Genomic DNA, 71,437 nt, shown 5'->3' with positions numbered 1-71,437 from the left:
GTGTTACTTTTATTGGTTAATTGAATGAAGAAGCTGGCTTGGCCTGTGATAGGGCAGAGTAGAGCTAGGTGGAGAAAACTAAACTGAATGCTGGGAGAAAGAAGGCAGAGTCACAAGACACCATGTAGCCATGAGAGTGGAAAGATGCGCCCTATCTGCTGGAACCTTGCTGGTAGGACACGAGCCTTGTGGTAAAATATAAAATAATGGAAGTGGGTTAATACTAGATGTAAGAGCTAGCTAGCAATATGCTTAAGCTACTGGCCAAACAATATTACAAATAATATAGTTTCTGAGTGATTATTTTGTGGTCTGGGCAGCTGGGAACGAACAAGCTGTCTTCTGGCAATAAAAATAAACACTTTTTTCATTATAAAATGATTATTTCAGACATTTCATGACAGTGCAGAAATCTAACTAACATAGTTCATGTAAGATTACTGACTGGCTAAAATACTGGTGGTTGTTTTGATTTGGTTTGACTTTTTGGTATTTTTGAAACAAGGTCTCACAAAGTAGCATGGGATTGCCTTGAACTCACTGGCTGGGCTAGACAGAACTCATGGCTATCCCCCTGCATTAGCCTCTTAGTGCTGAGGTTACAGGTGTGTACTGCTGTGTCCTACCTATGAAAACATTCAAAATATTTAATAAACTGGGCCTGTGAAAAGACTCAGTAGATACAGGCACTTGCTGCCAACTCTTATGAACTCAGTTTGATTCCTTGAACCCACACACACAGTGGAAGGAAAAAACCAACCCCACAAAGCTGTAAAGTTGTCCTTGACCACCATGGCACACACTCTCTCCCTCACTCTCTCTAAATAAAGAAATGTGTTTTTTAAATCTAATAAACTAAATACCATACTGATATGAACACGACTGCAGTGTGTTACATGGTTCAAACCATGTAATAACCAGATAACTTTAAATAGGCAAAGACCACTAAAAATGCCCTGTGCCTGGTTCAAATTTATCTATGTTAATCAGTTTCTTGTAACAGCAAATTCCCGAGACAAACAAGATACAAGGACAGATTTATTGTGGCCCCAGCTTTGTAAGTTCCCATCCAGACACTTGTCCCATTGTTCACTCTGGATTTGGACAAGGTTGGGTCAAGGGTGAAGGTGTGAGAGAGCAGAGCTGTGGACCCATCCACAGCAGAAGATCGAGAAAGCCCCCAGTGACACACACACCCAGGGACCTACTTCCTCTAACTAGGCCCCTCCTCTGAAAGTCTCTGAAAGTCTCCAAACAACGTCATCAGATTATCCGTCAGCCTGTGGATAAGAACATCCATTGAGCAGGTCAATGTATTGGTGATCCACTCAACCTCTCAATGCCTAGACTGACCCGCTGGACGCTAAGCCTTCACAGAGCCTGTTAGAGAGACTGCATATCTAAACCATAACTGCCCACATTTCCTTACTTCCACTTTTTCCTCTTACTCCCTTTCATTTCCATGCTCTATAAATATGTTATCTTAAGGGAAGAGAAGGAAGAGACAAACAGCAGCTCTTGCTATGCTTTAGGTGTCTTCGTGAGAGGAAAAAAAAATGGCCCAGCGAGTTAAAAATTGAATAAATTCAAAAGCACCAAATAGGCGCATGCATGGTGTGTTTGGTCTAAGTACACAGGATAAAGTGAAAAGGCTTCACACGAATAACTGAGGGGAGGAAAGCCTGGCTCAGGGGACTGGCAGCTGGGTGGGGGCTAGGGGCGGGGCAGGGGAACCAAGTCAGGGAGACAAACAGGATGCTGGGAGGTGAGAAATAAGGGTGGGGAGGAGTGGGCAATCTTAAGAGGAACTAACAAGTTCTGTTGCTTATAGTTACCCAGAAAACCTTCAGAACAATAACAGACAACAATCTTGAAAGAAAGACCCTAGGAGCTAGAGGCCCTCTAGCTGAGGAGACCTAGGTAGGTGTTCTGGTGTACTGGGGAGGTCTCTCGTATTCATGTCCCCAAACACCAACTCCTCTTTTGTTGGCCTTGGACCCAATAGATCCTGGCAAAGGAACTTAGAGAGGAAGAGTAGACCCTGGGCCCCAGGAAGTACGTGCCTTTAAAAATAGGAACTTGGGCTCTTGTTCAGTCTAATTTGCTGGCTCCTCTGGTTTTCAGCTTTTTCTGCTTGGAAAGGTTTTCAAGTAGACAGAGATTTTGAGGAAGAATTCTAGTTTCTAGAAACTGAGCAGGCCCAACCATTCAAGTGGCCACTGAAAACTTAAAAGATGTCTGTATCGTCCAGGCTTCTTACCTCCCACCTCCTCTCCTCTCCCTTGCCCCCTTTCCAGGTGCCTCTGAGTCCGGGGAGCTTCCAAGGGACCAATTTTGCATTTCTTTAGACAAAAATTACCCACTTCTTTCTAGCTACTTTTGTAGAAACACTTTTTTCCTTGTTTCTGAAGAGTGTGTTCATTAAAGAAAAACTACATCAGAGTATTGAAATGCAAAGAAAAAAAATTCCCCTGTCCACCAACCATCATGACAACCACTCCAATCATTTTCATATACTTTCAGCCAATCTTTCTTTCCAAATCTGATAAAGACCTCTGCCCCATTCCTGGTACATGGTGTGTAGTCATGGATACAGCAAATGCTTTATTCTCAGTGCCTGTCTGCAAGGGCCAAAAGAAAGAAGTGTGCTTTCAGTTGGCAAGGACAACAGTATACCTTTACAGTTTTACCTCAAAAATATATTAGCTCTCCAGTTCTGTGTCATAGCCTAGTTAGAAGTGATCTTTATTGCCTCTTCCAGAAACATCATAATGGCTCACTATATTAACAATATTATGTTGATTGGACCAAGTAAGCAAGAGGTAGCAATCACTTTGAACTCATTCATAACCCATATGTACATCAGAAGATGGGAAATAAATCCAACCAAAATTCAAGGGCCTTCTTTTTTATTTTTTATTTAGTTTATTTATTTTTTTATTAAAAATTTCCGCCTCTTTCCCGCCTCCCATTTTCTTTCCCCTCCTCCCACTACCCCCCCCTCCTTCTCCAGTCCCAGGACCAGTAAGGGTTCCCTGCCCTGTGGGAAGTCCAAGGTCCTCTCCCCTCCATCCTTCTATCTTAGTGAAGTTCTTAGGAGCCCAGTGGTGTGGGGCCTGCAGAGACACTCCTTCTAAGGTGAAAGATAAGTTATTGCGCCTGGCCCCTCCCACCACCCAGAAAGAACAACAACATTTAGTAGCCTCTTTGAATTCTGGAGACAGCACATCTCTCACCTGGCTGTGCTCCTCTGGCCCATATACCAAGTGACTTGGAAACTTTTGTGTGGGGCCCAGAGCAGAAGAATGCCCTTCAACAGGTCCAGGCTGCTATGCAGGCTGCCTTACCACTTGGACCATATGCTCCAGGAAACCTACTGGTACCTACTGGTACCTGACAGGTCAGAGGCAGGGATGCTGTTCAGAGTCTCTGGTAAGCCCCTTGAGGTGAATCATATCAGAAACACTTGGGATTTTGGAACAATTCTCTGCATCATCTGCAAACAACTATTCTCCCTTTGACACACAACTCTGAACCTGCCCTTGGGCCTCAGTAGAAACTGAAAGTTTGGCAATGGGCTACCAAGTTATCACGTGACCTGAGCTGCCCATCATGAGCTGGGTGTTATTTGACCCAAGAATTCTTCAAGTAAGACAGGCACAGCAGCGATCTACTATCTAATGGAAGTGGTATATACGTTGTCAGGTGATGGAGGAGGGTCATCTGTCTATGTGTTACTTTCATTGGTTAATAAAGAAACTGCCTTGGCCCTTTAATAGGACAAAAATTAGTTAGGAGAAGTAGACAGAACAGAATTGTGGGAGAAAGAAAGCAGAGTGAGGCAGATGCTTCATAGCAGATGCCATGCCTCTCCTCTCGGAGACAGACGCAGGTTAAGATCTCTCCTGGTAAGCCACCCCTCGTGGTGCTACACAGATTACTAAATATGGGTTAAAGCAAGATGTGAGAATTAGCCAATAAGAGGCTGAAACTAATGGGCCAGGCAGTGTTTAAAAGAATACAGTTTCCATGTAATTATTTCGGGTGTAAAGCTAGCTGGGTGGCAGGATGCAGCCCACTGCTCCTTCTACAATCAGGCCCATATATACAGGTCCTAAAGGTACAAGCAAGTTACATGAAGAAGTTGCCCAAATGTCTATGGTTTCTATTCCCATTATAATGTCATCTGCTGCCAAGCATTCACCCATAGGGTCATGGGTTGTTCCCTGGGATTGGCTGACTGGGGAAGAGAAGACTAGGGCCAGATTTACTGATGGCTCTGCATGACATGCAGGCACCACCCACAAGTGGGCAGCTGCAGCATTATAGCCCCGTTCTGGGACAACCCTGAAAGACACTGGCAAATCTTCATGGTGGACAGAATTTTGGGCAGTACGCATGGTTATATAGTTTGTTTGGAGGGAGAAATGTCCAGACGAGCAATTGTTCACTGATTCATGGGCTGTAGCTAGTGTACTGACTGGACGGTCAGGGGCTTGGAAACAGCGTGATTGGAAATTGGAGAGAAAGATATCTGGGGAAGAAGTATGTGGATAGGTCTCTCCAAATGGCTGAAGGATGTTAATTTGCTTGTATCCCGTGCGAATGCTCATTGAAAGATGGCTTTGGCTGAGGAGGAATTCAATAATCAAGTAGATAGGACGGCCTACTCTGTGGACAGTCAGCCCTTCTTCAGGCTGTCATTGCCCAGTGGGCCCATGAATGAAGTGGCCATAGTGGCAGGGATGGGGTTATGCGTGATGACATAGACATCTACTCATAGCAGCTACAGCTGCTGCTGTGTGCCAGATCTGCCAATAGCAGAGACCAACATTGAGCCCCCCGATAAGGAACCATTTCCTGAGGTGACCCATTCCCTGGGATGACCAGACAGTGACCAGGTATCAGGTTGACTACAATGGACCACTTCCCCCGTGGAAAGGATATTACTTTGTCCTTACTGGAGTTGATCCTTATTCTGGTTATGGATTTGCCTTTCCTATCTGTGATGCTTCAGCCAATACCACCAATACACAGATTATTGAATGCCAAATCTACCAGCATGGAATTCCACACAGTATTGTTTCTGACAAAGCACCATGCCCTTCTGGGCTCTATGTGCCGCCCTACAAGGGCAAAGGGCTGGAGATTGAAACACACAAAGACTCATAGACAGAGACATGGATCATCCTTGATGCCAGAATGCCCCAATAATGCCCCCTTTATTGTCTTCAGAGGCAGCTTATATAGGGATAGCCACGCCCCAGCCAAACGCACCAGAAACCACTCCCCTGCCATCAAGAACTCCTGAGGGTCTCGTGCTCAGAGCAGCTGTAGGCACTCAGATCAGAGGAAAACAAGTTGTTTACAAGAAATTCAGGATCTGGGGGTTCACAGCTCCCAACAGGAACTCACTTCAGAGAAGTACCATGGTGGGTCCATGATCATGGGATCCATTGGTTTTCCATGTTCCCCACCATCCTGAAGTATAATGAGATATGACCGTGTGTGTTCAATTGACAATGAGTGAACTTGTGATGGCTATTCTTGGTTGTCAGTTTGAAACAACATCTAAAAGTGGTGTAATTTTTATTTAATTTGAAGTAGGAAGATTCACTTCTAATCTGGATCTCTGGATCTTTAAGGTAGGAAGACACACCTTAATGTCTCTCTCTCTCTCTCTCTCTCTCTCTCTCTCTCTCTCTCTCTCTCTCTCTCTGTATATATATGTGTATAAATTTTTGTACATAATCTTTATATACATACAATATACATACCTATGAAGAGAGATTCATTTTATAAGTTCTATGACTCTCAAGAACCATGACAGATATACTTTACAATGATATAGAAAGCAAGCACATTCAGTAGAAATTAAATTTTATATTTTAATCTCACCTGGGGCTGGTGATAGACCACGGATGGGCTCTGGCCATGCTATGCAGTGACAGTCCTCCAAGGACTTCGTTTGGCAGGTTAGGTGAATTATTCACTGCCCCTTCAACTTATTCAAAACAGTTTAAAATGGGTTTGTTGAAAGCCAGGCAGGGGTGGTACATGCCTTTAATCCCAGCACTCAGGAGACAGGTGGATCTCTGAATTCAAGGTTAGCTTGTTCTACATAGCGCATTCCAGGACAGCCAGAGCTACACAGAGTAACCCTGTCTCAAAAACAAGACAAAACAAAAAAATGGGTTTATTGAGTAGGAGCCTCATAGGAAGTCAAGAAATATATGTGCACATTATAGGTGTTGCTTATTCAATGATGTTATTTAATATTTTTTCTTTTAAAGTTCATTTTACTTATATTATTAGCATGTGTGTGTGTTGTGTGTATGAATGTGTGTGTGTGTGGTGTGTGTGTGTGTGTGTGTGTGTGAGAGAGAGAGAGAGAGAGAGAGAGAGAGAGAGAGAGAGAGAGAGAGAGAGAGAGAGAGACAAGAGTGCACTGTTGGGAATCTCCGCTCTGGTCTCGCTCCTCCCATTCCAGAAAGCCTGCCCCTCCAAAAGCCCACCAAGGATCAGTTCCTCCCCCAGAGCTCCTCAAGACCACAACTACAGGGTATTTAAGACCTGGTCTCCAGCTCTACCATGTGAGATTTCTCTCCTGTCTTTCTGAGAGTCACCATGGAATTGCTTTGCTCTGTTTATTAAATCTGGTCTTATTAATTCGGTTTGACTTGGCTTATTGCATCAGCAGAGGAACCCCCAAACCAGGGATTTTCAAAATACTTATCATGTACAACATATGTTCAGAGGTCAGAAACCAACTTTTGGGAGATTTTTCTCTCCTACCATAGTTTCCCAAGCTTGAGCTCAGATCATCAGGGTTTTATGGTAATCAGTTTTCTTCCCCATCAACATAGTAAGCTGCATCCATCCAGTCGACTGAAAAAACATAACAACAGGCTTATTGAAGAAAGAAGCTCCTGAGTGGGTTCTCCAGTCCAAGAGATCAAGGCCAGAGAAGCCATGCCCACAAATGAAAGCGCAGAGACTTTATAGGTTGCAAGCAAGGAATGATAATGCATTCATGTCCACACACTGGGTTTATGCCCAAGTATGGTCAGAAGTTGAGGGCTTTAGGGAGGACTTGGAGCTGGCAACTTCAGGGGAGGAAGCTGCTGTCGCCACCAAGAATGTGGAACTGGAGCTTTTTGGTGTCTTCCCTTCATTGGGAGACTCTGAGCGGGTGGGATTTGGATAGAGAGAGAAACAGGAATGGGGCTTCCAAGTCATACAGGGGTGAACTGGAGGTTCCAACCAAACATGTGGCCTGCTGAACCACCTCAGAGATCATTTGTTTGTTTGTTCTGAGTCTCTAACTCCTTAGCCTGCTGCCTCTGCTTCCTAAGTGCTGGATTACAGGCATGAGCCACTATAACGGGCATACTATCTTTTTTTTTCTTCTTTCATTTTTTGTATGTGTGTTGGGTGTATATTTGTGTATATGTATTCAAATGGGTATATGGTCTCATACAGCTAGATACCAGAGGTTGATTCAGATCTGACTGCCTATCTCTGACACCTAAGTGGTGGGATTAAAAGTGTGTGCCACCAACGATGGGCTCTTGTTTAGTTTCTTTTTTTGTACCCCCCACCCCACACACACTTAAAAAACAAAACAAAACATGGGTCTTTCCATGTACCCAAGCAGACTTAGAATTTGAGATCTACTTGCGTCTCCCTAGTACTGGAATTGCAGGCAGGAACCACCTTGGAACTGCTAAGGTCTCGTCTCTTAAAAGTCCTACTTAGTATCTCCATATTGCAGATCTAGGTTTTTGGAGGACACACAACATTGAACCCACAATGCTCAGTATGTTATGTATTAATATAATGATGCTGAGTCTGGTGGTCAGCCCTTTAATCCTAGAACTCAGAAGGCAGAGGGACAAACTGATCTCTGAGTTGGGGGACAGTCTGTTCTACAGATCAAGTTACAGGACAGGACTACACAGAGAAACACTGTCTTGAAAATTAAAACATAGATAGATAAATAAAATAACAACAATGAACAAACTCAGTTCCCAATAAGAAATAAAACTGCAGAATAAATCTATGCATGTGTAAGTCACTGACTTCAGAATTATGAATCAGATCCCTCTGACATAATGTGATAACATATTAATATCTCTGACCTGTCCTTCAGAGCTAGCTTAAAATCTCAACACTATATAAACATGTAAGCTGACATATTTCACAAGAAAAAACAACCAATAGGCAACCAAACGCAAAAGACAGAGTTTAGCTTGAGCTATCAGGACTCAGGGATGCCACCCTAAGGACAGTAAAGCAGCTCTCTCCAGCTGTCACCAGCAGTTTGTGAGGCCACAGATGTAAGCTTGCTCCACCTTGACTGGAGGCCAGAGTGTTTGAGCTTATTTTTGCTCTCTCGAAGTTGTTGACAACAGATGTGGCTACAAACAAGAGATTCTGACCTAGGGTGTGGTTAATTAGTGTTTTGGGTGTAGAGGTGGATCCGCTCCACTTGGACCAAAGGTTGGAGAATTCAAGTCTATTTCTTACATCCTGTTAATGAAGTCTGTTATATCCCCCTGCCCCTTTTGGAGTTAAGTATAAAAGCGTGTGGAAAATAAACAAGGCAGACTCAGTATTCACTGAATGTCCCTCCTGATTCTGTTCTGTGTTTCTTTCTCTTATTTCTTTTACATTTCTGTTCCTTTTGCTCAATAATTCTAATCCTCATGCTCCTACCCTGGAATGTATGGATTTTGTCAAGGCTGGTCTTCGACATTTCTTGGCAGGTTTTTTCCTATAGAATGAAGATGTGGAAGAAGGAGGCTGAATCATCTTCCCAAGATCCCGTGGCCACAGTTCTGAGTACCCTCAGGACCCCCAGAACCAAGGTTCAATGCCCATTGCTAACATCTCTGCCAAAATTTCAGGAGTGGCTCTGCTGTTCTCTAATTTCCTCTTCCAATGGCATTCTCTGGACCCAACGGACGGCTTCACCTATAGATATTAAACTCAGAGGTCTCCCTTTTGGCCCCTCACCTCTGAGAGTTCCAGGTCGCTCATGACGTTATTCCCAGTACTCTCACTTTCTAGATATCTGGAATGTCCAGATGTTAATCCCTTAGCTATCTCCCTATATCCTCTTTTGTTTGAACTCTCCTACTCAGGTTCCAAGATCTAATGATTCGACTATTTGTGCTACTGTTCTTGATTGAACATTTTTCCCCTGGAATTTTGTTGTTGTTGTTGTTTGAGTGATTGTTTTGAGATAGGGTCTGGAGTACCCCACGCAAGTTTAAACTTAGTATGTAGCCATTGTTAATCTTTTTGTTTGGTTGATTGATTTTTCAAGGCAAGGTTTCTCTGTGCATTCCTGATCATCCTGGAACTCACTCTGTAGACCGTGCTGGCCTCAAACTAAGAGGTCTGTCTGCTTCTTCTGATTGCTGGTTCAAAGCTTGCCTTGGTTAATCTCAAACTTCTAATTTTTTTTCCTCAACCCACCCTACTTCTGGGAATTCAGTTGTGTCCTGCCACTCCTGGCTATTTCTCTGCCACTGTCTTTGAATGGCAAAACAGAATCCAGGGCAATTGCTGGAGTCAGGCAGGCAGGGAATCATCCACAGAATTTGAACTTCATCAGAACTCTTGGTCATCAAATTATGTGTAGTACCGGACACCCATAATCCCAGGACTCAGGAAGTACAGGCTGGAGGATTGAGAATTTGAGGCCAAACTGGGATATGTAAAAACAAACCAAAACAAAACAACTTTTAGCCATTTAATTCAATCTCAATACTTCTGATACTCAATACTTCCTTGGCAATTTTAAACTGGACAGATGGATGGCTGGATAAGTAAGGGCTTGAGATGCTTGAAAGAATCTCCACAGCACTGCAGTGTTTTGGGGATGGGTGACCCTCCATATATTTCCTATATTACTTCAAAACCAGTCACCTATTCTCCTCTACGGTGTGTGGACCTGTGGTGTCACAATTTCAGTCACGTGATACTCTTCTGCTCGTGTCACTCCCCCGTCATCAGATGAGGAGGAGAAACTTTCCTGAGCAAAAAACCGAAAGTTTCTAAACTGTAACAGAAAGAGGAAATCTCAGGGGGGTTTATTTTTTGCACAAGAACAACTGCCTGAGCTGGAACTACATGAGGTGTGAGTGTAAAGGAGAAAGCAGGGCTTTGGAGCCTCGGCTCTACCGCCCTGGAGTCACTTTCAGCCTGGCTTATCTTGTGGTCACCTTGTTGAGCCTGGGTTATCGTGTGGTCATCCCATCAGTCACTAATCCATAGGTCCACACAGAATCATTTCATCTGCGAGACACTGTTTTAGGAGCTACAAAAGACGAAGAACTGAAAGTGCCCAGGTCCTTTTCTAAGGAGCAATATATATATATATATTTTTTAAGAGAGGAGCTCTTACCCTCCCTTCTCCTCTCTCTTTCTCTCTTTGTCTCTCCCTTTCTATCTTCCTCTCTTTCCCTCCCCCATTCCTTTTTATCTCAATAAAATTCCTCATTTAAAAAAAAAAAAGAGTAAGAGAGGGTTGGGGAGATTGCTCAGTGGTTAGAACACTCACCACAAGAGGACCAGAGCTCAGGTTCCCAGAACCCATATAAAAATACTGGGTGGGTGTGGCTGCTTGCCTGTAATTCTAGCCATGATGGAAGGTAGATACTGGAGTCTCTCTGGCAAGTTGGCTAGCAAGACTAGTAATATAGTCTGGGTTTGACTGAGATCCTGCTTCAAAAGAATAAGGTGGAACAGAATTGAAGAAGATTCCCCCTATCAAACTGGATTACACACACACCATATACACATACACACCTACAGACACAAGAAAAGAAGAAGCTAATTTTAGTCGATTTGCTCTCTCGAAGTTGTTGTCAACAGATGTGGCTACAAAGAAGAGATTCTGACCTAGGGTGTGGTTAATTAGTATTTTGGATGTAGAGGTGGATCTGCTCCACTTGGACGAATGGTTGGAGAATTCCAACCTTTAAACAGAGCAGTGAATGACAGAAGGGAGAAGAATGGAATCTTCACTGTCAACGGGACTGGGTCTAGAGACACCTAGGAGATTCGCCGCTGGGGTGTCTCTGGGGGTGTTTCCAGACAGGTTCATCCCCCGGAATACGGGCAGCACCGCGCCAAGGGCTGGGGCACTCGTCTCTCGGCTGTGACTAGCTGCCACGCATTTCTGCCGCCACAGCTGTAGCTGCTCTCAGTGCCACGCTGTCCCTGCGACGATGGGCCGTTCACTCAAACCGGGAGCCAAATAAACCCTTCTTTCTTGAGTTATTTCTGTCACAGAAGGGAAAAACATAGCTACCGTGAAGAGGTAACGACTGAACTAAAAACTAAATGGGAGAGAAAAGAAGCATCAGTATGGAAACTTGAAATCCTTTCTCCTGCGGACAAGATGGCTGCAGTATGTTTAGGTACCACATCCTCAAATCACACTTTCCAAAGTAGGTCTGGGGGTTTCCTGTTGCAAGGAAGAAAAATATTTCCCACAAGGCCCTAGCATACTTACCTTCCTGTCCCAATGGCCAGAACTAGGTCGCACACCTCTCCAGCCAAGAGGGTGGGGTCCGGTGACTGCCTGGGAGCAATTGTGGCTCTGCAGAAGACGAGAAGGGGTGGCCTGTACTGAGCCTGAGCCACCTGAGCCGAGCCAGACCAGCTTGCTGTCACCCCAAAAGCCAGCTGGAGAGACTGCATTCATTTTGGAGTGATTGGGCACCTAAGCCTGGGACAGGCACTGTGCTAGTGTTGAGGGTAAAAGGAAAAGCGAGTACCAGACATGGTACTCCACTCTATACTCTCGGTGCTAAGAAGACTGGGGAGGGCTATTGAAAGTTCAAGGCTAGCTTGGACTACTGGGTGAGGCCCTAGTCTCTCAGGTGTGGGAGCACACATTTGTAATCCTAGCATTCGGCAGGTAGCGGTGGGAGGATCCAAAATTCAGGGTCATCTTTGGCTATATAGTGAATTCAAGGCCAACCTGGGCAGGATTCATGAGACTTTGTCTCAAACAAACAAATAGGGAAAAAAAAATAAAACCTTAAGTGAGGTATGAACCACTACTGGAGAGGTGAATGCAAGAGAATCAGAACATTGCAATTCATCCTCCTGCATGAATACATTGCAAGTGTGAGTCCAGCTTGGAGACCCTGGCACTAAATAAATAATAATAAAATAAAAAGGAAGAAAAAAAAAGAAAACCAAAACAAACCTTAGGTCTGGGGTAACAGCTCCGCATAGAGCTCTGGAGTGTTCCCCGAGCAGACGGCTCAGTCTAGAGCTCTGGAGTGCTCCCCAGCAATCAGCTCAGTCTAGAGCTCTGGCGTGCTCCCCAGCAGTCAGCTCAGTCTAGAGCTCTGGAATGCTCCCCAGCAGTCAGCTCAGTATAGAGCTCTGGAATGCTCCCCAGCAGTCAGCTCATTATAGAGCTCTGGAATGCTCCCCAGCAGTCAGCTCAGTCTAGAGCTCTGGAGTGCTCCCCCAGCAGTCAGCTCAGTATAGAGCTCTGGAATGCTCCCCAGCAGTCAGCTCAGTATAGAGCTCTGGAATGCTCCCCAGCAGTCAGCTCAGTCTAGAGCTCTGGAGTGCTCCCCAGCAGTCAGCTCAGTATAGAGCTCTGGAGTGCTCCCCAGCAGACACAGGCTCTTTTAGATTCCCCAGCATTGTAAAAGGAAACCAAAGCAAAGCCAAGTGACAGACCCCACTTAGGCACTACATCCACTCTGGTGCTTGTGAATATTCAGCAAGAGGCACTCCCTCCCACACTCCTCCCCACACTCCTATTTCCAAGAACTAGGGTTTAGTGCACCTTCTCCCCCTGCCCACCCCTTTGTAGCCTGGAGGTAGAACCCAGATCCCATGCATTCTGCGCCATCACTGTACCACAGAGCTCAGCTCAGGCTGCATTTCTTCAGCTCAGAAGATCTTCCCTTTCTCTCATTTCTAGAACAATCTACTCACTTGAATGCTGTCACTGGACAGCCGGGCTCTGGACAGGTAATATTGCTCAAATAACAGTGTCTGTCCTCAGAAGTTCCACTCTCGTTCCAACTGAGAAACCATCACGGTGCGCTGACAAGGAAAGAAAGTGTTACAGGAGGAGAAATGGGCGTACACAACCTACCAGTAGAGCTTTTGCCGAGCAAACAGAAGGCTGTGCTAAAGCCTCAGAATCACAAAACAACACACAAACAAAGAAAAACATCTCCCAAACAAAAATCCAGCATGGCTGAAAGTCATCAACAAACCCATGGATCAAATAATTATTATCGGTTTAGATTATAGCTTGATGGTAAAGGACTTCCATGGTCTGGAGACCTGGGTCCAATCTCCAGCACCAGGAGGGAAAATGTCCAGGGTGAAGGAGATGGTACAGTTGTCAAAGTACCTGCAGAATAAGAGAAGGATCTGGGTTTAGATTCCAGCACCCATGCAAGTACAGCAGCAGGCCTACAATTCCAGCTCTGAGGAAGCAGAACAGAAGAATGGAGGAGTGGGGGAGGGGGTGGTTGGCCAGCCATCTAGGCAATCAATGAGCTGAAGGTTCACTGAGAGACCCTGTCTCAAAAAATAAGGTGAAGAGGGATAAAGGACTCAGTGGAACCTCTGGCCTCTGAACACACACACACACACACACACACACACACACACACACTCCATACACATGCTATTAAACTGAGTATGGTATTGAATACCTATAATGCCAGAAGTTGGGAAGTAGAGACACAAGGATCAGAGTTCAAGATCATCTCCAATCTTTCTCCTCTCAAGAGGGGCTGGAGAGCACCTAGCAGGAGCACCTTAACTTGTCCGAAGAGGGTGAAGGATGGTGGTAGGAGAAGAGATACCTCTGAGATAGCACCATTTAAGTCTTGTCTTAAAGAGAAAATTGTTTAGGGAAATAAAAGTGGAGGTAAAAAGTTGCGAGAAAAGGCAAGGAGGCTTCTCCACCTAGAGCAGTGGTCCTCAACCTTCCCAATGCTGGGACCCTTTCATACAACCAGCCCCTCACATTGCGGTGACCCCTCACCATAAAATCATTTCAATGCTACTCCATAACTAATTTTGCTACTGTTATGAATTGTAAATATCTGGTATGCAGGATATCTGATATATGACCCCTGTGAAAGGGTCACTCAAGCCACTACCCCCCAAAAAAGGGGGTCAGGGGTTGAGAACCACTGACCTAGAGACCCAAGCACGTGAAATGGCCAGGGAAGCAGGGTAAATAGGAAGAAAGCAGAGGAGGATGAGAAGAGAACAGGAGAAAGGAATCTAAATGGGAGGTGGATAACTGAGTTGGTTTGAATAAGATACCCCCCCAGATTTCTGGGCATTTGAATACTTGGTCTGTCCCATGTTGGTGGAGGTCTGGAGAAGCTTAGGATAGGTGGCCTTGCTGGAGAAAGCCTTTCTAGGGGCAGGCTTTGAGACAGCAAAGTCTTCCATCACGTCAGCTCTCTCTGCTTATTGTATGCCATTTAAGATGTGAACTCCCAGCTGTTCCTTGTAGCCAAGCCTGCCTGCTGCCATGCTTCCCTGCTATGATACTGATGGACTCTCATCCCTCTAGAACTGTAACCCTTACGTGGGTTTCCCCTCTGCATGCTGTGAATATGTTTTATTGCCATTGGCTAATAAAGAAGCTGCTTTCGGCCAAGGCTTAACAGAGTAAAGCCAGGCAGAAAATCCGAACAGAATGTAGAGAGAGAGTAGGTGGAGTCAAAGATGCCATGTAGCCACCAAAGGACTCAGAAACCTTGGAACCTTGCCAGTAACCACGAGTCTCATAAAATACAAAATAATAGAAATGGGTTAATTTAAGATGTAAGAGCTAGCTAGAAATACGCGTAAGCTATTGGCCAAACAATATTGTAATTAACACAGTTTCTGTGTGATTATTTCGGGTTTGGGAAGCTGGGAACAAAAGAGCGGCCTTTGCCAACATAACCCAAAATAAACTCTTTCTTTTCTAAGTTGTGTTGGCCATGATCTTTTATCATAGCGACAGAAAATGAACTAAGACCCAAGCGTGTACCAGGGAGTAAGGTATTGCTGTGACGGCCTGGGTGTGTGTTTTCTTTTTGTTTGCTTGGGTCTTGTCAGAACTTGTAGTGATTTTTATTTGTGTTTTAACAAATAAAGCTTGTCTGAAGATCAGAATGTAGAGCTAAGCCACTAGAGTTCAGGGAGTGGTGGCACACACCTTTAATCCCAGCACTAGGGAGGTGGAGGCAGGAGTGACATGGCTGGGTAGAGAGAGGAACATAAGGTGGGAGGAGACATGAGCAGTCTGAAGTTTGGTGATGAGTGTGGCAGTCTGCAGTCACTCTGAAGACATGATCGCCCCTTTGCTTGTCTGAGTCTTGGTAGAAATAAGAACTCTCTATTGGCGTGGCTGCTTTGCTTTTCTGATCTTCATCTTGAACTCCCATATCTGTCTCTGGGTTTTTATTAATCATGCTACAGGGACTGCCAGCTCATACACACAAAAAAAAAATGACGCGAAGACTTAATAATTATGAATGCTTAGCCTTAGTTTAGGCTTGTTCCTAACTAGTCCTCCCCTCTTCGGTTTTTCAAGACAGGGTTTCTCTGAGTAGCCTTGGCTAACCCTGAACTCACCCTGTTGACCAGGTTGGCCTCCAACTAACAGAGATCTGCCTGCCTCTGCCTCTCGAGTGCTGGGATTAAAGGTGTGCCCCACCACAGCCCAGCTCTAACTAGTTCTTATAACTTAATTCATTTCTATTCATCTATATGCTTTTATGGCTTTTACCTCTCTTCCTGCATGTCTTGCTCCCTTTGTGTCTGGCTGGCAGTTTTTGTCTTTCTTCTTTGAGACCTCTCTGTCTCCAGAAGTCCTGTCTGTCTATTGACCATTCAGCTCTTTATTAAGCCAGACACAGTGACACATCTTCACACAGCGTAAAGGGATATTCCACAAGAGATCCTGGCTTTAGTCATGAAGGATACATAAGTAAAGGGATTATAGAATCTTCCTACATGGTTTCAGAGAGCCACTGAGGTCAGTCATATGGCAGAAGAGTCCTTTTGTGGGGGCCCTGAAAGGCTAGTGTGTGAAGTTGTAGAAGTGAGGCCACAGTTACAATTTAGACCCCAAGATGTTGGTGATGCCAGAGCTGTGGGAAATCTGCCAAGGAGAGCTGCCCACAGGGAGTAGATGAACCCAAGAGAGAAGAATGTGTTACAGCAGCAAAGCTGGAAGGGCAGCAACATCACACAAGGAGGTGGAGAACTTTGGAGTTGGCCCTGCTGGGCGCCACACTTTCTTTGCTCCAGTGTTTTCTCTCCACACCTCCCTCCCTCCTTCTGAAGTGGGTGTCTATGTTCTGTACCATTGGACGCTAGAAGTATACCATTTCCTTTTGGATTTCACAGGAGGTGACAACTGAGAGATTGCCTGGAGTCTCAGAACAGAATTTAGATTTTTTTGAAAATGGCATTGAGACTGAAAGGCTATGGGGACTTTTGAAGTTGGACTAGATGCATTTTGCATCGTTACATGGCCACAGACTAGAGGTGCCAGGGAGTGGGATGTGGTGGGTTAAGCATTTGAGTCCTTAGCCCTCTGTGGGTGGTGCTGGGTTTTTTGGGGGGAGGAGGGGGATCCAGAGCTGCCTTGATGAAGGAAGAGGGTCACTGTGGGGGTGGGCTGGAGGTATCCAAGTCTCTCCCCATCTCCAGTTCTCTGCTTGTTTGCTGTTCTAAATGTGAGTTCACAACTGTTCCTGTCGCCATATTTACCTGCGGCCACACTTTCCCACCACAATGGCCATCAAACCATAAGCCCCAAATGAATCTTCCTTCTCTATGTTAGCTTGGTCGTTGAGTTTTAATGCAGAAGTAGAAAAGTAACTAACACAGGAACCCATCAGTGGAGTTCAACAGAAAGGTTGAACTTCAGGCTAAACTGAGTTACCCAAGGACCCTATTCAGGTTTGTGTTCTTGCCCCCGCGGCATCCACTCTCTTCCCACATGGATAGCCATCCGGCAAACAGGAGAAACACTGCGGCATCAGGGTGGACCAGGGTAGTGGCGTGGAGTAGGTGATGGTCGGAAGAGGGTTCTGTGACTTGCTTGGGAGGGGCAAGAGTTCAGGATGACTTCAGGCAGTTCTGACTTGCCCACCTAGCAGGGCTTCCGCCGGAGCTACTCGGCACTGGATGGATGCATTTGAACTCGGGTATTGAGTTGACCTTCTTCCCAGGAGCCACCCAATACAAAGTGCCTACTGTTAGTCCCCCCACCCTTAACCCCCCACACCCACATCAAAGCCTTCTTATCTTGGTCTCTTTTTGCCCAACAGTGGAAACTTTACCCTCCCATGGCCCCATGTCCATGTGAACAATAGAAGGGTACTATGGTTATGGATTTTCAAGTTGTCATCACCCCATGCACCCTTGAGTTGAAACCTGTAATTTTTTTTTGAGCACCTACTATAAGCCAGGGAAACAATTCCATAGTCATTGCATCTGTCTCAGCTCATTCAGACTCAAGCCATTCATGCAGACTGCTTATGGTTGGTAACCAATGAAAGGCAATTAACGACACGAAAATCAACTGTCTTTTTCTTTGCGTATTTAACTCAAATAAACCACCCCCCCCCACACACACCCAACATTTTAATAGAGGATATTATGAAGGTATATGAACCAGTGAATTCTGGGTCTCCTCGGGACAGGCAATTCAATGTTGGATGTTACCGGGTTCTAGTTTTATTGTACTGTGCAGTTTTATTAAGGAACGGGGAATCTATGTATCACTACGTTTTAAGTAGTACCATGCCTGGATGAGGCATCAAAGTGAGAATGGTGAACTTAAAGGGCCTTTAAAACATCTTGAAGCAATAACAAGCCACAGACTGAAGCCGGGTTGTTTTAAAACATTACACAAAACTAAAACAATTGAACCAATTTGTCCTTTGTTCTTTTTATTGCGTTCCTTATTACATTAATACTGTTTTAAAAATGAAACTCAAAGGCATCAGACTCTCGCACCAAGCTACGCGAAATCGTCCCTGCACGGGTCTGGTTCGGACAGAAAAGTGCCTCGAGGCTGATGGCCTTCTAACGCTGTGAAAGGAAAGGTCGCCGGGCTAAGCCCGGGGCCAGCCTGAGCTCTCGCCCCAGGTGGGAGGATCTGCCCGAAGTTTGCTAAGTTTTCTGGCAGCAGTGCAAAGCCACAGCACTTTTTTGCTTCAGGGCAGGCGAGGCCTGCGGGAGTTGCACGCCTCCGGGGGTCTCCATCTTTCCAAGAAAAGTCCCTCTGGGCTGGAGGCGCCCCCGGGGTCACCCCTGCAGGACAGCCGAAAGGACAAGAGCGATCCCAGAGTTCCGGAACACAAAGCGCCAGCGCACAGGCAGCAGCGCGACCCTGTGTCCCGGGCAGCGAGCGCGTTCAGAGCCACCGCGCTCTCCGACGCCGGGGACTCGCGTCCTCCGCCGCGACACCCCGCTCCACCGCCCTCCTGCGCTCCGCCGGGGAGGGGCCGCCCTTCCCGCGGGAGCCAGTGATTGACATCTCCGCTCCCCCTCCTGGGCTGCGCAGCCAGCCCCGGCTGTGTGTTTTGGAAGAGGTGCTACGGGGCCGCGAGCTGTGTGACGCCGCGAGCGGCCAGAGCCGCCCTTCCTTCCCCCCGGGGCTCGGGCGGCAGCGAGGCGGCCCGGACGGCCAGGGCGGGGCGCGGGCTCTGGGAGCAGGGCGCGGGGCGGAGCGCTCGGCCGGGTGGAGGCCCAGGGTGGAGAAGCCGGGCGGGGGCTGCTCACGCCCAGCCCCGAGGCCGCGCCGCGCCTCGCGGGACAGGTCGAGCCGGCGGGGCGGCGCCCGGCTCCGGGGAATAATGAGTGTCTGTCAGGCCGGCCCCGGGTGACTGGGCGGGGCGCGGGCGGGGGCGGCGCGGGAGGCGGGGGCGGGGAAGGGCAGGGCGGGGTGCGTGTTTGCCAGTGACTCGCCGACCCCTCCGGCGGCTGCCTCCACCCAAGTGGGTGGGGACCCCTCCCAGCCCGGGCGGCTGCGGCGGCTCCCGCTGCCCCTCCCTGACCCTCCCACCCCGGCTCCCAGCCTCTACTTACCCCGCCAGCCCCGGGGAGGCTCGCAGAGCGAGCGGCGCCGGCGTCATGTGACTGCCCGGAGTTGGTGCCAAGGAGCCAGAGGGGAGCCGGGAGCCGAGCCGCGCGGAGCCGCGGCCCGAGCGCAGTGCGAGCGCCTGCCGAACCGACCCCACCCGCGCGCCCGTGCGGTCGTCGTCCCTGTCCCCGACGCCGTTCAGACCGGAGCGCTTGACCTGCCTGCCCACCCGCGGGGTTCCGGGCGCCGGGGAGCCGGGCCTGGGTTTCCCGGCCGCTGCGCTTGGCACCGCGCTTGGCAGAGTAAGTCCCCGCGCCCTCACCTTGCCCTCCTGCGCCCCGCTTTGCGCCGCATCTGCTTGCTTCTCTTTTTTATTTATTTTTCTCTTGGAGAAAGCGGGGCGCGGAGAACGGATACAGGGTGCAGCGAGGGCGCCTCCGGGCTTGGGAAAGTGCATCGGAGCCAGGGTGGGGGAGCGAGGGGGAGGGGATGGCGGGCCGGATCGTGGGATAAGGGGACCCGGTGGAGCGGGAGCCCGCGGGCGGGGCTCACCTGTGTGGTCCCCGGCCTCCCGCGTTGGGCTCCCTTCGGTTCCCCCGGCGCACCCCGCGTGCGGCCGCGTTGGAGAGATCCAGGTAGCTGCGGGGCCGCGCGCCTGCTCCTCCCCCCTCCCACCCCGACTCGGGGCTCCCGCCCCCCCCCCCCCAGCCCGCGCCCCCAGCTGCTGCCCGCCCCAGCAAACTTGGAGCCCAGCCTCCGGCGCCCTTGGCGAGAAACTTGGGGGCGATTGGGACTTTAGGAGCATCCCCATCTTGGTACCCAGAGCGAGCTAGCTGCCGGGTCATTTGGCTTGGGGAGGGATAGAGGGAGAGGAAAAGAACCTAGAGTCTGCCTTTGGGGACTTGGAGAGAACCTGCCGCAATGCCTGAAGCAAAGGATTGCAGCTCGGCTGGCTGTGGAGAGCGCCTTCGGTGTTAGGGAACCGGAGCCGCGTAGGAACCCACAGGACTGTTGTGTGGACCAGGACCCTAACATTTCAGAGTGGCTAGCTTGGACGTGGCAGATAAGAGTTGGAATTGTCATACCCACGTCTTTGGCAGATAACAGGAACACTTGTGTAAATTTTCCTGCAGGACACAATAGTAGTAGTTGAATATGAATGAGACTTTGGATAATTCAGGTTAAATGGACACTGAAAATTGTTCGCCTTGTGTTTCTTCAAAATAAACATTTTACTTTTACATTGGAATCGTTGAGATTTTATTCTAAGAATCAATTTTTTCCTCTAATATTGTCCAAGATACTTTATTCTCAAGAGAGTCTGGTGTATGGGAAAAGTATGAATTTTGGTATTCTCTGCTTATTTAGATTTAGAATCGTGTTACTAAGCAAAATTAGGTGAGCATGGGCCGGTTGTTGATAAATGAGTATTTTATGCATAAATTTGAGGTGCATTTTTTAAATGAATTCTGCTTGCATGATAATGCCCCTCACCCCAGGGAAGTCTTTAGGAGGGAAAAAGCTATGTAACATAAACATTCTAATTTTGCAAGTTGCTGTGTTTTGAAGAACGGTCCCTCTGAGTTATTCCTTGGCTTAAACGTGCCTGCTAACCTTAGGCTGTTAATAGAATCCTGAAAGAAGATGTTTGATTAATTTAAGTTCCCTGGAGGAAAGCTGCAGACCGACAGCATTGCTTAAGTCCTGGGAAGGTGCATAGTGGAGATCGTTTGGCTGCGGTGAAGGGAAGTACAAGTGTAAGAACTGAGATGTGAGAATAACAAAGAAAAGTAGCTGCTTGGGTCGCAAAGCCTGGTACCATAGGAAACTCCATAGCTGTGGGGAAAGCTATTGTCTTTTTGTGGTGAAGTTTCTACATTAAAATCCAATCTTGTTGCTATGGGCACAGTGATGCCTCCCCCTTCCCCCACCCCTTTTTCTTTTTACCTGTAGTTATGTCTGCGTACCAATCCTTAAGTCTCTGATAATGGAAACCTGAGTTGAGTTAAACCACCTTGGCTAAAAGTATAAAGGAAAATACTGCAGGAGGGACTTTAAATGGGCTTTGCTACCTTAAGAATACCTAAGAGAAAGTAGGCATTGATAGAATATCTGGGCCAAAAATGGTGCTGCAGTTTGTGAATTGCCAAGCACTTCCGGGAGTAGAGGAATTGCCAGGAGTAAAAATAATCACATTCCCAAAAAGGGGGAATTTCGGTAGGCTTTTGTGGAGAACCAGTGAGTAGCTGTGTCCTTCTCTACATTTGAAAAAAGAATGAAATTTTCAAGTGGCTACATAGCCAAAGTCTGGGTCTTCCATTTAGTTTTAACCAAGGGAGGCTTTAACTTGGTCCAGCTTGACTTCTGTAGGGTAACCCAGCTGTAACCTGGTTCTAAAGCAATGCTCTCTTGTGCTTTTCCCCAACATGCATGGTATCTGCCTCAAATTGTTATCCCAGCATAGAGTTTGGTCAGGGCTGGGGGCTACTACTAGCCCTTGGGACCTGTCTCAAAGGGACAAAAGAAATCGGGGAGGGAGGCTGGCACTAGGTAATTTGGAAGGTCTCTACAGCTTGAAGATGATTATCACGTGTACACTCGGGGTGTTTACTGGGTGGCAGCTCCTGTTTGTAAATAGGGCAGGTCCCCTGTAGAAAGCTGGTGCTATTATTCACACCCATAGAACAAACACCTCCACCCCCCTGTTGTTGTCTTAAAAAACTCCAGCTGCTCATGAATATAGGGTCAGGGAGGGCCGGCTAAATGTTTCTCTGCGCTCTCTCTCCAGCACTGCCGGCCGGGCTGTTTCCTGTTCTTTGTTTCAAGGCTGGGCCTTGCGTCATACATTCCAAGTGGCATATGTGTGCTCTTTCCTGTTTGAGGCTGTTTTCTGGTCGATCAGTAGCCTAAACCAGGCCATGGTCCCTGCCCCTCAACTCTGTATCCCCACGCAGGAGTTACCGTGTCTCTACGCCGCGATTGCTTAAGATGCCTGTGTTATGTCATAAGAAGTCAGTTAACCTTTTGGCACACACCCCTTGCTCCACTGTTGATAGGGGCAAATCAATACTTTTACCTTTTAAGACGTATTCTGTCGTTGGATTATGATGTGGGGGAGTTCATGGGCATACTGACACATCTGAAGGAAGCTGTTTTTGTGGTTTTCCTGGGAAGATGGGTAGAGCTCTGGCTTTAAGATGGGCCCCTTGCCCTGAAGCTGTCAGATTTAGATCAGGATTGACGACAAGAGTTGAAGACCTAGCATTACACGAAAGCTGTGGTCCACCCTTGTTCCTTTTCACTGGGCTGCCCAAGGTAGGCCCTGGGGATGGAGAATTTAAATATCTTGGCCACCTGGGCTGAGTTAGAAAGTCTTGCTTGTTTTGAAGGAGAAATCTCTAGAAAAATTATTCAAGGTAAGCATGGCATTTATTGAGGAAGAAAAAAAAAGTCCCAGGGTTATTTCTTTTAAGTATAAAGATTAAACCAACAGAGTAAATTTTTTTAGGGATGAAGAGGTTACTCGATCCTAGAGTTGATTTCCAGCCCATTTTGAGAATAAAAATCTTAAGGAAGAGAAGAGCTAGGTGCTGGTTGGTTTTCTTTAATGATAGTTTGGAAAATTGTAATCTTTTGTTTTGAAAACAGAAAGATGTGTATCTTTCATAATATCAGTTTTTCAAGTCTTTCACTGTGGCTTCATCAGTCTGGATAAACTATTTAAAACCTACTGTAACAAGGTTTTGTGTATTTTCCCCCCTCTGAGCTCTTGAAAAACTTTTTTAAAGGGTTGGGGGTGGGGACTTTTATGTGTTTTTTTACAAACTTACTTGGGGATTTTCTTTGAACCCTAAAGGAATGATCTACAATGATGCCTGGTGAAGCTAATTCAAGAGATGCTAACACAGAATCAGGCCTGAACTCGGTGTGGAGAGGAGGTAGTTAATATCCCAACCTGCTGGCCTTACACAAGGAAAATATAAAGTTATCCGAAGTGAAATGTCCCACCTGCTTCATGCCCAAAAGTTACCAGAGCCAAACAGTTGGCTAGTGATGCCTTCCCTGAAAAATCTTGGGAGTCCTCGAAATTCTCAGGGTTGGTTGGGTTTCTTTTTTTTTTTCCTTCTTCCTTGGAACAAGGCAACTTGAAATATTAAGTTGATTTGTAGAAAAAGAGACCTTTAAGCTGAAGTTCATAAGTCATCCAAATTGAAGCAGGGTTTATTTTTTGTTTGTTTTTTTGTTTTGTTTTTGTTTGTTTTTGTTTTTATTCCAACTATATAGGGTCGACAGTCTTGATGAGGTTTTCTCCAGATCATTCTTTCTGTTTGGGTGGGGACAGGGAGGTGGCTTATAAGATTGATTAGGGTTTAATCTTGTCTATCAGAAGTGCTGCAGGCTTTTAAATGCTGTATTAAACTGTTGGGGAAATTATGTTTTTTTGGTAGTTGCTGTAATTGTAAGACATGGGAACAGTAGTTTCCTTGCTCCGCCGTGGAACTCATCATGCTTAATTTAACCTCATTGTCTCCAGGTTCTGCCTTTTCTATTTCTAGATCTACACTTTTGCTATAAATGGTGGCCTTCCTCCTCAGTATTTCTTGCTGGTTTTACACATTTGCATTTTATAAACAACATAAGCAGCCTCGTCCTTTAAACAGTAGGAATTACATTATTGTGGAAATTGGGCTGCTTTCCTGAGGTGACTGGTTGTCATTGACCCTAGCTTTTATGGGGAAGAAATCCCTAGAATCTTAGAGCAATTAACACCTGGTGAGCTGAGTGATTATTTTCTCAGCCGTGCCTCTGAGAGTGAGTTGGGAGAGGAGGGGATGGTCTGTCCAGACCCTGCATCTCATCTTCGCCAGTCACGCCAGAGCTCCGAGACAGGAAACCAGACAGAGTCTGCCCTGATAAGGGAGAGTATTGTCTACTGGAGGTAGCCCTGCTCCCCCACCCAACGCCTAAGACTTCTTCCTTGAAAGTTAGCACGAAAAGAAGCACGGAGCGGTAGAGGCTTTGCAAATCAGGAAAGCAAAAAGAGAAGAAGCATGTTCGCCTCTCAACTGTCTCCATGCCCCAGACTGTGGATTGTGACCCTCTTCAGGGCACCATTAAAGAAACCCTGTCCCCTGAGCCTTGGACTGCATGGAGGGAAGTTCTTGGGCAAAACTGGTTGGTGGAGGTTTTTGAAATGCATTTCCATTGTGTTGGCAGGCTGGATGCATTATCATTTCCCCAGCTAACTTGGGGGGGGGGGAATTGGGGTGAAGATGGAGCAACAACTGACAAGAAGCAAGCTCCTGGCCTCCCATGCACTCTGTTCTACCCCTGGACTAGCTTTCCCCCTGATTTCCAGGAAGGGGGAACCCAAGAGGAAAACCCTCCCAGGACTACCATCTTGGGCCCAGCCCAGCCTGGGACATACCCCACTTGCCAGTCTTTGGAAGGTGTAGGGATCAGGCAAGGGATGGTTCGGAGCTGGAATCAACCCCCATCGCTGGAGCGCTGCCGGACCTGGACAGCTGAGAGGGAATGGAGATTGTTGAAGTCAGGCACACTACGCTGGAGAGCAGCCTGGGTTTGTCTCCTGTGGCCTCTGCCATTCTTTCCAAGAACTTGCTGTTGGCGGCTAATCACGGACGTCCACTCCTTTTATCTATGCTTGTACTTTATACCCTGGCACCTTCAAAGCTTTCCACTCCCAAATACGTTGATTAGGGAGATCAATTTCCTGTTCTGCTCACCCTTTCCAAACATGGTACTTTTGCCTCCCCTAACTCCTTGCTTAAAGGGTTCACTCTTGGCAGCTTAGGAGGCGCTGGCTTCACTGGTCTCAGACCGGTGCTCAACCTGGACTCTTGCCTTCCTGTGTATCCCACCTGAGAACTGTAGTTCGATATCCACACATTTGTTCATCTCGCAGGTATTTATTGAGCACCTAGTTATTACTGCTAATCTCGCATTGTGCACAATCATTTTGAGTTATGCCACAGGATGGAGGGGAGCTGCCGGGAGTGATCCAACCTGAAAAGGCGTTTTGAAATCTTAATTGCTGTTGGAACCTCCCCACGGCTCTGCTTGCCGGGGACCAGTGTGCACACCACACCCTCCGTATTGGGGAGTGACCCCAGGGTGAGGTGATTCCACCCAAAGATGGCTCCCTCCGCCCAGGCTCTGCATAACAGAAAGCCCAGGTCTGAAAACAGGCACACTTTGGTTCTTGGCTGCCTTTCCACCAATGTGGACGCATCACCTCACCTCTTCCTCCATTTCCTCATTTCTAAATGGGGATGGAGGCCTGACCCCTCCACCTCGGTACAGTTACTGTGAGGATTTCCGTATTTACTTGGGTAAAGCTGCCAATTTTTTTTTCTCAGCAGTTTTATGGGCCAATTGCAGGTGCTTTGGCTAGCAAGAATAATAACCGAATTTGGGACCTTTAGAATATGGCTTTTGATCTTGTGTCCAGATGTGCTTAGAAAGAAGGGGCAGGCAGCCAGTGCCAGGTGGAGGGGTTAAAATCATTCCGGTTGGCTGCTGTAAGGTCGGCACTGAGTCCCATGTTCCCCAAGGACCAGTCTCATAGCGTGCAGTCCCGTCTGTAGTGGCGGTCGAGTGGTGTGCCGCATGGCCAGCCTGGAAGTCCGTGACTTGGCTCCCCGGCTGTGGGATCCTCACCTGCCAAGTGTTTTCATCTGTGAGGTGAGAAGGCTGTTCCCACTCAAGGCGTGACATGACATCCATGAGCAAAGGACAGGACATCCGTCATGAACGTGGTGGGGACCAGCAGGGCGGACGCATCCCGTAGCTTTTGTTTGCATTGGTCAACAACAGTAGTCCTCTCTGGTTTTGAGACAGGGTCTTTCTGTGTGGCCCAGGCTGGGGTCAGATATGTAAGAATTTCTGTGATTCCGCCTGAGACTGGGAATGTCAGCATTTGCCAGCAAACCAGGCAGAAGTATCATAAAAAAAAAAAAAAAAAAAAAAAAAGTTGGCCCACACAACCCTTCACCTATAGCTGCCTCCTTCACCTCCCCTCTCTTAACTGTTCTGGTTTAGATTTTCAGAGCCCTTAACACCAGGCTTATTTAAAAGGCCTCCATGGGTGGGCAAGAAAAAGAAGTTTGAAGGTGGCAGCGGTGAGGTCTCCCCGAGACTGGATAGGCTGGAGTGAGGTGAGGGGCAGTCACTTCTTAAGGAAGTTTTGATCATTAATTTCCTGTAGGGCTGGGCCCTCCCTCACCCTTGGAACAGGCTTGGAACATTTGGAGTGTGCTCCGAAGGACAAGCCTGCAGGAGACCTACTCAAGGCTTGGCCGCTTGCAATTAATATTACTGGGGGGAGGGGTGGCTTGTTTTGTTGTTAGCTCCTTGGGCCTGACATAGAAAGAAACATCCTTGTTTTTTTCATTCTCCCTTGGAAAGAGGGAGGGAGCCTCCTAAAGTGTGGAGAGGCACCTGCCTGGACCCTTCTGGTGGTGCCGGGAGACACACCCAGCTTGTCTAGGTAAGAGGCGGCCAACCTGGATGTATTAGGGACCAGTCAGCTGGCCACATAGGGAGGCCTTCAGCAGGTCTTTGAAGAATTAGGCGGATTTAGATAAGCCGGAAGAGGAGGGGGCATTCCACACTGTTGCCCAGCGTCTGGGCCAAAAATGAACAAAAGCCTGGGATTGGGGGGGGGGGGGGCAGGGCCACTCGGGAGAGCCTGGGCTCGTTAGGAAGCTGGTGACAAGCACAGGCAGTATTGCCCCACCATGCAGCCCCAGGCTGCCCTGGGGAAGGGACCAGATGAGGTAGGGACCGGAGGCCAGGGGGCTGGGCTGCATTGCTGGGTTACAGACTCCCCGCAGGAGGCCGGAGGACCTGCCCCCCCTCCCCGCAGTGGTGGAGGTGGAGAGAAAAGGGGTGGGGCGGGGTTCACAGGTGACCTTAGGTTTCTATGGTGAAAGACCAGAAAATCAGGCAAATGGAAGGGAGGGAGGGGCAGCCCTTAGAGAGGGGACCAGGAGGAGGAGGGTTTGGTCTGGAGCCCTGTTTCCCCTTGCAGTGGTTGCAAGCGATTACTGGTTTGTGTTTACTCTTGAAGAGGAGGGCAGTTTCCCCTGCACAGTTTTGGGTCTGAAGGTGCAGCCCTCTGAGGTCAGCTTCAGTGGACACTCCATGCATCAGGAGCTACCCTCCCACCCCACCCCCCACACAGTTCTTTCTGGTTCTTTTTAAGATCCTTGCCATCCTTGCTCAGGCTGGAATTTCCAGGAACTGGCTGCAGCAAGGAGCCAGTCAGGTCCCTCCCAGCCTTCCCACTCCCTGTAGGGTGGGGCTGCATGGGTGGAGGCCCAGCAGGGTGGAGTGAGGTGGGTCTCCAAGTGATAGGGAGGCACCTTGTGAGCCAGCCAGAGGAGAGGCTGCACGGCCTCCCGCAGCCCTTCTGGACGTGATTATATAACACCTCACAGAGGAGAGCCGTGAGGGCTTACGAGGCCTTTGGAACTGTGTACACAGCGGGATTAGACATTATGGGTATTTTTCAGTTTAACTTTAGGTTGCTTGCCCTGAAAACTGAAACACCGACTTGCCAGGGAGCATGAAGGAGGAAAAAAAATGAAACCCAAGCACTAAACAGGTGCCCTTGAACTTGAGAGCTGCCCGAAGGGTAGTATAGGCTGGGATCTCCCAGCCCTACCCCTGCCGGAAGGGGGTGGTGTAGCGATGTTGAGGGGCTCTGCCGGCTTGTCACCTTACACCTGTGCTCATTTACATGCGAAGTCAATTGCTTCACCCGGTCTTTCCGAAGTACAGGGTGTGGGCAGAATCTTATCTGAAGCCATGTCCTGTTTGGACAAGTTGGACTCGCCCTGGCAACTCTCCATGGGGTGGAGCAGATGGGTGGAGGCAGAGAAGTGAAATTGGGTGGCCTGCCCTCCGAGGAGGAGGGCGGATTGTTTGCTCTCGGGATCATTATATTCCATCTGCAGCGAAATAATTCCCGGCTCTCTCCCTTTGACAAAACATGGTAATACAAACGTAATTTATGAGAGGTCAAGATTTGGAGCTATTCCGTGGGATTCTTTTCCAGTCAACAAGAGAAGACTGAGGTGGGCGGTGTGAAAGCGACACCCTTCCAGGTAGGTGCCGGCCAGCGCTAGCTCTCCTTAAGCTAGCCTCTGACTTGGGTGCCTGCTCCCGAGTCTCTGGCCCGGGCCTTTGCACAGCGCTCCCTGCCGTTCTACTCCCCGGGAGCATTCGAAGAGTTTGCTAAAGAAATTAAAGAAAGGTTTCCAGAGGAAGTTCAGCTCCGGGGACGCGCCTGCCCTCCTGGCAGGATACACAGAGCTCAGGTTTTGTCCCTAAGGTCCTTTGGAGAGGGACAGTGGGGGACCACTAGCTTACTTCCTCATTTGAAATTCAAACACTCAGCGGAGTGAAAAGGGCACTTGCTGACTGTTGCCTGTTGTCTAATGAGTCTGTTCTCCGTGCACCTGGCAGGGGTTCCCTTTGACGGAAGAGGATATTTGGGACAAACAAGCCTTGGGGTCAGGCTGGGTTGGGGAAGATAGTCGCATAGGGACCCTTTGAGGGTCTGAGGAAAGAAACACCGGCAAAGAACAGGGATAAAAAAAAAAAAAGAGTCAGGCAAATCTTGCTCTGTCTTCAGCAAACTGAGAAGTCTCGAAGCAGTTGTACAATGAGCTGTATCATTTCTAGAAGTCACTGAAATGGCTCGCCAGGTTTCTAATGTGGAATTCTACAGTTTTGTATGTTGACAGATATCTGACCCTTGATCCAGTCTAACCCTTGCAGTCAAAAGTAGACGCGTGGGTGGAGGGGGGTTGGGGGATTGGAAGGGACTTCACGTCCAATTGAAAAATCAGTTTTTACGGGCCCTTCCCTGAAAAATGACCCAGTTGTTCGAATTATGAAAAGTTATTTGGGTCAAAGTGATTTTCTGTATTGTTGATTTTTAAGTATTTCAGTAACTTAGTTTTGAAAATAAAAGGAGATTTTGCTGTTTTATCCTGTCATTGCTTAATTTAGATTGAGAGTTGAACGAAACAAAACAAAGATGTAAATGTGTGTTTGGGAAAACAAAAAAACAAAAATCCGCATTTGAGGCTCCTCATTCCTGCAATACCCACATAAAGTGGTTAATAGGATTCCTCAGCTTGGTTAAAACCCACAAGGTTTTAAAGACCCTGAGGCGGCACACGCCTGTCTTCTGCCAGTGTCTTAAGGCTCCAATGCCTGTATTAGTGCGCCACCTACTGGTTCTGTTGAAGATCGCTGCCAGTGTGGTAAAAGATTTCAGAATCCTTGTTTTAAAAATGAGCGTGGAGTGGTGGTGCCCATCCGTCATTCCAGCATTTAAAAAGGATACAGGAGTAACTGCAGAGCACAGCGCTGCATGAAGACCCCAGTTCTTATGGCCTTAGCTTCCTTTTTAGTGCATGGTTCAAATATTAACTTTAGTTCAAGTATGAAGGATTGAACCCAGGGCCTTTTGGTACTAGGCAAGCAATCTGCCTGCCAAGCGTTGCACCCCCTCTTTCCTGGTTCTTTACCAGAACCCCTAAAACCTAAAGCGGTGGCCAAGGCGATTGGTACAGAGCAGTGGTTGCTGCTGTTTTGAACAGGCAGCCTGATGTTAGTGCACTCCGCTTGCTTCCTGTCGTCTTCCCCCTTTGTGTCTTTAAACGTTTAACTACAGAGTTAATAAACATCGTCACATGGGTATGTGAAGCCAAAGCTAGCCTTTGCTCCTGACTCTCTTATGAGCCCTGGCTGGTCTTGAACTTGTGGCATCCTCCTGCCTCAGTATCATCCCGAGTGCTGAGATCTAAGCATATACCACCACACATGGGTCCCCAGAAGCTCTTGTTAACAGTCAAGGGGTCCAGGCACTTATCTTGCTTTATATATTGTTCCGGAGTTTGAGACCAATGGATCTGGTGTGCGTGCGTGTGCGTGTGCGTGCGTGTGTGATGTACCATGTATCCAGAAGTTGTGCACATCTGTTGAGGTGAGTAAGGAGAGGGGAAAGGATCCTACAACCTGAGACGAGGAGTATAATCTGTACCCTGCTTGTGAGAAGTATTGCCTCGGGGCTAGAAGTTGGAGGCCACAAAGCCAGCTCTCTTTGAAGCTGCTCAACTGTCTGACCTTATCAGTGTTCATAGAGGTGTCACCTGGCTTTATGGTTCCTAACCACACCAGGAGATGCTGCCCCTTCCTTCTCTAAGGCTTGGGGATCGGCAGGTCTTACAGCCCCACCCTTGAGTGTTGCTGCTAGATTAAGACTGCTTATTAGATACCAACACACAAAGAGGTTTTCTTTCTAATGAGATCACCCCTTTTTTTTGCTGTCAGTTTTTTTTTGTTGTTGTTGTTTGTTTGTTTGTTTTTGCTGGGATACTAAGAGGGTAGTGACACCGAGGACTTGAGCAACCTGGTGTCACATTGTGTTTGCAGATTATTATACATCCTAGGGTACCGGCCAGTGAGTGGGATGTCAGGGCCTTGTGGATGATATTTACATGAAAATCAAAAGAGGTTCCATTAAAGAGCTGAGGTTAGGAGCCATCTGGTACCATGTTCATGCTCATGTGAAGATGTCATAGTGTAAACTGCCAGAACACACGTGTGGTTGACTCTGAACACTGCATTCATGGGACCGTGAGGGTGGGACCTTCTCCGTACCATAATAGAAGATGCCAAGTCTCTGGAACCTGAAATTCTGTGTCTCTGTGTGGGTATGCGCTAGAGAGTGCAGGTGCCCATGGAGGCATGGAGAGGGCATTGGGTCCCCAATGACTGGAGGTACCAGTGGTTGGGAGCCACCCAAGATGGGTGCCAGGAACCGAACTCTAGGCTGATGCCAGAGCTGTGTGTATCCTTAGCCATCTGCGGCCTCTGTAGCCCAGGCTGGCCTCAAACTTGGGGCAGTCCTTCTCCCTGGGTCTCCCTAGTGCTTGGACTCACAGGCACGGCACTTTCTCAGGAGAGCCAGAGTGACCTGTGACCTTGAGTGACCTTGTCTCAAATCAAAGTCCTTCGCGGGTAACCCAGTTGGGACAGGTGAGGACCTGACGCAGCTGTGTCAAGTCCATGGCAGCCGCGCGGTGGTTCTGTGCAGCACACCGTGGTTACAAAGCAGAACAGGACGGAGTGACAGCAAGCTAATATGGGAAAGTGTGTGTGTGTGTGTGTGGAAGGGTATGCTTTAAGATCCAACTAGCTATTTCTCAAAGAAAGAACTGTAAATGGCAAATAAAAATGAAACCGGTTCAATCAGTAATGCTTTAACTCAAAGTCAAATGATTTATCATTTTGGATCCATCAAAAAGGAAGGAGAGAATTCTCCTTTAGAAAATTTGGTGTAAGAATTAAACTGTAGGGTACAGGTACAGAGAGGGTCAGCGCTGTCTGTAGTGGGGAACGTTTGGAGACGAAGGGTCCAGCAGCGTATTTATTATTTTATTCCTTTCTTTGTGTGTATGTGCACAAGCACACAAGGAGGTCAGAGGGCAACTTGCTCCTGCTCCGCGTGGGGTCTGGGGACTGAACTGTGGTCATCGGGCTTAGCAGCAGACGTGTTTGCCCGCCAAGCCGTCTCGTTGGCCCTTGTCTTGTGACTGAAAAGTGACGTTTCAGCCGATGTCCTCACACAGCAGTGTGGTGAGTCGGATGGTTTGAGCCCGCACTCATTACAACAAAGAAGAGTTTTTTCAATAAAGTGTCAAGTGACCATAAAGGCTCTTAACAGCGTGTGTACTACAGTCCCACTTGAAAGGGTTTGCAGGGTTAACACAGGGGTCACTGATGGCAGCTTCCGGGGTTCTTTCTCCCTGTGTTTTGCTGTGATGAGCGTGGGGGTGGGGTGGATCCTCTGCTGAGCTGCCCAGCAATGCCAAGCAAGGTTCCTGCCAGAAGAGGCTGTACATATTGTTCCAGAAATGTCAGGGTTTATGTAGTTGAGTAAGAAAGGCCGCTTCATCTAGTCCTGCCCGTGAGGACTGAGTTTAATTATATGAAGAGGCATCTTTGGTAGTAGGTAAGGCCAACAATCCGAGCCTTTCCAGAGGTGAGAGAGAGGTAGAGTGGAGAAAAGGGGCAAAGGGGTGTTTCGTTTTTCTTAGTTTGTGTGACCTTGGTGTTAAGACTGGGCGTGTCGTTTTGTTTTGCAGGCCAGAGATCAGAACACCCTAGAAGTCTCAACTAAAAGAATGCTCATGTTTGACCCCGTCCCTGTCAAGCAGGAGGCCATGGACCCTGTCTCTGTGGTGAGTTGCCCAAGACTGAGCTCTCTTAACTGATAACATTATGTGTTGTGTTGTTTCCTAAAGTGCTCCTTGTTTGACAGGCACTAGACAGGTGGCATTTCTCAAAAGCCCCCAGTAATAAACGAGGACCCATTTTCCACACCCCTAGATAGGGTCAACCACAGGCTGATCTGTTCACAGGGAAAGCAAGTTCACAAATACATGTGTAAAATACATTGAGGATAAAGTAATTAAGAAAAAAGAAAACAGTGTAGACAGAAGCCATATGGGGCTGAGGCTCTATGAGGGATGACTGAGGAGAAGCCAGCCAGAGAAAGGACTTGGCAGCGAGGCCAGAATCTTATTACATTTGGAATAGTCCGTGGCTGGGTGGGAATTACATCCGTGCTCTTCTTGTAAGCTTTAGCGCTAAGTTGTCCCCTCTGGTGAGCCAGGCCACAGTGCTGCGAGGCCACCAGTCCAGTCCTAGTGCCCTGGAGACGAGACATGGGTGACAAAGAGGGGCTGGCTTTTCAAACAAAAGGAGCAGTTTAGACATGAGAGGATGTGGTTTCGTGGATCCTGACTAACAAGGCGATGCTCCCGGTCTGTCTTGCTCTTTTCTTCCATGGGATTGGAAAATATTCACAAGGGGAAAATATCTTGGCCTGGATATGTATCTGAAGGCTGGGGCTGACACGCTTGCAAAATTAGATCATGCTTATGCTCTGGCTGTGGAAGATCTGCCAGAAATACTTATACCAGACACGGGGTCACTCTGAGGCGGCTGGAATGCAGTTACCATGGATATTACTAAGCCAGTGAGGTATTTCGAGAGTTGTCCGCAGTGAGGAGTGGAGCGAGAGCATCTTTGAGGAGATAGCATTTACATTCCAGCAGAGTGGCTACATAACGCAGCTCTCACGTGCCCGAATGGAATAGTGGAATAGTTGAACGGTTAAATCGCATTCATGGAAGAGCCGGACGTTTCTTCGGCAACTTCACGGCGCTGTCGTTCTGCCCCTTTCTCTCAGCTGTTGCAATGGTCAGCTTCCAGGAAAATGTGAAGATGGCCACGATTCTCCAGTTTTTAGCTGGAGAATATAATGTTCATCAATGGCGCGTGGCCATTGTTGATATATTTGACTGTACATCCAGTGTTCTCAATCAACCATGAAAAGTATACTCATGAGCCCAGTTGCAGCCGACATGAAGGCCCAGATTAGCAGATTGCTGTGAGATAGTTAGGTGCGCAGAAGATGCAACTTAACTGTGGCGGGAGGGGATAAAAGGAATTTTTATTTTTCTATGTGTTAGAATGCTGTAATTTGCTTTCTATTGCTGTGATAAACACCACGATCAAAAGCAACTTGGAGAGCAAACTGTTTCAGCCTACAGCTCCAGGCCGCACTCGGTCACTGAGGGGAAATCAGGGCAGGATCCTGAAGCAGAGACCTTGGAGGGATATTGCCCTGACCTAACTTAAGAGCTACTTTTGCTCAGGGATGCCACCTCCCATAGTGGACTGGGCCCTCTCACCTCAATCATTAGCCGAGAAAATGTCCCACAGACTTGCCTACAGGCCAGCTACAGAAGACGCGTTTCTCAGTTGGCGTCCCTCTTCCCAGGTCCCCTGACAAAACAACAACAACAAAAAAAAAACCCAAACATAACAAAGTTGAAATGTGTAAAAGTGATTTTTGTAATTAGTGCTTTTTCTCCTTCATGCGCTGGTGGTCAACTTCACCGGACACAGAATTAATTCCATTCCAGAGAGCTTCAGTCTGTGCTCTCAGGTCAGTTTCCCCTCCCCCACCCTCACAGGAGGAGGTGAAGATATCAAAAAGCACTTGTTACAGAGCACTGGGCCTTTGTAAGTTTGGTTGTGTTTCCTTTGAGACAGGGTCTTGCTGTGTATCCCATCCTGGCCCTGACTCATGGCAGTCCTCCTGCCTCGGCCTTCTGAGCACTAGGATTGAAGGCACGTGTACCACTATGCCAAGCTTGTAAGATTTTTACAAAGAAATTTTTCTCCCGTGTATTGGTATTTTGCCTACATATATGTATAAGTACATGCAATGCCTGAGGAGGCCAGAAGAGGACATTGGATCCCCTGGAACTGGTGTCACAGACAGTTGCGAGCTGCCGTGTGGGTGCTGGAAGCCAAATCTGGGTCTTCTGCAAGTGTTGTTAACTGCTGAGCCACCTCTCCGGCCTCCAGAATTTTTTTCTAAATCCTATCACAGAAGGCGTCATATTGTTGCTGTGTCTGTCCGTCTGTCTGTTGTCACTCCCCACCACCATCACCTTTTACCTTTTCAAAGAAAATCCTGGCCAGAGCAGTGTTCTTATTTGTAATTTTTGTCATAGTTTAGAGAAAGTGAGGAACTAGTGCTCTTCTCTTACTGAAATATAAACTCTGTTAAAGACTGCACACGACAGACAGGATGGCCTCCTGAAGAAGATTAAAAACTAGAGATTCTGATTCGGGCTATCAAATAAAATTGAAGAAAGAAAAATTGAAAAATATTTTTTACTCTTTTTCTAAATTCCCCTTGCAGCCCTCTTTTCTTTTTCTTTCCTGGTGACTTGTCTCCCAGCAGACTCCTTGTTCTCTGAGAGACACTTACACCACTCACTTCCCGAGCTCTGTCCCAGTAGCAACCCTTTGTGGTTTTCCTGGACCAGGTGGACAGAAAGCCTTCTCTGTTTGCCTCCGAACATTTGCTGAGCCCAGAGCAAGTGTTGATGAACATGCCACGCCTTCCGCCTTCCTGCGCCCAGAGCCCCACCTGTGGTCTGAGGACTAGCCCTGTCACAGATGCTCCCTTGTTTTCGTGTTCATCGGCAGCAGAGACTTCCTGTTCCTGCCACTGGTCCCACCCACTTACTGTCTTGTAAAGCGAACTCTCCAAAGCTGTTCCTAATAAAATATGACTCTGGAAATTCTCACTGTGTAAAGTAATAGTAAGACCCCTGGGAGAGTGCCCAAGCCTCTTTCTCCCCCACCCCCTCCCCACCGTCACCCCAATTCCTGTTTTGAACCCCCCTGTCTTCAAGAATCACAAGTATTGGCATTATCCTAAGCCTCTCCTGGAGACCGATTAATTTATCCCAGACATCCAGACATGAAGTGCCTATGAAGCTCTTGCCTCCTGCTCCAGTGACAAGCGGCAGTCAGCAAATCTACACATGTAGCAGAGGTGTGGACATTGTGGTGTGCATTTCACGGGGAGAAGAACACCTAGGGCTGGGGTAGACCGTTTCTGTGTCTCATCTTTGGATAGCTGTGTTGCAGAAGATGAAGTAGGAGGACATTGGGCTTCCATTCATGCCTGCCAATGGCCAGAGAAGAATTTTCTGTTCCAGCACTTGCCACTGCTGTGTATTTGGGACCTATGGAGCCACGTCTGTGTATGACCTTAGAAGACAGGAGTCATCTAAACCAGAGGGCAAGTGGCTTAGTGGGGCTTCCAGCTCAAGCCATACCTGACGTGCATCTGTTTTTACAGTGCATGCCACATGGGTGTCAGCCTCTGCAGTAGGCTGTGTGGTCCACCCAAATAAAGTAGAGAAGATTCTAGAACTTGTCAGTGAGCCAACTGGAAGGACCATGGCTCTTCGACCTTTTTTGAGGCAGCCGTACTGGAAATAGTTGATTATATACTCAAGGTTGAGTGTCCAAAAGTACCTCCCTGCACTTATCCTGGAACCTAAAGTACAGAGGACAGGGATGTTCATTTGTGTTCGGCGTATATAAAAATGCAAAGTGTGTATTAGACTCCGCCTGGTGTGTGGTTTTTTTCTTCCTTGACAACTTTGCAGACCCTGAGGGTAGTAGTAAATTTGCAAATCCCCCAGGTTCTGCCTGTGGTCCGTTTGTCTTAAATTCATGCCACGGTGACAACGATGGAAGTTGGAAGTATTGTCCTCATTTTGCTCCCTGTTGAGCTGCCAGCAACTGTGGGCCTTAAAAATCTCGGTCACCGGGAGGTCTCGGAAGAACAGGGCTGGAAATCAGAAGGATTCTGCTCTACAGTGGAGAAACTCACGGCTGCCCTCCATTTCACGAGGCTCTGCCTCCTACCAGAGCTGTGTCCTTTGGAAAATTAAATAAAGTATATGTAACTTCTTAGTTACTGAGATTCTCTTTGTGCATAATGTCTCATTTTTTTTTAAGTGGACCTCATGCTTCTTTTAATAGTACCTATTTTAATTAAATACACTTCGTGTTTATGTTGCTGTGTAACTTGGACCTCTTCTTGTGTTATACTTGGGTATGGCTAGTTCTAAAGAAGGAAAGAGCTGTGTAGGCTGGTGGAGACCAACGCTTGAGAGGCAAAGGCAGGAGGATTGCTACAACCTGGACTGTGGAGTTAGATCCTTAAAAATCCACAAAGCAAAACAAAAATACAATTTTAAATTTTCAGTGACTAAGAAGTGGGAAGAGTGCACGGGTTGTCGTTACTCAACCCTCTGCCCCTAGCCAAAACCTGTGTCCTGGTCTTCCTGGATTTATTCCTTTGTCTGTTCTGCACAATACTGATAGTTTTTTTTTTTTCCATCTTTCAGCTAATCTTTTGCTTTTTAATCTCTGTCATTTAGGGCTTTGCTTTAAAAAAAAAAAAAGTGACTTCCCCCAGATCAGTAGAAATCGCTGAGTTACACAGGTAATAAGAGTAAAGAAGGGCAGAATACAACCACACATGATCATAAAGCAATGGAGAGGTGGCTCAGCGTCTAAAAGTGCTTGCTGCTCCTCCAGAAACCTCAGTCGGGCTTGTATATCAGGTGGCTCCCACCCATCTCTTATTCCAGCTCCCAGACATCCCATGTCTCAAGCACACACCTACCTGTAGATACACGCTTGCACATAATTCACAGTAATAACAATAATGACAAATTAATCTCTTTAAAGGTTAAGGGGAGGGGAGAGAGAAAAGAAAAGGAAAGAAAGTGACACCAGAACCAGTGACTTTAGTCTCATTGCCTGGTCCCCTATTCCTGGGTCATTTGAAGGCATTAGGTCCAGAATGGTATTTCGATAAGGGCGAACAGTTGTGGTTCATAGACACGCAGAGATTCTGCATGCCTGGGCCTAGTGAAGAAAGGGTGTAATTCCAGGAATAATCCCAGTCAAAGCCATGGCAGGGAGGCTCAGAAGGAACAGTGTGTTGGCATGGGGCGCATACCATAATCCCAGCACCATGAAGGCAGAGGCAAGTGGATCTCTGAGTTCGAGGCCAACCTGGTCTACATAGTGAGTTCCAAGCTAGCCAGGGGTACACAGTGAGACTGTCTCGAAAAGAAAGGTCATCAGAAAAGCAGCAGGTCGTATGGTTCGGCCTGTCCTTGGTGGCAGCAGTGTTGTTCTTGGGAAGGCCGCAAGTCTTTGGTGATGCAGACAAGCCACTTTAGAACGCATCCAGGCAGGTTTGGCCTTCAGACTGAACATGAAAACATAGCGTTCAGTTCTCTCTGGGGCCCAATAACCTAATTTATAGCATTTGCTAAACCTTCCCCCAAAGGTATGTCTCTTTACACTTTTCCTTTTTTTTTTTTTTTCTCATTTCTGATAGTCCTACCCATCGAATTATATAGAATCGATAAAACCCAACAAATATGGGGTCATTTACTCCACGCCCTTACCGGACAAGTTCTTCCCGACCCCAGAAGGCCTTACTCACGGGATCCAGATGGAACCAGTGGACCTCACTGTGAACAAGCGGGGCTCTCCACCCTCCGCTGGCAGTTCTCCCTCCTCCCTCAAGTTTCCGTCGCACCGGAGAGCGTCACCTGTGCTGAGCATGCCGCCCTCCAGCCCGCCCATTAAGAAATACTCGCCCCCTTCTCCTGGAGTGCAGCCCTTCAGCATGCCGCTGTCCATGCCGCCGGTGATGGCGGCTGCGCTGACCAGACATGGAATCCGGAGCCCTGGCATCCTCCCCGTCATCCAGCCCGTCGTGGTGCAGCCTGTCCCTTTCATGTACACCAGCCACCTCCAGCAGCCGCTCATGGTCTCTTTGTCGGAAGAGATGGACAATTCAAACAGTAGCTTGCAAGGTAAAATCTGCTGTGCCCTTGCACTGGGGACCTGCTTAGTAGACCGCGTTTCCCTCGGGAGTCTGGTGAGGCCTCTAGGCAGAGCTGTCACGTTCTCAGAAGGATCAGCTGCCCCTTGGCAACTCCTTCTGCTTTGTTTTGAACTGTTGATATTGAGAAAAGGTCCAGTCATTAGTTACTTTCACAGTGTACGCTACACTTTGATTTACTGAGTGCCAGCATGGTTCTGGGAACAAAAGGGACTTAAGTACTTTCTGATCCTGCTGCTAATGGCTCTTAAGAGGCACCTAGTACCAGCCATAGACTGGGGACTAAAGGTAGGGATCGTCAGGCTTTGTAAGGAAGAGTCATCTTGAAGTACAGGGCCCTCTCTCTGCTTCAGAAGAAGTAAGGATCCCTCACAAATTGAGCCCTGCTGTATTTAACCCTATCCAGAGAAGAAATATGCATATGTAAGTGTAGTTGCTAGAAGCCAGGCAGTGAGCTTTAAAGCTGAAATTGATACATCATATGTAGAATGATTTTTTTTTCTATTTTTATTTTTTAGTACCTGTAATTGAATCCTATGAGAAGCCCATATTACAGAAAAAAATTAAAATAGAACCTGGAATTGAACCACAGAGGACAGACTATTACCCTGAAGAAATGTCACCCCCTTTAATGAACTCAGTGTCCCCCCCGCAAGCGTTGTTGCAAGAGTAAGTATCCTTAGGTGTGCCTGGAGTTTTAGTAGTGCCATGCACCTGGGGACCTGGAATGGAATTGCAAACCTAGAATGTGCTGTGGATGACCAGGGACATCCTGTGTTGTGGTGTCACTGGGTGGCGCCTCTGTAACAATGGTCAAGACAGTCTCCAGGAACAGCACGAACCACATCTCCGGCAGTGTGGCAACTTCAGCAGATGGGTCCCCCCCAAGGTGGCCACATGAATCTTTTTTTTTTCATCCATCTGGAAAACACATATTTAGTGTTCTCACGAAGATTGGATTTGATGCTCACATCAGCTTGAGTCCCAAAATGTTTTTATGTGTCAAACAGAATCCATCCCCCTCCCCACAGCTGCCACTTCAAATGTAATTTAGTGTGTCTATTATCGAAAAATTAGCTTCTGTTAAAATCTTCAGGCCAACCACAGTGTTGGCCATAGAAGGTTTCCATGCAGCTCAGAGCAGCTCAATGCTAAAGGACACCTTTGCGTCGCGTCTTTAATCATAGCTGCTGTGGAGCCTCCCCTCACGTGCAGAACTGCAGCCGAGTAGGAAGGCTGTCTGCCCTGACCAGCATCTGAGCATGTGCTCGGACAGGACGATAAAGTACATGGTGAAGTCACAGCATTTATGGCTTCACCGCTGGGGTGAGCAGTCTCTGAGGAGATGACCTTTGACCCTGGGGCTGTGCTTCAGCCTGTGTGGGACCATAGGCTAATGCCCACCCCACATCCTCTGCTTTTGTTTATTGTGATTACTCTTGTACGGCCTCCGTGCTATAGTACTTCTGCATTGGGTCACCTGTCAGCCTCCAGGGCCACAGCCCCTGTCCCTTAGGGTCCCTTCCATCATCCTTCTCCCACGTCACCTTTTCCCTGGCTTTGGTGAATGTTTCGCCCACCTTCCCTGTCTGTCACCTCAACCTGTGAGTTCTCTGGCTTTCAGCAGCTGTCCTGGTGACGTCCGACCTTCAGTCGTACCCACCTTTGACTGGTGTGGCTTTCCTAGTGGCTCAGGTGTGAACACCACACTGAGGGATGCTGGCGTAGATAGTCCCTAACAGATACAAAAGGGCAGCTCCTCAACGCCCCAGCTGCAGCATCAGACAAAGAAAGTATCTCCGGAGCCTTTGCTTTAATTTTTTACACTTGTCTAGTGCTTCCCCTTAAGAGTTCGGTGGTAGGGGTTTTGTCTGCTTTTTAAAAGATGGGGTCTCGGTAGGTAGCCCAGGCTGACCTTATTCATGGGCCACCTGCCTCAGCCTCCTGAGTGCCGGGGTTGCGGGCACGCATCATCATGCCCGCCTCCGAGTGTTTCAAGAGAGCCCCTTTATTCAGAGTGCATAGAGAACTGGTGAGCACCCACAGTACTTAAGGCACCCACAGTCCTGCTCTTGACCAGGGGACCCGCTTCAACCCACTGTGTCTCTCCGGGTATTCTCCCTGCCAAAACTGACCAGCAGCAGAGGGCTAAGTCTAAAGTCTTAGGAACGAAAATGTGAGGATTTGAAAGCAGCCTTTAAATGCAGTATTTAAATGCTTTAAATACTGTTTCCAGCTAGGTGTGATAACCCATGCCTCTGATTGCAGCCTTTGGGAGGAAGAGGCAGGAGGGTCAGGCTTTTAAGTCAACCTGGGGCTTACATGAGACCTGTCTCAAGTAGACGTGCATAATTTTTTTCTTTCCTTTTTCAAGTAATATTCCTTTAGTGATCTTACTGCTAGATGCTTTTAAATGCTTAATGAGTAATACACTTATTTAAGATGACCTAATCCTCAAAAAAAAAAAAAATCTGTAGATTAGCCACAGCGGAGCATGCACTCTGGCTAATTCTTTCTCAGATGGGATTAAGTAATGCCTTGGAGTGGGCCCAGTAGCAGCCCACATAGGACACATTAGCCAGGCAAGGATCATTCGAAGCCTGGTGCCTGGAACACTGCAGAGACACAGGCACCCAGCAACACTGGCCCAGAAGCCCTGCTGCCTGGCCGTGGCCTTCCCATCTTAGAAAGGCATTTGTCCAATCTAGGATTTCAGCCGTAGGGCCATTTTTAAATGCACTCAAGGGTATGCCCAAAATGCTGCATTTAGAACAGAAAACTGAAGGGTGGGTGTGAGAACATAAACTTAAGGGCAATTTAGCTCCTAGCAAGTATCTGGCACATGATAGTTGTATGGTTGTATGACCCCAGAGGATATCTTTAAAAAAGATGAGTGGGAAGCCAAAGAGTATGAGATTCCCGGGACCCCTACTCTCAGCCAGTGCCCTCAGCCTCATGCTGCCGCCCTTTCCAGTAGACCCTAACTTGATATTCCTTAAAGTGGCTAGAAAACGCCACGTGATTGGACAGCTGTGAGGGACAGAGGGAAGGGGACTTCTGAACAGAATCCTGGCCGCTCACTGGCAGTCATGTGGCCTCTGGCATACACACTGTCCTGTGGTTCTCTGAGTCGTCGTTGATAGTGGCTTTCCCGCAGCCTTTTTAGTTGGTAGCATCATCCTCATCGCACAGATGAAATTGAGGTACAGAGGCGATAGTGACATTGGGGAAAGCAGTCATAATTACTTACCATGCTGAAATGAGCTAGCTTCTCAACCTATACAACCCAGATTTCTAAAGCCACTTGACGTGGGCTCTCGTCGGATCCCAGACACAGGATAGAGTTCACCACTGTGTCTTCTTTAGCACTTTCCCCGAGGGGAAAAAAAAACAAGAAAACTCCAAATACACCTTAGGTCCATTTATCTGTCTCCCAGGCATCCGGGTAAGGTTTAAAGTACTGATGTAAGGAAGGAAGGCCACATAAACCAAACCCACCTAATTATTTACTAGTCTCCTATTAACACATCTTAAGTTGAAAAGAAGTATGTTCAGTTTTTTTGAGCCTCAAAAATACTTTTGCAGGCACCCCTTAATTCCCTCAATAGTATTTCAGAATCGTGAGAAATCGTCCTTTTACCCCCTTATTCTTTATTTTTTTTACCCCCTCCCCCACACACAAATCATGTGTGCATCATTTAGACTATTTTAGGACCCGGAGATTCTAACTGAGCAGCGCCTTTACTCCCTGTTAGTGGACAGCTGCAAATGCTTGCATCCGCTAGGTCACTGCCGAGGAGCAAGCGCATGGGTGGGTGACAGGCCGCAGGAAGGACTTGGGAAACATACCCACTTTTTCCCATTTGCCCTTGCTCTCTGTCGGCCTCCTTTCTGGCACGGAAACACTTGGTAGTCATGGCGAGCCGGTGTGGCTTAAGAACCCTTGGGCAGGTGCGAGAGAGGTTAAGGTTCGGAGGGCATGAGGTATCCCATCCCCACCTCACTGATGACCGCTGGAGCCTCCATCGCGCAGGAACTACCGAGGCGCGGAAAGAATGCGCTTTAGACAGCAGTTACAGACGCCTTTGAAAATTAAACGTGAGACAGTAATCATTAAAAGAGACATTAAGAGAAAGGCTAGGACATAGATCTGTCAAGCAGTGTGTTTGCCGAAGAAGCAGGGATTTGACTGTTTACATTTTTTTTTTCCTGCGAGAAAAATGGAAATCAGGCAGCCTGTGGGAACGGCCGGGCCGTGCGGTGCAGAGAAGGAAGGAGCACAGTCCTTCCGACAGCTGCAGAGCCTCTCCCGCACGGGGCACTTCCTCGAGCGGAGCACCTAACCTTCTTGCTGTCGTTACTTATCTCCGTGTCTGTCTCCCCCTAGAGTGTGAGCTCCTCGAGGGCAGGAACCCTGTTTTTATTCATCTTTGTATCCCGGTGCCAAGCACAGTGCCTGGCTCATGGTAGGTGCTCGCTACGTGTTTGTTGAATGAACATAGCAGTGCTTCCTGGGTTGAACAGCTAATTCCTTTTATTGTTCTTATTTTATATTTTGTTGGGGGTTTTCGTTTGTTTCTGCCCGATGTCGTAAGTGCTTTTTGGTTGTTAGTAGACTGAAGGAAGGAAAGCGCCGTCACTCAGTGTTTTGCATTTAACTTGGCTTTGGTAGGAACCATCCTTCGGTCATAGTGCAGCCCGGGAAGAGACCTCTGCCTGTGGAGTCCCCGGATACCCAAAGGAAGCGGAGGATACACAGATGCGACTACGAGGGGTGCAACAAAGTCTACACTAAGAGCTCGCACTTGAAAGCACACAGAAGAACTCACACAGGTAGGAGAAACATCCGCACTCTCGCACGCTGCTAAAGCCTGTCAATCTGGCATTCCAAACGCTCTGCGAGTATAGGGATTTTTCTTTCTTTCTTTCTTTTTTGCTCTTTTGTGTGGTAAGGCTGCTCTTGGCTTGAGCCCTTCGGGTGGACGGTGCAGTCTTAACAGTGATTTGCTGCATGACCCTTGTGTAGAATGCAATTGTTTTTCTGAGTCTGGTGGGTCATTCTCATCAGGGAATACTCACAGAGAGGAATCTGGGGTTCAGTACAGAAAAACAGCATTGGTTTTCAGCGAGTCCTGAGGAGGAGGAGGAGGTGGCAGAGGAAGCTGTATTGGGGCCGGGAGGGGGGGTCCCAAACAGCAATTGGCAGGTCAGCACTAGGCATGAATGGGACCAGAGGGGTGGAGCTTCAGGTCGTCCTGTCTAAAATCAAAGCAGTATTGAGTCTTTGGATTCAGACATAGGTGTGTATGGGCTGATTAGCAAAATAGAGCCTCCAGGCCCCAAAACTTAATACCAAGCTTTCTAGAGACAAGAGTCACTAAACAGGGATGAATTCGCCACCCGCTGTGACCTGGGTGTACCTTACTCTACTCACAGCCTGAAGGCAACTCGTATATGGCATTTTCCCCCACTCTGAGCTTTGATGCCACCAGGAGAACTTCTGCTATGAAAGACTTGCACAGCGTGGCAGATTTTAGAGCAATGGTTCTCAGCCTTCCCAACGCTGTGGCCCTTTAATACAGTTCCTCATGTCATGGTGACCCCCAGTGTAGAATTATTTTTGTTGCTACTTCATAACTGTCGTTTTGCTACTGCTGTGAATCATAATGTAAATATCTTGTGTTTTATGATGGTCTCAGGTGACTCCTGAGAGGGTCGCAACCTGCAGGTTGAGAAACGCTGCTTTATAGTGTTGTGAATTTCCTATCAGGGGTGGCCAACTTGAATTACTGACTTTAATTCAATAAGGTCACCAGGAAGCAGTGTTTATCGGTGAGGATCTTCATTCTGGCTCTCACTAGCATTTTCCCACAAGGGCCTTCCTGTGAGTGGTGGCTACAGGAAGAGGTATAGAAGGTAGAGAAAACTTCTGATGTTAATACATAGGGGCTTGGTATCACTGTCAGGAAATAAATAAGAAAATAGGATGTCAAATTCTTTAGCAGGTATTTTGATTGATAGGAACTTTATAGTTTTAGAAAACTATGGAAAAGCATAAGAAAAACTCAGAAGCTTCCAGTGGACCATGGACCGTTTAATCTCCCAAGGGTTTAGGGCTTGGAGACCTAAAGATGCAGAATCCTGCTCCATGCTCGTCCCCGGAATGGTTCTTCCTGCCTTAAGAATTCTTTAGGTCCTACCCCCATTCTTTTTCTTTGCTTTTCCATGGAGGATACGCTTGCTCCATGCTTTCCTATAGTGACTGTATTATTGGCTTTATCTCGAAAGTTACATCTTCCAAGTGCGTTAGTTCAAAAATCTTAGCTTCTCCTCATAACAACAACAACAAAACAATTCAAGCTCCTTCTCCCTTCCTTGCAGGAGAAAAGCCCTACAAATGCACCTGGGAAGGCTGCACATGGAAATTTGCTCGGTCTGATGAACTAACAAGACATTTCCGAAAGCACACTGGAATCAAACCTTTCCAGTGTCCGGACTGCGACCGAAGCTTCTCTCGCTCCGACCATCTTGCCCTCCACAGGAAACGCCACATGCTCGTCTGAAAGCCTGTCTCCACCTCAGCGACTCCCCACTCTTCCTGGCACTCTGTCTCCTCTCTGTCTGTGTGCGTCTCTCTCCGTTCCTCTCCTCCTGCCCATTAGCTAACTCATTTTTTATATGTACATTTTAATTTCGATTCAGCTGGTCTGAATCTCTGAATTTATATCATTCAAGACTTCCATATGGTCAGTAGTTGATTCTCTAACCCTCCCTTTCCTACCACGGGTCAGACCTAAAGAATGTGAACGTTTTTGTTTTTGTTTTTTTTTTCCCGGGGATGCTAAGCAAACCCTCCTTACAGATACGTTTAATGTAATGAGAACAAGGGAACATGTAAACTCATGACCAATTTGTCAGTTTCTCCATGTATTCCTCAAAAGAATGTCAAAGTAAATGTATCAGAAATACAGTATCCAGCCTGCTAGTCCTTGACAGAGACCTTTGTACCTCTGCCATATTTTGTGTTCAACCACAAAGAATGGGGTTCCTTTTACCAGTTAGCAAGATAGATCCACAGAGATGTCAAGCTGGTCCTGTCCCCTCTGCCATTGACCTTCCCACGTGCTTGTTGGCCTGGATTACCAACTCCACTGTATCAAAGTCCTTTGTCCACCATAGCACCCGAAGTTCATGTGGAGGCCTTTTCTGAGCCCGAGCGTCTGCCTTAGGGGAGCCATGTCCTCCCATAGTGTGGGGAAGAAGCAGAAGAGCCTGCGAGTGGAGGAGGAAGCCGTGATTCTTCCTGGATAGGACTGTGGGCCATCGACATCTGGGCCGTTAACGTGGGCTGTGCAGTGCATTTGTAAAATGTCCATCCCCAGGCATGACTCAACTAAGTGACCCTTGCTACCCAGCTGGATACCTGAAGGGTTATCGGTGCCACCGCCTCCATTCCTGCAGGATCCTTCATTGTGGATCACGAAGCATTCAGAGTAAGGAATCCATAGAAATGTTTGCCCGGTAATGTACAAACAAACAGAAACTTTTGAGACAGTATAAAGTGGTCTCTCCCCACCCCTCCAACCTGCTAAGTGGGCTTTTGCAAACAGGAAAATGAGTGGTACTTATATTCCCATAGCCAATTAGTCACATAGCTTTCGTATATGGAGCTTTTTTTGTGTGAGCTCTACGGTGCCAAACCAGCTGTCCTTTGTGTCCGTGACATAGCATACATGAGCATCCACTAAGCTTGAGGGAAATCATTGAATTAAGACCAGAGTGACACTATTTGTAAATATACCTAGTGTGAAGCACATAGATCTTTATTTTGGTGACAGATTTTTGAAAACTAGAGAAAACCACAATTCAGGGATTTATATATGTAGCTTGAAGATTCCCACAAGTTTCTGCAGGAGCTAGCAGTTTCCTGTTGCTACTATGTATCCTGTTAGTACAAACTAAAAGCAATGACTGTGCTGATCTTGATGATGAATAGCACCATTATTTGGGGGGACATTTTTTTTTCAAAAGCAGGCTTTTGAACACCATAGTACGAACGCCAACAAAAAACAACTCACACGTAGAAATGCCATCGGTTATAAATTTGAAGAAAATGGGTGAGGTGGGCAGATACAGTTACATATGACATGACAGCTCCTTCACCCCCTCACAAAGGATGGAGGAGAAGAGAGGAGAGAATCCTCAAAATTCGTCCCAGCCACAACTCAGGATCCAACACACCTGGGAGGAACACGCTACTTGGTTGTCCTTGAACGTCAGTGCATTAGTGATGCTGGCGACCCGCACACACAAGCAGGGAGCTCGCTTTGATGGCACTATGTTCAGAGTTGCGGGGACTGCACACAGAAGGTCCTGCTCAGCCCTGTGAACCAGCTGAGGGGAAATGTGGGTGGAAGCCGTAAAGAAATGTTCTCTTAGCACTTGGGTTCCTTTTCGTTCTTTTTTTAGCTCTGCAAAAATAAATTTTAAAAAAAAAAAAATCTGTTCAGGCTATTAAAGCATGCTGATTAGGCTCTTGCCTTTCTCTCTGTACCCATGGCCTGAATTGAGGAGCGGAATTGTCTCTTGGAAAAGCAGGGTCTCCGTTGTGGGTGTTGAGTCACACCCATGCCAACACCACCGTGTCTTGAAGTGGTTCTTCTGCAGTGCACTGAAGAATCCAGCCTGGTTTTGTTGTTTGAGTTTGTGTGTTCCACACAAACTTGTGAGAAGGGGAAGGACAGACTTAGCTTTGCTTCAGCTTTGTGGTGAAGTACAGTTAATAGCTTCCTGACATTTAAATTTTGCTCAAAAATCTACATTACATTACTCTTCAGCTTGCTTAGGTCATGTTAACAGTTCAATCAGAAAGATCTATTTTAACTCGGAAAGAAAAGTAACCCAGAAAAATCCGTTCTCTATTCCCATGCTGGTCTGATATGCTTTTAGTTCATTGGCCCTTACCAAATTTTCTTTATATGTGTATGTATTTGTATCTTACTATGGTAGTTGAGAAATTTAGTCTTTTAGTTTTTTGTTTTTTTAAGCCGTTTTTGTGGAAGATAGAAGATGCCCTGGAAACGTGATTTTTTTTTTCTTTTGATGGCATGCTATGTTACTGTCAGTGGTGGTTCGGTTGTAGGATTTTAAATTGATGAGAACAGGCTGCAAACACGAAGTCACCCCGTGTAAATTGTTACAGAGTTCATTCAATTCCAGCTTTCCAGTAGGAGTGTGCATCATTAAGTGGGCACTTAGCAGTCTAAAGTCCCTTGATTTGGAGACTGCAGCATATCTTAGTTCAGCTAAGAAGATGCTAGATATGCAGACGTTTCAAGAGCCTTGGAACAGGATTACAGGGGAATGATATATGTATATGTATGTTGTATTAAACACCCACCTGCACTATCAGTATTGCACTAATGCGGAATTTGAGAGACTTGCTGATACTGTAATCTGCACACCATTCTTTAGATTGTTGTAAAGACAATCTCCGAGATCAGAGGTTTTAAATAATTTGGTTTGAAAATTAAGAATTGTCTTGAAGGAATTGCTAACATACATGAAGTCACTTGAGTTTTCTTTATTCTCATCTTGGTCAAGGTTAACAGTTTTTAAATGATTGCAAATTCACTTAAGTAATACATTTACAAAGCCATTTTACATGCATTAAACGAGGGCTACAATGTTTTACAAATACTAGCACTTTTTTTCCTGTTATGTACTTAGTGTTAGAGGGTCAGAATAACCTTTCTGCTTAGCATCTCTTAAACCCTACCTGCAAGCATAGAAGGGTTATTGCATTTACAGTACTTTAATACTTGTATAAACTATGCAGAAATTTTTAATAAAGTGTAATATATTTTATAAGCTAATAAGACTGAATGGGTAAAGGTTTTTAGCATGCATTAGTATACTTGCAAATACTGAAACATTTTGGTAATCTTTCTTACTAAAGATGTGAATGTTTAATGTACCTTCGCTGTTTCTACCCTGTAGTCCAATGGGAATTCAGTAATGACATTTTGTCATGTCAAACTGTGAACATAAATTTGTACTGTACAGTCCTCATATACTATATACAGTATGCAATATATGTATTATATACTTGTTAATAAAACCATCCGAATATTACATGTGATCATGTGATTACTATAGGCAATGATCACTAGGAACAAAGAAGAGAGAGAGTTGTAAAGTTTCAAAGTAAGTCACTAATGAGCAATAATTTTTAATGATTGGAAAAGGAAATAGATCTAGCCTGTAGGTACACCACAGGAGTGAAGAGCCTTAAAGCAATGACCTTCCTGGAAGAAGGCTGAGCTTAAGCCAAAAAGCTACAGGCAAGCCAGCATTCACCTGTAAATCCATCTGGTACATTTTAGAAGTGCTTTGTTGCATGGGGAGGCCGCTTGTTTGTCCCGGCCGCCCAGCTACCTTAGCCCCAAAATAACTACACAAACTGTTAATTAAATCACTGCTTAGCTCATTAGCTCTAGCTTCTTATTGGCTAACTCATATTAATTTAACCAATTTCTATTAATCTGTGTATCGTCACATGGCAGTGGCTTACCAGCAAAGCATGTCTGTCTCCAGCTGTGGATCCATGGCAGCTCTCTCTTACTCTGCCCTTCCTTCTCCCAGCATTCTGTTCTGTCTTCCCTACCTACCTAAGTTCTGCCCTATAAACAGGCCAAGGCAGTTTCTTTATTCATTAACCAAGAAAAGCAACGCACAGAAGGACCTCCTACACCAGTGATCTGTTTCTCAGTCCTACCCACAATACCTCCTTGTGTGTGATGTCCCTGAGGAAACACTTCCTCTATGACTCTGCCCCCTTCTCTTAATCACAGCTGATTTATTTATTTATTTATTATAAACTATAAACTGAGTCCCAGGGATGGCTTTACAACAAGACTAGGACTTCCAAGAAGTGGTAAATTTCGTTAGCACCTCATTCATTCACCTATTCTGTTTTGGTTTTTGGTTCAGTTTGGTTTGGCTTGGTTTGATGTTGCTGTGTAGTCTTCATTGCCCTGGAACTCTCTCTGTAGACTAGGCTGGCCTCAAACTCATTAGAGATCTGCCTACCTCTGCCTCCCAAGTGCTGGAATTGAAGATATGCACCATCATACCCAGCTATGCCATAAGTTTTTATCTAGGATTAAACAGGATTCATACCTTAGCAAGTCAGGAACAGACAGTAAGCACTTCACAAGAGTCAGTATGGATAAACATGGGTTTTTCAGGCCTTTAATGGTCATGCCATAAAAACGACAGGTGGTTTCTGATTAGGATTTAGAACTCTTTTTTTAATTATTGCATTTCTTTAGTGTGTGTGTGTGTGTATACACATGGTTGTGTTTCTTTAGTGTGTGTGTATACACATGGTTGTGTTTCTTTAGTGTGGGTGTATACACATGGTTGTGTTTCTTTAGTGTGTGTGTATACACATGGTTATGTTTCTTTAGTGTGTGTGTATACACATGGTTGTGTTTCTTTAGTGTGTGTGTATATACACATGGTTGTGTTTCTTTAGTGTGTGTATACACATGGTTGTGTCACAGGGTGCACATGGAGGTCAGAGGACAACTTATGAGGGTCAGGTCACCTTTGACCGTGTGGGACTCGAGTTCAGGCTTTTCAGCACTGAGCCATCTTGAGCCATCTTGCCAGCCCTAGAGTTCTTTCTATTTAAGACAAAATGTAGTAGCCTTCATCCTCTCCCATTCTCTTCACAACAACGTTATTGGTTATTTTCATGTCGTTGTAGAGATCAAAGTACTTAACCAAAGGGAGACAAGGTTTCCTTTAGAGCATAGTTCAAGGGTTTGAGTTCTTCAGTGCAGGGAAGGCACATAGGTGAAAGCATATGATGGCTGGGGGAAGGCAGCAGAATAGCCTGGAGTGGGGACCCAACTACAATCTCTGAAGGCCCGCCCCTGCTAACTGAATCCTGCCAGTGAAGCTATACTTCTTGAAGATTCTACTGCCTCCCAAAATAATGCTACCAAATGGGGAACATGTGTTGAAAACATGAGCCTGTAGGGGACACTTCAGATTCAAAGCATTACATTTATTCTCAAAGCTCATGGCCATTCCATAATACATAAGGCATTTAGTCTAGCTAAGAGGTCTTGAAATCCTGACAGTTCCAAAAGTTAAAAAAGTCCAAATTCTCTTCTGAAACTCAAGCGAAATTTTTTAATTGTGAACTGCTGCAAAATGAAGAAATTATATACTTCCACTATACAATGCCAGAGTAAACATTCCCATTTCAAAAGGGGAAAATCAGCACAATTGGAAGCAAATATCAGACCAAAACCTAGCAGAGTAAGCATTAAATCCAACAACTCTGTTTCTAGTACCCAGGATAGTTGGTGGCATCATTCATACTCCCACAGACTCCGGTAGCCTTGGCCCTTTTGGCCTTACCCATGGTGCAGCACACATGGCCTCCATTGGCCCAGTGCCACTCAGTGCTTTGTAGTTTTCTTCAGTCATCCTGTGTTCCTGGCATCTCTAACAACCTAGGGTCTCTACTGCTACTCCAGCTTCTCCCTCAGTGTTTCACACATAGTGTCTTAGTTAAGGTTTCTACTGCTGTAAAGAAGCATCATGACCATAGCAACTCTTATAAAGGAAAACATTTAATTGGATAGTTTACAGTTCAGTAAGATTCCATCCACTATCATGGTGGGACCTGGTATCATGCAAGCAGATATGGTGTTGGAGGAAGAGCTGAGAGTTCTACATCTTGATCTACAGGCAACAGGAAGTGAACTGAGACACTGGTTGTAGCTTGAGCATAGGAGACCTCAAAGCCTGCCCTCACAATGACGCACTTCCTCTAACAAGACCATACTTACTCTAACAAAGCCATACCTCTTAATAGCGCTACTCCTAGTGAGCTTATGGAATAAAATTACATTCCAACAATACACATATCTTATACTAGAGCTCTGACGTTGAACTCACAGAGATCTGCCTGCCTCTGCGTCCCAAGGACTGGGATAAACATGTGCACCAACACCATCTGGCTTGGTCCGTTACTTTTGAATTCATCCTTACTCAAATATTCAGTGCTTGAACAAAACAGAGACACATTCTTTGCCACTTTTGCCATGATGTCAGACCATAGCGTCTTATCCAATTCTCAGTCGGGTTCTCGTTTCCATGTGAAAACCTGTGGGCAGTCTCTATTGTCTTTGTCCCTGTTGGTGCTCCAGTCTCCCAGACACCCACCAAAATCACTCATTATACTAATTTACAGCATCCTCTTCTGCATTCGTCTTGAAAACCAGTTTCTGAGAAGCACATAGCTAGGCTTATCAAAGCAAGAGACTTTCGTCTCTGGTCCCATTTTCTTTATTAATTATTGTTGTGCTGCTGGCAAAATTACCTGTCAGAAAAGAAGAAAAAGCAAGATTAGGGGCTCTGGCCAGGAAGAAGTTACCAAGCCCAATGTGAATTATAAGGGAAGAGTATTTTTATAATAAGCTAAGTTTATTGTTAGATATTATTATTAAAAGATAAGCTTCTTGCCTTCAAATCTTAGAGTTTGTTTGAACAGTCTATGAGTCAAGATTCAGGCAGCACTGTGCCCCAGGGGTTTGGTTGGGTTATGTTAAAGGGGCATGAAGAAATTTACACTATGTTCTCAGAATCAAGACAAAGAGAATGGTTGAGTAGTTAAAATGGAAAGTCCGTAGTTAGAGTTAGTTGGTGAATTCTGATTGATGAGTGTTTGGTTAGAGGATAATTTATGGCTGATGACTGGTTAAGAGCAAGTTTCATTCTCCTAGACTCTAACTGTCAACCAAGTTGAGTTTCATTTTGCTCCACCCAAGGTGCAAGAATTTTCTCAGCCTAATAGTCTCTGCCAGATATTTTTAAGAATGGACAAAAAGGGACTAAATAGGCACTATATATATATATATATATATATATATATATATATATGTATGTGTGTATGTATATATACATATATATATGTTGAACAATTAGAGAACAGAATGACCAATATATCTGGACAAATCTAAACAATAAGCAATAAATTGTTCTTCAAGGGTGCAACCATTAAAATGTATGCATACACATATATGTGGGGGGGGGCACGCGCGTGTATGGACAAATGAATGAATGGATGAATGTTTTGCCCAGGCATCTGACCCCTGAACTTATAGACAGTTATGAGCCACCATGTGGATGCTAGGAATTGAACTCCAGTCCTCTGTAAAAGCAGCCAGTGCTCTTTACCTCTGAGTCATTCATCCCTCGCTGTCCTGGCACTCTCTCTATAGACCAGTCTGGCCTCAAACTCACATAGATCCTCCTGCCTCTGCCTCCCAAGTGCTGGGATTAAAGGTGTGCGCCACCACACCCAGGGGGTACCTCCATTTTAAGATGGACAAAACAACCCAGTTACAGATCCCAGTCACAGCTGATAGTTACATACATACAGTAACTGAAGGGTATTTTTAAATGCATAACCTTTGGTGGATGGAATCTCATTGAGTCTGGACACAACGACTTTGAGGAATTCTGTTTTTCCCTTATGGCACCCTGAGCCATCATGATTAAGAACCAAAGGCAGAGGCTGGGGAGATGGCAACTAAAGTCGAGTAAAAGCCGCCGCAGAATCCACAGAAAGTAGGGAATGGTGGGGCGTGTCTCTAATCCTACTGTTCCTGGGCAAGATAGGAGGAGAAAGCAACAGTTCCCAGAAGCCCACAGGCCAGCTAGCCTAACGCGTGCAAACAGCAGAAGAGAAACCCTGTCTCTAAGCAGAAGACGAGAACCTGTTCGGTGGTGTGTACGTGTGCATGCACGTATTCCCAAATTGTGTCCTTTGCACTGTACATATTCACTGTATTCAAAGTTCCTTTCTTCCCTGAAAATTCAGAACCTCCATCAACCCAGGGTCTTGCTTGCAAAGAACTCTCATGTGGTGCTCTTGAGTGCTTGCAAGTCTTGGTGTTCTGCTCTGCGAGGAGACACACCTCCTGCCAGACCCACTTCCGGCTTCAAAAGCCAACAGCTGTCCTTAAATAGCAAGCTTTGTTAAAGGGCTCTGGGCTCACGTGGGCGGGCCATCAGCCTGACTGGCTCTCCCAACTGTCACTCAAACCTGCTTTTCCCACATCGCCATTGGTGCCTGCTTCAAAGTTTTTATTTATTATTTTTATGTCATGTGTGTGAGTATTTTGCCTGCGTGGCTGTGCACCATGCCCATGTCTGCTACCACTAAAGTGGCTGGCCCCTCCTGGCCTGCCTAGCCTGCTTTCTTATAGCACTAAGGACCAACAGTCCAGGGGCGGTACCCCCCACAATGGACCAAACAAGCTGTTTATATTCCAAAAGAAAGGGGGCAAAGGTACTTGCACCCACCAATCAGAGCAGTCTTTCTTGTAAATGGAAGCAATCCCGGCACAGGTTCTCATGAGAACGGAGGGAGGCCTTTTATATCATTTACAGGATTTCTGTTGGGTCCCTTTAGGAGGTGTCCCCCACCCTCACCCGTGGCCTGGATAAAAATGAACGAAGGTCATCCAAAGTTCACGGAGCCCCCTTCTCCTCCGCCCCCAACTCCACGCGTGCAGGCTGTCTGGAGTATATATCTTCAGCTGTGGCTGTAGCAGTCCACTGCAGCTGCTGGAATGTCCTCAGAGTGATTGTGGAGTGTCCCAACGAGCTGGCTAGCAATGCAGCCAGTTTGGCTGGCCGCTTGCCTAACGGTCATTTAGTCAAGGCAGCTGGGGCAGCAGGGAAGAGGGTCTAACAGCTGTCATGGAGTCTCATCACTCCAGCCCCCAACGATTTAGCCTATTTAAAGAAAAAAAAAAAACATTAAAGGGAGTGGTCATACTAAAAGCTTAGCGCTAACGTTAATGGTGACTTAACAGTATTTAGTGGCTTTTCCAACTCATTTTATTCTACCAACATTACCCTGTCACCAAACTGAAATAGGAGTACAGTATAAGAAAGCTATAAGCCAATATGCTTGATGAACACAGGAACAACACTTCTCAGCAAAATATTGCCAAGCTAAGCTCAATAGCTTATTAAAAAGATAATTTACCATGATCGAGTTGGGAGAATCTCAGGGCTGCAGGGATGGCTCAACATATGTGTCTTAGTTCTACTTTGTTACTGTGACAAAGTCCATAAACAAAGCCAACCTGGGAGATGTCTTAGTTACTTTTCTGTTACTCTGGTAAAACACTATGGCCAAGGCATCTGGCAGAAGGAAGTGTTTATTTCGGCATACGGCTCTGGAGAAACAAGAATCTGTCTCCATGCTAGCTGGGAAGCCTGGCAGCAGACAGGGATGGAGACAGGAGCAGCAAACTGAGAGTTTGCATCTTAAACCACAAGCTGGAAGCAAAGAGAGCAAACTGGGGGTGGCGAGAGGCTTCTCCTGTGACACTTCCTCTAGCAAGGCCACACCTCCTCAGACTCTCCATATAGTGTCACCCAAGTGGGGACCAAGTAGTCAAATCAGCATCACAGCTGGGAAGTAGGCATGGAAAGGGGAGCCCCAAACTGAGAGTCCACATCTTAAGCCACAAGTAGAAAGCAAAGAAGTATACTTGGGACAGGGGATGTCTTTCAGCTCAAAAGCCACCCCAGTAGCACATTTCTTCTAGCAAGGGCACATCTCCTAAGCCACTCCAAATTGTGTCATCAGCTGGGGACCAAGGGAGCAAATTCCTGAGGATATATGGCACAAGAACCATCTCATTCAAACCACCAGGAAAAGGGGGTTTATTGGTTTATACATCCTGATCCCAGTCCATCACGAAGGGAAATCAGGGCAGGAATTCAAACAAGAACTTAGAAGCAGAAGTTGGATCAGAGACCGTGGAGGGGTGCTGCTTACTTTCTTGCTCCCCGTGGCTTCCTCAATCTGCTTTTTATACAACCCAGGGTCACCTGTCCAGAGGAAACACTGTCAACAGCAGGCCAGGTCTCCCACAAACAATCATGAATCAAGAAAATACTCCACAACTTGCCTATAGGCCAATCCGATGGAGGCATTTCCTCTTCTGAAGGTTCCTTATTCCAGATGACCCTGGCCTGTGTCAAGTTGACAAAAAAAACTAATCAGCATAAATGTGGAAACCCATCAGGGTTACATGTTACATCAATAGAATTATGAACAAAACCATTTGATTATCTCAACAGACAAGAAAAAAACATTTGAAAAAATTCCACTTATCTCTGTGATAAAAGCTCTGAAAATACTACACACACACACACACATATATATATATACATATACATATGAGGACTGCATCACAACAGAGAGAGGACTATTTAAAAAAAACAGCTAACATCAACAGAATGGGCAAACTCTGAATGCATTTTCTCTAAGATTGGAAGCAAAATAAGGGTGTTTATACCTAGTGCTCTTGTTAATGAATAACAGAACCCCCTGAGCTAGTGCAAAGATCTGAGGAAATGCTGAGGGAAGACCCCAGATTCAAAGAGCATGCAAAAGCAAAGACCGGTTATTAATATTACAGCACACAGGGGTTGACACCTGTACAAAATGCCGACAACCCCAAAGGAGCATGCAGGCTTCTTTTAAGCACAGATAAGGGGAGTGTTGGGGACAGTTAGGTCATCTCGTTCGTAATTGGTCAAGCAAGCAAGTTCCATTAGTATACTTTTAATTGGCTGAGGTTTAGTCTTATCATTTTTGGACATACGTGCACCAGCTTGGGCAAGTTCAGCTGTGACTCAGAAGGGGCTGGTGGATTTGTCCTTGAGACAGAGTGACGCTGACCTGACCTAGGCCCTGTGTTCGTTCTTTCTTTTTTCCAGGTGTTATTGATAAATGGCCCTTTATGAGAAAGACACCTGTTTTGCCTTTCTCAGAAAACTGAGACCTAAATTAGTTATGAGAATGGGAGAGTTTAAGCCCTTCACTGGGTCACGAGAAAAAAAATGAAAGACATTCCTCTCTCTCTCTCTCTCTCTCTCTCTCTCTCTCTCTCTCTCTCTCTCCCTCTCTCTCTCTCTCTTTCTCTCTCTTGTTTGTTTTTGTTTTTTGAGATAGGGTTTCTATATGTACTACTGACTGCCCTGGAGCTCAATCCATAGACCAAGCAGGGCTCGAATTCGTAGAGATCTGCTTGCCTCTGCCTCCCAAGTGCCGGGACTAAAGGTGTGGACCACCACCACCCAGCTATATAAGAAAGATTCAGTTTGGAAAGTGTGGCGGTTTGAAAGGAAATGGCACACATCCCTAGTTAGCGCTCTCTCTCTCTCTCTCTCTCTCTCTCTCTCTCTCTCTCTCTCTCTCTCTCTCTCTCTCTCTCTCTCTCTCTGCCTTGTGGTTGTTGTCTCAGCAAAGCTTCAGGCTGTGTCTGCTTGTTGGCCACTATGCCCCCAGTCATGACAGTCATGGACTCGCCCTCTAGACAGTGTCCCCGAACTCTTCCTTCTATAAGTTGCCTTGATCATCTTAGCACTGCAATAGGAAAGTAACTAAGATACTTTCTTACATAAACAAATCATTTCTTACTTTGTATGTGTGTGTGGGGGGTGGGGGGGCAAGACAGGGATATTTTTGTGTGTGTAGTTCTGGCTATCCTGGAGCTCATTCTGTAAACCAGACTGGCCTCGAACCTGGAGATCCACCTGTCTCTGCCTCCCAAGTATTGAGATTAAAAGTGTGTGCAACCACCACCCAGCAAACAAAATTTTAATGAGTTGAAAACAAATTTTTAAGAACACCCAGAAGGGTTTGGTGTGCACGCATTCAATACCGACCTTTGGGAGGCAGAGGCAGGAGGCTCTCCATGAGGTCCAGGCCAGCTGAGTAGAGTTCCCAAACCAGCCAGGGTACATAGTGAATCCAGAAGGAAGAGGAGGAAGAGAAGGAGGAGGAAAAAAACACATTCAAAGCTACATATTCTGTTTTTTAAATGAACGCATAAGCAAAGTCACAGAGTAAGCTTTTAACTTGAAAGCGGGCATCAGTGCAAAGAGGAAAAACAACAAGAAGGAAAAGAAAATGAGAACCCTATACCTCAGCTTGGGGCTTCATTAGTCTATGCCGAGAAAAATTCATCCAGAGAACATTTGCAAAGGATCTAGCTGGTCCTGCCTCGTATTGGCTATCTGATCTGGTCAGTCACTCTCCTCCACCACCCTGAAACTCTGTGACATCCTCAAGCCAGACTATGTTTGCTGATTTCTCTTCTAATAAGTGAAAGCTTTCAACCTTACTCTCTGGGACTCAACGTTTTATGAACATCAACTGGTTGAGCAAAAGGCTGAACTGGACGTTTGTAATGAGAAAGAGCCCTCTGTCTGGTTTCTTTTTGATGCCCCTTTCCCTTGTAAGGCATGGAGGGAAGTGGTTGCATGTGAACTTTAATGAGACTGCATTAAATATGCTTCCCAGTCTTTCACTTGTCAGACATTGAAAAAAAAATCACTGATTTTACAAGAATTCAGTACATGGAGGTGTGGGGAGGGGGGGATGACCAGGATTAACTCAGAGAGTTTTCTTGCTCAGTCAGGAGGACACAAACTCCAGAAAAAAAAAAGACAATTTTACTGGAGGGGGCGGGAGGGAGGAGCACTAGGCTGGCGGCTTCGCTGGCAGTCTCAGGAATACAGTGTGATAAGCCAGGAGCGGGGCAGGCTCTGGGCTGTCTAGTGTTGCCTGATGTAAGGGACTATGGAGTCCAGAAGAACTAACAAAGACTATAGCAAGATGAATGCAAAGCCTTTCACAACCATCAGCAGTCATTTCTACAGTGAAAAGAAACCCCAAATAAACAGTATTGCAAGGGAATAGCTATGCTAACCATTAGAAAATCTAAAAGTCTCCTAGTATCTCTTAATGACTCACCTGACTGTTGACCACAGTGTGTGTGTGTGTGTGTGTGTGTGTGTGTGTGTGTGTGTGTGTGTGTGTTGATACAAGGTTTCTCTCTATAGCCTGGCTGTCCTGGAACTCACTGTGTAAACCAGGCTGTCTTTGGACTCATAGAGATCTACCTGCTTCTGCCTCCCAAGTTTGGCGATCAAAGGCATGTGCCACCACACCCTGCTTGACCGCATTTTTTTTTCTTTAGTCTTTGTATCTCAAGGACATCATTTTTGTCACATTACCTCTTTGAGTAGCTGGAAGAGGTAACACAGGGTCTTGCTATGTAGCTCAGGCTGGCCTCAAACTTGCCGCTGTCCTCTTGCCTCAGCCACCTAGAATGCTGGAATCATCATCACTCCTGACTGATTACAGTATTTCTTGGAGAACATAAAGACAAGTCTCTTTTCCCCTAGTTTGGGTAATTAGCATTTCTTTAAAATATTTTACTATTTACTTATTTATTGTGTGTAGGGACCATTGCACATCCCACTGCCCAAGCCAGGAGAGGTCAGAGGACAACTTTATGGCATTGATCTCTCTCTCTACCACGACAGTCCTGGGGCTTGAACTCAGGCAGCAGTGCCTTTACCTGCTGAGCTACCCTGCTAGTCCTAAAATTTCTTTGTTATTACTAGTCATTGGATAATTTAGTGCTTGATATCATATATGAGTAGATGCTGTGTATGGCTACAGTAAGTTTATACTTTGATTCTGTAGAAATTCTGATAAAAATCTCTTTCTTGTGATTCCAAATCTGTTTCTTGTGATTCCAAATCTATTTCTTGTGATTCTGGCCAAAGGAAATATATAGAGCCAGAGAGATGGTTCATCCTAGTAAGGGAGTTTGCCACCAAGCCTTGCAACCTGAGATCAGTTCCAGGAACCCACATGGTAGGAGAGGACCAACTCCTGCTAGTTGTCCTTCGACTTCCGCATGAACACCATGGCACGGGCACGTGCAAAATAAGTAAACAAATAAACAAACAAATAAATGTAAAAGACTTTAAAGAAAAAAACATAAATGAGTCACACACCATTGCATTTGCTGCCTTACTTCACTGGTTAATATTCTTGACAGGAAAGAACTTCTGCTTGGAGCAGAGCTGATGACAAGCACCCGGCTTACGATTTTATGTGCCCAATGTCTGCCAGTATGACACATGGGCTAGCCTCTGACCCTGCACACTGCTAACCTTGTCTCGTTTTTATTGGTCTGTTTGGGCCAGGTGCCACAGGACATTTGTTCATTTGTTTCTTTTTAAATTAGTTAAGTAATTAAAACACATTTGTTTATTTTTTAAAAGTGTGTGTGTGTGTGTGTGTGTGTGTGTGTGTGTGTGTGTCTACTTGAGTTATGTGTATCACCTGCAGGCAGGTATCCTTGTAGGGCAGAGGGCATTGTATCCTCCAGGAACTAGAGTCACAGGTGATTGTGAGCTGCCTGGTGTGGGTGCTGGGAACTAAACCCCATCCTCTCTTAACCCTGAGCCATCTCTCCAGCCCTCTCATTTCTTTTCTTTCTTTCTCTTTTTCTTTTTGTTTTCGAGACAGAGTTTCTCTGTGTCACAGCCCTAGCTATTCTGGAACTGGTTCTCATAGACCAGGCTGGCCTCGAACTACCCCAGATCCACCTGCCTCTTCCTCCTGAGTGCTGGGATTAAAGGTGTGCGCCATCACCACACGGCTTCCCTCATTTCTTTTTACTGAAAAGTTTATTTGAGAGTCTATTCCAAAAAAATACTGGTAAACAGAGAGGGGGAAAGGGATAAAAAGGGAGGGAAATAAACCAAACGAAAGTGTGTACCTGATCAGTAACTTCTGTGGATGATGAATCAGGAACAAATTGAAACCAACAACACAAGGAAGTCCAAACGCAAGCCGATCCCCAGAATAGCAGCTCCTGGTGGACAGTCCCTAATTACCTGAGATGCTTATTAGGAGGTCTGGGGAGCTTTTATTTGAAATTTCATCCTTGCGGGATAGACTCTTATTGTGACACAATCCCAGATCCATGAGCTTCCTCTCCAGTCAGGTGCAGGCAGCGAGCGAACAGGGATAAAAGGATTCTTGGCAGTGTTCCCACGCTGGGATGAACTGACAAAACACACCCTGGAAATGACACAAAACATGTGACTAGAGCCTACTCAGCCCATGCTAAACGACAGATCCTAGTTAATATTCCTCTCGGTGAACCCCCACAAAAGTGCCCACAGCTGCTCCAGGCCCCAAACATGAAGGGAAGTCAGAGAGGAAGAAGGGGGTAGTTAAAATGTCATTAAATGTCCATGCGCAAAGTGAAGCCCCTCTCCGTGTTGGAAAGACCCATGAAGCCACAGCTCATCACAGGAAACACACCTCTGACCCCATGTGGCTGCACACCTGGCTGATGACCAGAAGCATCTGTGGCCCATAAGAGCAATCCAGCCGCCAAGGCCTCCCCACTGTGGCTCTGCTCCCACAGGAGAGGGAAGAGGTATTAAGCAGCTGGGGAGAGGGTCATAGAAGAGGAAGGGAGGAAATGGAGAGGAGAGGACATCCCGGGTCTCTGAATTCATTGTCTCCAGAGTTGCCCTGGTGACCTGTGAGCCGTCATATGTTAAGGTCTCTTGGCATTCTGAGAAATGACAGCAGCCAAGGCCACCTTCCCCAAATTACTGTCACTGCCTTCCCCAGCCAAACCAGACTGCTTCTTCATCTGCACTCTCAAATCTGACCAGTGTTAAATATGATGCACAATGCTTGGTTCACACACACACTCACACACACACACTCACACACACACTCACACACACACTCACACACACACCCCCACACACAATCACACACACACACACTCACACACACACCCACACACACACTCACACACACACCCCCACACACAATCACACACACACACTCACACACACACACACACACACACACACACACACACACACACACACACATCTTCTTGTGAATCATGAGGGCAAACATTAGCTCAGGAGCTGTACCTGACTACTAGAACCTAAAACTAGCTATAAGAAGCCTGGAAGATCATCTATTTCTCCCTGTGTTCCAGAAGGTGCACTTGTGGAGGTCAGAGGACCTCCCCTGAGGTTATAGAGGTCAGTTCTCTCTGTCACAATGCATTCCCAGGATCAAACCCTGGTCGCAGGCATGTGTACTGATGACTTTTACCTGCTCACCCACCTTACTGGCCATCACACAGTTGTTCGTTAGTTTGTTTGTTTTATTTGTTTGGTTCATTTTAGATAGGGTCTCACCATCTAGCCCTGAGTGACCTGGAACTCACTATAGAGACTAGGCTTGTCTCAAGCTTACAGAGATCTGCCTTGCTCCATCTTCCAGCTGCTAAGATTAAAAATATGAGCCACCACACCCTGCTCCATATGGTGTTCTTAAAACAATATGGGGCTGGAGAGATGGCTTCACAGAAGAGTATAGTTCAGTTCCTAGCACCCACATGGGGAAGTTTACAACTTCCCATAACTCTAGCTGCAGTGAATCCAACTTCCTCTTCCAAGCTTCAAAAGGGCTTACACATATGTGCATACACACACACACACACACACACACACACATATTCATGAAAATAAATCTTTTCAAAAATACCCACAAAACATAGTAACAGACCTTTTAATGGAGTCTGTCCCTCTGCCTCAGTTGCTGAGGACAGAACCAGCTGCCTTCGTTCACACATCTGTCTTGTCCTTGCGGTTTTGTACCTGGACCTAGTGAGTCAACCTCTCTGAGCTTCTCTTGCCTGGATTGGCTCATAGTTCGCTGATAGAATTATAAGGATTATGTGAAGTGATGTTTGGAAAAAGCTACATGGGACGTTGCTCAATATATTAGTTATTCTCACTATTTTGCCACATACAGATGATAAAAATGAAGGAGACAGGTGGCGGCGGCTGGAGGGATGACTCACTTGTTAAGTGTGTTTCCTACTCACCCACAGGACCTAAGTTTGATTCCTAGCTCCCACGTTGGGCGGTTCACAACTGTCTGCAGTTCCAGCCCGGGCGATCTGGTACTTCTGGCCTCTGCAGGCTCCTGCACACTTATGCACAAACCCTTACACAAATATGCATAGATACAGATCTAGAGATAAAAGGAAGTCTTAATATTTTTTTAAAAGAAAGTGACCCACGAGAGTGGCTGCGAGATGTTCTCAAACACTTGTAATAGAAAGATCACTAGATCTTTCAGAGTATTGACAGTGTTCATAAAAATTTAATGTGTACATATCTCCTTTCTAGGGGCATGCTGCAAACTGAGCTAAACTAATTGGTTAGGCAGCAACCATCAGTTCTCCTGATGAAACCCAGTCCACCTCAGTGAAGAAAAGTAGATGACCCTGTCTTAGTGGTTAAAGCCAACCCAGCCTATGGTATAGATACAAGATGAGCTTTTGTACACATTGCTAAAGGTATGGTAGATACGGTGATGTGTTGATGAAGCCCTCTGGGTTCACCCTTCCTTCCTTCTTCCTTCCTTCCTTCTTTCCTTCCTTCTTCCTTCCTTCCTCCTTCCTTCTTCCCTCCTTCTTCCTTCCTTCCTTCTTTCCTTCCTTCTTCCTTCCTTCCTCCTTCCTTCTTCCTTCCTTCTTCCTTCTTCCTTCCTTCCTTCTTTCCTTCCTTCCTCCTTCCTTCTTCCTTCCTTCCTTCTTCCTTCCTTCTTCCTTCCTTCCTTCCTTCCTCCTTCCTTTCTTCCTTCTTCCTTCCTTCCTCCTTCCTTCTTCCTTCCTTCTTTCCTTCCTCCTTCCTCCTTCCTTCCTTCCTTCTTTCCTTCCTTCCTCCTTCCTTCTTCCTTCCTTCCTTCCTCCTTCCTTCTTCCTTCCTTCTTTCCTTCCTTCCTCCTTCCTTCTTCCTTTCTTTCTTCCTCCTTCCTTCCTTTCTTCCTTCTTCCCTCCCTGCTTCCCTCCCTCCCTCCCTTCTTCCTTCCTTCCTTCCTTCCTTCCTTCCTTCCTTCCTTCCTTTCTTCCTTCCTTCCTTTGTTCCTTCCTCCTTCCTTCTTCCTTTCTTCCTTCCTCCTTCCTTCTTCCTTTCTTCCTTCCTCCCTTCTTCCCTCCCTCCCTCCCTCCCTCTTCCTTCCTTCCTTCCTTCCTTTCTTCCTTCCTTCCTTCCTTTGTTCCTTCCTTCTTCCCTCCTTCCTTTCTTCCTAGACCAGGTTGGTCCTGAACTCACAGAAATCTGTCTGTCTCTGTCTTTGGAATGCTTGGATTAAGGCCTTCATCACCCAGCCTGGCCCTTCTAACTTCTTTCTAATACATTTTTATAGAGCTCTTCTGCTCTTTAAGGTTCTTGGTTGGCATCTGTGGTGGTTTGAATAAGAATGGCCCCACAGACTTATTTGTTTGAATACTTGATCTCCAGCTGGATCTATGTGGGAGGATTGGGGGTATGGCCTTGTTGGAGGAGGTGTGTCACTGGGGGATCGGCTTTGAGTTGCCAGAAGTCCATGTCATTCCAAGTTATCTTCCTCTGCCTTGTACTTGCGGATGAAGATGTGAGCTCTCAGCTACTGCTCCAGCACCATGCCTGCCTACTGCCTTGCTCTATACCATGACGGTCATGGGCTCTAATACTCGGAAACGGTAAGCTCCAAAGTAAGCACTTTCTTTTATAAGTTGCCTTGGTCATGGTGTTTTATCACAGCAATAGAAAGGTAATAAAAATAGAAGTTGGCACCAAGGAGTGTGTTATTCCAGTGATAGATCTGGAGTCACCAGAGTTGCTGGCAAACACTTTAAGCAACGAAGCATCTTTTACATGGATCTTTTAAAAGATAATACAGTTGGGGCATAGCTCAGTTGGCAGAATGCTGACCAACATATCCAAAGTCAGGGGTTCAAGCCTCAGCACTACAGGTGGCGAAAACAGCAACAAATTCCAGAGGGAAAAAAGAAGACAAAACTTTGGTCTCTAGGGTAGTAAACTGTGGGAAGGCAACTGAAAAGATGACCAATGGATAGCATGAGCAAGTCAGGAAAACTCATCACACAGAGTCTTCTGGTGCCATCTCTCGGCAGTGTCTGTTGCTGTTGGTGATCCCAGCACAGCTACTATGCTGGTAGCCAAACAAGTGGAGAGGGTGGCTTGCTTGCACGTGCCTCTTTCTTCCTTTCTCTTTTTTCTTCTTTTTTCTTCTGAGACAGGCTTTCTTTGCTGTTCTGGAACTTGCTCTGTAGACCAGGCTGGCCTTGAACTCACAGAGATCCACCTTCCTCTGCCTCCAGACTGAGGAATGGAATTAAAGGCAGAGCCATCCATCCTCCTCTTTCAACACAGTAACAGAAATGTCTTCTGCTGGGATCAAAGGCGTGCGCCACCACCGCCTGGCTGCATCTGTTTTTTAAATTAAGCTTTTACTCCAGAAGTACCCAGAGTTGCACATTCGAGGTGGCTCCTTCTCCTATCCTTTACATTTCCATGCTCTCAATGTTTCCAAAACATCCTGATTTCTATTAGGAAAAGATAAGTAATGAGCATGGTTAGTGGAAAGTCCAGCGCCCTCCTAATTCTCAGCTTCTTGACCTGTGGTGTTATCCCATGTGGAGTCACGTAAGGTCATGTGACTGACCTGTAGTGTTATCCCATGTGGGGTCATGTAGGATCATGTGGGGTCATGTGGGGGTCATGTGGGGATCGACCTGTAGTGTTATCCCATGTGGGATCATGTGACTTACCTGTAGTGTTGTCCCATGTGGGGTCATGTAGGCTCATGTGACTGACCTGTAGCGTTGTCCCATGTGGGGTCATGTAGGGTCATGTGACTGACCTGTAGCGTTGTCCCATGTGGGGTCATGTGGGGTCATGTGACTGACCTGTAGTGTTATCCCATGTGGGGTCATGTAGGGTCATGTGACTGACCTGTGGTGTTATCCCATGTGGGGTCATGTAGGGTCATGTGACTGACCTGTGGTGTTATCCCATGTGGGGTCATATAAAGTCATGTGGCTGACCTGTGGTGTTATCCTGTGTGGGGTCGTGTGGCTGAATGTGGGGGCAGCGAATAGCTCAGCAACCACAAAAGGTTTCTGAAGGCTCAAGGACCAAAGACTAAGCTGAAAACCAGGCACACAGCGAGCCTGACCTGTTTCTGGCGGCCCTTGCCTTTGTTGTCATCCATGACGTCACTGCAGCCTAGGCTCTGATGTCCATGTGTGTACTGTGCTCTGTACAGTGTGGCCACACATGGTTGGTGAGCAGTGACTGAAACAGCTTGACTCAGACTAGAGTCTACTATATGTTATATATATATATATATATATATATATATATATATATATATGAGGAACTGTACTGTTTCATATATATATATAATGGAAACATAAAATAATTACAGAAAGCAAAGACTTTTTTTTACTATCATTCCTCAGTAAGTATCAAGTTAGTATTTTTTAAGTACTAGAATGTTTTATTTTAAATATATATAAATATATATATAATAATTATATAATATTATATATAACATATATAATATATATTAAATATATATATATAAGCTGGAGAGATGGCTCAGAGGTTAAGAGCATTGTCTGCTCTTCCAAAGGTCCTGAGTTCAATTCTCAGCAACCACATGGTGGCTCACAACCATCTGTAATAGGGTCTGGTGCCCTCTTCTGGCCTGCAGGCATACACACAGACAGAATATTGTATACATAATAAATAAATATAAACACGCATACACACTCAGTCTGGCCAACATAGTGAGTTTCAGGTCAGGCAGGGGCTACACAGTGAGATCCTGTCTACAAAGAGCAAATAAACAAAAACTCACATTTCCCGTTGGTGGAGAGTAGTGGGTGTCTGTGGGTGTCTGGAGGGGTGGGGGGATGGGTATGCTTGTGCCACTGGCACATCTGGATCAGAGAACACTTCCAGACATCAGGTCTCTCCCTCCACCGTGTGGGTCCAGGGGATTCAGCTGGGCAGTCAGGCACTGACCCATCTCACTGGACCAAATGTTTGATTTTTAAAATCGCTGTTTGAGTTGCTGACTTGGATTTTATTTAAAAATCACTAAGTGAATTTTTTTTTTTTTTCGAGACAGGGTTTCCCTGTAGTTTCTAGAGCCTGTCCTGGAACTAGCTCTTGTAGACCAGGCTGGCCTCGAACTCAGAGATCCGCCTGCCTCTGCCTCCCGAGTGCTGGGATTAAAGGCGTGCGCCACCACCACCCGGCTTTCTTTGGGGTTTTTTTTTTTTTTCTAAGTGAATTTTGGCTTGGGGTTAGACAAGATTTTTCAACAGTTTCTAAAATGGTCTTAAACATGTTTCCTCCATTTTTATACAATATATGCATGCAAAGGGGAATTCTTAGCATTGATGATTATAAATCAAAATATTAATCAACTAAAACAGTGTTGAAGATGCTCGATGTGCTGCAGGATCGAACACTCAGCCAAGGTCTCGCCGCTTTTGGAAAATTAAGTGCATGCGTCTTGCTGATGTGAAAAATCACACACACCTCTAATGAGTGTTAAAATTACATGTAGGCCAGATAATTGTTTTAAAATACATTTCTTTATGATTTATTCTCAGTCAATGCTTAAATTGTATACCTGTTTTATCTATTTGTATATCCAGGGTTGCATAAAAATTTCTCCAGCTGAAAGGGGCTGTTAGGGGACAGGTCTAGAGAAATCCTGTGCTAACCCAAGACCAGGAGCGCCTCAACTTGCTGCTCCAGGGGAGGGGGTAGCAAGGTTCCAATAACGGCCTTTGCCTGGCAGAGGACAGCAGAGGAGAGGATAGCACACACGTGCAGGAGAGAATTACTGCTTCTTGCAGATGTCTCTTAGGGGGAAGGGAAGTTTAAACTGAGCTTGCCCCGTGTTGTTGCCGCCTTCACCAACCAGGTTAAGCCTCCTCCTTTCTCTCCTAGCCGCCAAAGGAAGCAAGAGGAACAGAGAGGCCACGGTTGTGACCTGAGGGAGAGTCACCAAGATGAGGAAGAAGGGAGCCCTTGTGGAACAGAGCAAAGAGAACTCCCATGGTCTCAAACAGTCCTGCTAAATTTTGTGTGAAGATCTTACATTTGTGGGTGACTTGTGTCTTTAAACAGAAGCAAAGCATACATCCACACACATCAATCAAACAAGAAAGAAACGCACAAAAGCAGAAGATGGTTTCTACGTCTGTGTAGGATGCAGCAGCCTTCAGCCAACCAGAGTTTCTGCCAAGAGAAACTGGAAAAACCAGGTTCAACTGAAAAAAAAAAAAAATCAGTTTTCAAAATCACTATGGAGCTGGATGAAGCAATAAGCACGGGAGAGAGGAGCTGAATCCAGAGAAGGAAACTGAAGAGTGGGTGCCTAATAACTTTGCTCCAGGGGCCAGCAGACCACTGAGCACAGAGGAGAAGCCGTGAATGACGCCATCCCTATCCGAAGCTGCTCTCCCCCTGTAGGCAAAGTGGCCCACAGGACTGTTGAAAATAGAACGGCAATACGCTTGTGGATTCATCGGTCTGTCCCTCCAGATAATAAATCTAACGTGTGACAGAAGAGTCTGTCTGTTTCTTCATTGCTGTGTTCCAGCCCTGCACTTGCACACAATAGGCATTTAGGATCTGTCGGATTGAGTCTAGCTGAAATAGCGTGTGCTTTCTGGCTGGATTCCTAAGGCGCCCCTTTCTTCTTGGAGGCTTGGCTCTGTTTTAGGACTTTGCTGCGGCCTTTTCCTATGGGACCTGTGCCCACTGGTTCTCTGCAATACCTCCAGGGGTTGGAAGTGGGTGGGGTTGAGAAAGCACTAGTTCAGACTCCCAAGCCACACCCAAGCCATCACCCTAAGGGCCCCTGAGTCTCTCTCTAACCACAGAAAGAGTTCTGAGATTGTTCTGGGAACCTGTGGGGCATCCAGTATGTTCCCCTTAACCCATTGCACAATCTCGCCAAAGCCAGGAAGGTTGGTCAAGTCCACCTGCTCTCCCACACCTACCTTAAGATCCTTCAACCCCGTCCCCAGGTCTCTGGGCCACTGTCCCTGGAACACCTGCCCATGCTGGCGTTCTGTGGAAGGCCTCACTTTCAGGATACGCTGCGGACTGTTCTCTTGTGTACTTTTTACATCTTTTCCAGAGACAGAAAAACCCCCAACTAAGCCCCCAAACTGGGATCCACTCCCAGTCTTGTTGCTGTACAGTCTTGGACCATCTGTTTTCTCAGGCAACTGAGTCATTCATTGTTGGCTTGAGTCCAGAGTAGCAACTTCGAGCACCCCCAGACAGCGTGCTCAGACAGTCAGGCCCAGGAAGACTGCTTTGTGTGATCAACATTTACATGGGACTTACACACTGTTGGTGATGATAGCGGGGAGGGGGGAGCTGTGGAGTCCTGAAAAGTGGTATGGGAGCCTCACACCCTCTTGGTGTTTATCGAGCCCCAGAAGGCTCTGAGGTTCCAGGGGGGAAGAAGTGTTGAGTGTTGAGTCGACTCCAGAACCATGCAGTAGAGTCGGTTTGCTTTTTTAAATTGTAAACGATCTCATAATGTTTGAAGTAACTTTATGGTTTTGTGTTGGGCCACATTCCTACCTATGGTGGGTACGTGTGGTTCCTGAGCCTGAAGATTTAACACACCTGAGCCATACCTGGGGCGGGCAAATGGCTTGGCTCACTAGAGGCTTCCCTGGGTCATGGTTGTTCTAAGCCTTCTCTACCCGTTGGTCCCTGTGAGAAGGATTCCTGTCTCTCCTTGGGTCCTATTCCAGGTGTCTCTCCCAGTGAGTTACAAGGCAGAGAGTGGTGTCCTGGCTCCCAGTTCAAATTCTTCTCTTTCCAGTAGCAGGTCTTCTGCTGTCTCCAAAATAACTTCATGGATGGTTGGAGGTCCCTGGTCCCTGGTCATTCCATCCTGGATGGATCCAGGCGCAGACCCAAGCCTGGAGCGAAGGAATGCTATAAGTGCATATGAATTAAGTTAGAATGTCCAGCCAATTCACCAATGTCACGAAGAGAGTGAATCTGGGTGCCAAGACTCCCACGAAGCCATCCCTCCTCCCCGCATCCCTCCTCCCCCTGCATCCGCCCCCTCCACTCCCAGCTTACTTTTTAGTATGACAGGAAAGCTGTGGAGGGCCGTGCTGAGGGGAGTGAGAATGAGGGGAACAGGGCCACAGTCACTCTACCCAAGAGTCAGGCCTCAGCAGACACCACTGCCCCCTTCCCCACAGTCAGGCCTGGGCCACTGGGTCCCCGGGCTTACTGCTTGGCAGCTTTCTGCAAGGTCTGGCCTGGGCAGCCCCACCCAGCATTTTCACCACACCCTGCAATTCTCGCCACCCAGAAGTTCTTGCCACACCCTGCCTGCTCCCGGAAGGTAAACAGGGCCTCCAGAGAAGGGCTGTGCTGTATGCTTGCCCTCTTGGCCTTGGCTCAGGCGACCACAGGTGGATCTTTGATTTACAAATGGCCCAGATCAATAAACAGGAAAGTCAGTACCGAGGCCCTCCTGAACTTCAACTGACCTCCAAGATTGTTGGTTCTGAGGGACAAGTGCCCAGGCACCTGACTCCAGGGGACAGAACTAACTGTGCTGCCCAGGAGGGAGCTTATACTTGGGAAAGATGGAGGCAGGGGTGTCATGTTCCCTGGGGAAGACCAAAGTTTGGTCATGCCACCAAAAGTGAAGAAACAGTTGGGACATTAGTAAAGACCTCAGCAATGAGAGATGACAAAGTTCCTTTCTGTGGAGTCCTGGCCTGCACAGATACAGCCGCTAAGACGGACTGAGAGCCGGCTGGGCAGCCAGCAAGGAGCCTCAAATCCTTACCTTATTTGTGGACTGGGCTCAGCCACGCTGAGGGTGGAGTTCACTGTTTTTATTTCGCTGGTGAGGAAGCTGTGGTCCAGGGCCGGTTAGCAGCCAGCCCAGGGGCTGCTGATGAGCGCACAGAGGCAGAACCAGCTTCTGAACCTAGCTGGCTGGAGACGATATTCAGTTCCCTCTGAGTTAATGTTGCCTGTACTTTCTCAAGCCACAGGACACGCAGAAAAGGGATCGCTTTAGGGTGACTTTCTCCATTTTGTATGCTGCAGCAAACAAAATGTCACAAACTTAGACTATACAGACAGAAAGACGTTGTTGAAGTTCAAGATCAAGGCACTATCAGGTCTGGTGTCTGGTGAGATGTCCATCTCTAGTCGTGGGGAGCATCTAGCTATGGTTCCCACAGCAGAAAGGAAGGGCTTTCCTGGGCACTAGCCACATTTATTCCGGACCTCAGCACCTCCGAAAGTCAACTGTCTATAACCACCACCGTATGAATCTCATGTAGGGACTTCATAGGACACAAACCACAACAGAGAGACTGCTGAGGGTCCCCCCAAATTGTCAGGGCTCCTCAGAGTAGCAGGACTACATGTAGAAGGTTGGAGAAACTTTTGTATGTCCAGGGAAGAAATTGGTCCATTTGCCCTAAAGCTCCCGAGTGGCAAAAGTCTTTAATTCCAGGATTTGGGAGGCAGAGACAGACAGATCTCTTAGTTCAAGGCCAGCCTGGTCTACAGAGCGATTTCCAGTACAGCCAGGACTACACAGAGAAACTCTGTCTTGAAACAAACAAACAAACAAACAAAAATGGCTACTCGCTGTTAACTGTGTGTACTGAAAGGGTAGAGAGGTGCAGGGGAGGAGACAGAGACCCCCTCACAGAGACGATGCAAGGAGCATTTATGACCCAGCCTCCTGAGAGCTGCACCAGGTGGCGGTGTGACCTTCTGGGTAATTTCCTGCAAAGGGTGTGACAAACACCGTAGGACAGAAAACTTCCCAGCACAAAGGGGCAATGCAGTGAATGTGGACAGGCTGAACCCCCACACTTTGCCAAGCAGGAGTCTCTACCTCATATAGCCAAGGAGATATAAGTCACGGTGAGCAGGCTTTCCCACGTAGGAAGTCTAGCAGTAACCCTGGTTTATTGGGCTCCTGGTTATCAGTGACCCTTTGCAAATCCTCCAAGAAATGTACTAGAATATTCACTTGATTTTTCCCATATACTGGCTCTTTCCTTCAATCAGTACGTTTGAAATATTTCAGGAGTAATTAACAACGGTTTAGGATCCGGGTTTTTCCT

At 46.6% G+C, this 71,437-nt stretch overlaps 1 protein-coding gene across 2 annotated transcripts; it reads left to right on the top strand.

The window, feature by feature from the left end:
• Window positions 1-19,037: 19,037 nt before the first annotated feature.
• Window positions 19,038-48,596, top strand: Klf3 (Kruppel like factor 3). Of its 2 annotated transcripts, none has more exons than XM_038328965.1 (6): window positions 19,038-19,410; window positions 32,296-32,391; window positions 37,950-38,433; window positions 38,981-39,131; window positions 43,135-43,295; window positions 44,844-48,596. In XM_038328965.1, the coding sequence occupies exons 2-6, from the start codon at window positions 32,335-32,337 to the stop codon at window positions 45,023-45,025; spliced, it is 1,035 nt and encodes a 344-aa protein (XP_038184893.1). In that variant the 5' UTR covers window positions 19,038-19,410; window positions 32,296-32,334; the 3' UTR covers window positions 45,026-48,596. The 2 variants fall into 2 exon arrangements, with proteins under 2 accessions (XP_038184893.1, XP_038184885.1); XM_038328957.1 differs by lacking the exon at window positions 19,038-19,410 and adding an exon at window positions 28,022-28,239.
• The last annotated feature ends 22,841 nt before the right edge of the window (window positions 48,597-71,437 follow it).

Source organism: Arvicola amphibius, chromosome 1, assembly GCF_903992535.2.
Source record: "Arvicola amphibius chromosome 1, mArvAmp1.2, whole genome shotgun sequence".
Classification (NCBI taxonomy): domain Eukaryota; kingdom Metazoa; phylum Chordata; class Mammalia; order Rodentia; family Cricetidae; genus Arvicola; species Arvicola amphibius.
This window is presented reverse-complemented; position numbering and strand designations above follow the sequence as displayed.

Bases quoted from the DNA above. Each gene is read 5' to 3' on its own strand.
- Klf3 (XM_038328965.1), top strand. From the start codon at position 32,335: ATGCTCATGTTTGACCCCGTCCCTGTCAAGCAGGAGGCCATGGACCCT. The intron at 39,132-43,134 runs GTAAGTATCCTT...TGGCTTTGGTAG, and splicing joins CCGCAAGCGTTGTTGCAAGA to GAACCATCCTTCGGTCATAG. The intron at 43,296-44,843 runs GTAGGAGAAACA...CCTTCCTTGCAG, and splicing joins ACACAGAAGAACTCACACAG to GAGAAAAGCCCTACAAATGC.